General features: G+C 36.3%; 2 protein-coding genes and 1 long non-coding RNA gene across 5 annotated transcripts; 1 reads left to right on the forward strand and 2 right to left on the reverse strand.

Annotated features, from left to right (window-relative positions):
• The first annotated feature begins 6,567 nt into the window (after positions 1-6,567).
• On the forward strand, positions 6,568-8,615 carry LOC125834600 (uncharacterized). Its single transcript, XR_007443367.1, has 2 exons — positions 6,568-6,643; positions 8,127-8,615. It is a non-coding gene; the product is annotated as an uncharacterized LOC125834600 (long non-coding RNA).
• A 10,568-nt stretch (positions 8,616-19,183) lies between these two features.
• Positions 19,184-45,693, reverse strand: LOC125834549 (nuclear pore complex protein NUP214). 3 transcript variants are annotated; one of them, XM_049513677.1, is made up of 19 exons: positions 45,423-45,693; positions 45,130-45,338; positions 44,720-44,888; positions 39,703-39,849; positions 36,895-37,022; positions 35,207-35,319; positions 34,750-34,889; positions 34,472-34,634; positions 34,106-34,349; positions 33,852-33,996; positions 33,442-33,770; positions 32,715-32,867; positions 31,232-31,289; positions 26,418-26,551; positions 26,206-26,330; positions 25,637-25,976; positions 21,870-22,071; positions 19,880-21,733; positions 19,184-19,568 (listed from the first exon to the last, which is right to left on the reverse strand). In XM_049513677.1, exons 1-19 carry the CDS (start codon positions 45,622-45,624, stop codon positions 19,450-19,452), a joined length of 4,974 nt encoding a protein of 1,657 aa, XP_049369634.1. In that variant the 5' UTR covers positions 45,625-45,693; the 3' UTR covers positions 19,184-19,449. The 3 variants fall into 3 exon arrangements, with proteins under 3 accessions (XP_049369634.1, XP_049369632.1, XP_049369631.1); XM_049513675.1 differs by having other exon boundaries at positions 19,880-19,932; positions 19,963-21,733; positions 33,442-33,996; XM_049513674.1 differs by having other exon boundaries at positions 33,442-33,996.
• A 5,144-nt stretch (positions 45,694-50,837) lies between these two features.
• LOC125834583 (BTB/POZ domain-containing protein At4g08455) lies at positions 50,838-54,345 on the reverse strand. The gene is made up of 2 exons (XM_049513723.1): positions 53,879-54,345; positions 50,838-51,456 (listed from the first exon to the last, which is right to left on the reverse strand). Exons 1-2 carry the CDS (start codon positions 54,248-54,250, stop codon positions 50,989-50,991), a joined length of 840 nt encoding a protein of 279 aa, XP_049369680.1. The 5' UTR covers positions 54,251-54,345; the 3' UTR covers positions 50,838-50,988.
• Positions 54,346-72,089: the final 17,744 nt, after the last annotated feature.

Genomic DNA, 72,089 nt, shown 5'->3' on the forward strand with positions numbered 1-72,089 from the left:
TATCTACTTCTTTATCAATAGAGTCACCAGCCATGTAGGGCAAATGTATGGGTGGGAGCTGCCCATATAATGCTTCATATGGAGTGGTCTGGATAGCAAAGTGAAATGTGGTATTGTACCACCATTCTGCCATGGGCAAATAAAGGGACCAATCATTTTGGTTGTCACTACAATAACATCTAAGGTAGGTCTCAAGAGTCCTGTTTAACACTTCAGTCTGACCATCAGTTTGAGGATGGTAAGCAGTTGAAGTGCTCAAGGTGGCTCCATGTGCTGAGAATAGCTCTTGCCAAAACCTACTGATGAATATGGTATCCCTGTCACTCACTATGTTCTCAGGCATGCCATGAAGTTTGAAGACCTGATCCAGGAAGGCTTGTGCAACAGTAGCAGTTGTATAAGGGTGGCTTAAAGCTATGAAATGACTGCTTTTAGTCAGCCTATCAACTACTACCATGATGGTAGTTTTTCCTTTTGACTTTGGAAGGCCCTCAATGAAGTCCATGCTAATGTTGGACCAAGCTGATGTAGGAATAGCTAGTGGCTGCATGAGGCCTGGTGATGCTGCAACATCATACTTGCTCCTTTGGCATATAGAACAACTTCTAACATACTGGTTAATGTCATCTCTCAAATTCTTCCAGTAGAATAGCTGGGATATTCTCCTATATGTGTTTTCCATTCCTGAGTGACCACTATTGGTTCTATTATGCCAAATCTGCATTATGTCTTGCCTGAGTTGCTCATCCTGACCTACCACTATCTTACCATACCTTCTGAGCTGCTGATTGTAATAAGTAAACCCTTTTTGGCCCTCCCCTTGATCTATTATCTTCTGGATGACTTCCTTCAACTTATCATCTCCCCTCCAGCTGGTCTTGATCCTATGGAAAAGGTTAATTTCCACAGGGATAATAGACAGCAAGAATAAATGTGCTGCTGGCACCCTGGAGAGAGAATCAACAGCCTTATTCTCTCTTCCCTTCTTGTATTCAATCTGGAAGTCAAATTAGATTAGTTTGGCTATCCATTTCATCTGTGTACCTGTGTGTAACTTCTGATCCAGTAAAAACTTTAGGGCCTTCTGGTTTGTTCTTACTACAAATTGTCTCCCTAAAAGATATTGGGACCATTTGGTTACTGCCAGGACCAAAGCTAGTAATTCCTTGTCATACACAGACAAACCTTGATGCCTAGGTGCTAGTCCCTTGCTTAGATAAGCTAGAGGATGCCCTTCTTGCATCAAGACTGCTCCAATTCCAGTGTCACAGGCATCCGTCTCCACTACAAACTGTAGTGTGCTGCTAGGCAAGCTGAGTACAGGTGCACTTATCAAAGCTCTCTTGAGTTGGTTGAAAGTCATTGTTGCCTTGTCATTCCAGACAAACCCTTCCTTCTTAAGAAGATCAGTCAGGGGCTTGCTTATCCAACCGTACCTTCTTATAAATCTTTTGTAGTAACCAGCCAACCCCAAGAATCCCCTCAACTCTTTCATAGATTTAGGAGTTGGCCATTCTTGAACAGCAACAATCTTCTTAGGATCAGTGGCCACACCTTCAGCAGAAATGAAGTGTCCTAGGTATTCCACCTTAGAAGATCCAAAAGAACATTTGCTTTTCCTGACTAAGAGCTAGTGTTTGATCAACAAGTCAAAGACAACTCTCAAGTGTTGTAGATGCTCCTCCATGTTCTGACTATAGACAAGGATGTCATCAAAGAAAACTAAGATGAATTTCCTGAGATGGTCCTTGAATACATGGTCCATGAGTCCCTGGAAGCTAGATGGAGAATTTGTGAGACCAAAGGGCATCACTAGGTATTCAAAGTGACCTGAGTGTGTCCTGAAGGCAGTCTTCTGCACATCTGCTTGGGCCATTCTTATCTGGTGATAGCCTGACCTTAAGTCCAACTTAGTATAAACCCTTGAACCCCCCAACTCATCCAACAATTCCTCAATGATAGGAATAGGAAACTTGTCTTTGATGGTGATCTTGTTCAATGCCCTGTAATCCACACACAATCTCCAAGAGCCATCCTTCTTTCCCACTAGCACCACAGGTAAGGCATAAGGGCTACAACTTGGTTGTACTATGCCTTGGTCAAGCATTTCTTGGACTAGTTGTTCAATGATGTCATTTTGCCTTGAGGAATACCTGTAAGGTCTATTGTTCACTGGGTTACTATCCTTTTGCAATGGAATCATGTGATCAAAAGTGGACCTGGAAGGAGGAAGTTGTTTTGGTTCACCAAATAACAGATGGAACTCCTCAGTCAATGTTATAATTCCAGGGTGTATTTCTCTTTTTGTTTCTGTTTCTACTGTTGAGTCTTCTGTGGGCAAGACTCTAATCATGAACAATTGTCCACCATTTTGAGTCATTTTATCCAACCCCTTGGCATTAACCATCCTGGTATTCTCCTTATTTCCCTGCAACTGCACCTTCTGACCTTGGTACATAAATGCCAAGGTGAGTTTTTGGAAGTTCAGTTGGAGGTCTCCCAAGGGTAACAGCCACTACACCCCTAAGATCATATCACAAGATCTCAAAGGAAGCAATAAGAAGTTATCCACAAAGGTGGTCCCTTGCATCATCCAGGGAAGACCCTTGCACATCTCAGTGGTCTGTCTGTTGCCCCCATCTGCAACATTGATGGACTGAGGTCTGACCATTAGCAACTCAAGCTCTAACTGTCTGGCTACTTCTTCATCAATGAAGTTGTGAGTGCTACCGGGATCTATGAGAATATTAAGGGGTCTTTTTTCACTGTACCCCACCACCCTAAGTATGTGGAATCCCGAAATTCCATTCAAGGCATGAATGGAGATCTCACACTTCTCCACACCTTCAACTTCCACTTCAAGTACCTCTTGGACATCTGGTTCAGGCTCCTCTTCTGGTTCTTCTTCATCACATACCTCTAGCAAGTATAGTTGTTTAGCAGCATTACATTTGTGACCAGGGACAAACTTCTCATCACAAAAGAAGCAGAGGCCCTTTTGTCTTTTTTCACTCATCTCAGCTGGAGTGAGTCTCCTGGTGTTGTTTCTATTGAGGCTCACACTGTGATCCCTCTTTGGGGACTGATACTCTTTCCTATTAGTGACTCTCATGTTACTAACCCTAAGGAATGCTCCCTTGTTTTGGCTAGATCCCCCACTGTACATCGAAGATTTAGCCAACCTGAGTTGGGCGTTCACCTGAGCTTCAGTGTTTCTTGCCAGTTGGTATGCCTGGGGTAATGAATAAGGCCTATGGTTCTTTACACTGAACCCTATCTCTGGTTTCAGCCCAGTGATAAAGGCACTGATTGCATATTCTGGAAGTAGAACCAACCTTATCATGATCCTGTCAAATTCTTTTTGATAATCTCTACAAGGCCATTCTGTCTAACCAGCTTTAACTCAGACATGGGGTCTGCATACTCAGCTCCAAACCTATCCATCAATGCATATACATATTCCTTCCAAGAAGGAAGGGGAAGGTGGTTCCTGCTTCTAATGTAAGCCAAATGCCACTCAATGGCAATGTCATCAAAATGAATGGAAGCCACTTTAACCCTTTGACTGTAATTTATCTCATCCAAGGAAAAGAACTGCTCCACCTTGCACAACCAAGCTCTCAAGTTAGTACCATTAAAACGAGGGAACTCCAACTTTGTCATTCTTGTCATAGTTAGACCACCATGGTGATGATTGGTCTGCATAGATGGTCCTGTAGCACCATCTCCTCCTTGTATTCCCATCGATGTTTGGCCAGTTGGAAGGGGATGAGAATTCTGACCCATGTTAGCAGAATTTTGGGGCATGAAGTTTACTCCTAAAGGATATCCTGTTGGGGAGTAAGGAGGCATAGTTGGTCTCCCTGCAGGGGGAGGTACCCATGCCATTGGATTCCCAGAGGGAGTGTAAATCTCCCCACTGCCATCTTGACCCTCAACACTCTTTCCTCTATCAAACCTTCTCACTTCATCCAAAGATTCTTTAAGTTCACCAAAGGCCTTCTCATGTTGGTTTTCCCATTGAGTTTGTCTAACAGTAAGGTTAGCAATCTCTATTGTCATCCTCTCAAACATGGATTTGATGTCATTCATCTCAGAACCCATAACTAGATACCACAGAGCTCAAGAAAGTGCTCTGATACCAAATGATGTAGAATAGAAGAGTTGGGACTTAGCAATGGAACAGTAACTAACAATGAAAAATAAAAAGAAGAAGTTAAGCTGAAACTAGCTAATTACGGCTAGGGTATATTTCATTGGTAATGTTAATAAGAAGAACATTACAATATATAGTACCTTAACCCTAGATGACTCACTATCCTCCTCCTTAAGAGATAAGGAACATACAGTACTATTTCTGCAGAAAAAATAAAAGGACTAGATAGGGACCTTTCTAACAATTATGGGGTCCAAAGTATATATAGCATAACTTAAGGGCAAAAGCAAAAAGAGGACAACAATCTAACCAACATAACGGCTAGGTACCACTAAGCAAGCCTAAGGTACACCTCTCAACAGCCTCCATCTCCTAGCTGGGACTCTCCTCCTCCTCAATCTGCATCACAATTTCCATTGAGGTACTGTAAACTTTTTCCTTTCTAGTTTTAGTGAAAAAGAAACTATATAGGATACTTGCTCGTAATCGATTGTTTGCTGCTTGTGTTCAAATCGTGGGGTAACACCTTCAGTTGGGTGTTATTTTTCGTGCATCTCTTTTGAAGAGATGGTCCTATTGAAATAGTGATGAAATTAGTGTAGTGGATATTGTTATAAGGCCACAGACTCCGAATTGAGTCTGGAGTTGCCGGCCGGTGAAATTGTACCTCGTTTATGTGATGAAGAATCCTTGATGTCGTTGTGTCTCATGTTTGTGATTTAAATGATATTTGTGAGTAGCTTATAACCGTTGTGTGGTATATCCATTCGCTTCATCTTTAACTATACTTGCTACCTCATTTATCCATCTACTACCTAGAAATCTATGCTTGAATCCCTAGACAGGAGCAGGGTCTTGAGGGGAAAGATTGTGGCATTTGAACTTGTATACTATCATTTTAGTTTTCTTATACAGCTTTCCAGAGTGGTTACTTGAATCCTTTTTACCAGCAAATCATGTTCTAGAATGGTAATAAAAATAGATCCCCAAACCTCCGTCAATAATTTTAAGAATACTTGAAAAAAGCACACGCTTTGTAAGTGGAGATAAGACGTTTGATAACAAAAACCATCAGAAACACCTTCAGTTGCTTGCTATTCTAAAGAAGAAGAAGATAAAAATACCGAAAGTTTCCGCTTAACTAATAAGAGCTAGCAGGAAAAGGATAAATACATATAATAGTAAATTTCTGTTACAAACAAAGGGTAAGGTTGAGAATCAATTGAGTTTCATCAATATCCTGGGGAGTCGAGAAAGTACGAGCTTCAGCAGTAGTAGTAAAATATTCATGATTAGGTGGAGGAGGATAGAAACCATTATTAGAGGATGAGGAGGAACAAAATAGTTAAAGTTATTGTTTAGAATGTCCCTGCTTTGAGAATCGATTAGAACTTCAATTGAGGAAGATGATGACCAGACAACAGTTGAGAATCAAATCATATTGGAGAACGTATTGCAATCTTGATATACCAAAAGGGGAAAAACCAAGCAACTTCACTTTTGCCATCTCACAGCTTTCACATTGTTTTTTCTCCTTCGGAATTGCTTGTACTTGGACAAAAGAAACAAGTAAACCTAGCTGCTGAGTAATCTTAAGATCAATCCATGATAAAGTGACATAAGGAATATATAGAACCACATATCTCTAGTTGGTGTGATGTGATTTCTACGCCACTCATAAAATCCATAATAGCAATTAACATCACTTTCTTGGCTAGTGATTTCCTTTCTACTATTTTTAGTTTTCATGTACAAGTTCTGTTAGTTGTAAGCTACTAAAACTTAATTAGCTCACTTGTGGGTGTTGAATTGGTGTGCAGCTGGACGTTCCATTGCCATCAATGCATCCTATTACTCGAATCAACCACCCGTTCCTCTTTACCAGTCACTACTAAATTACATGTTAACCGCTGTTAAGAAGGGTGGATGTTGTGCAGGTTGAGGTAGGATCAAGCACTCACTAAATTTCTCGGAATGCAGCTATGTGGACTGCAGAAAAATTGCAGGACTGTTGAGAATTTTGGTTTCCTGTACAAAAATTGTATAGCACTCTGTGTTCAACGACTGTAAGTTGGTGAAAAGAAGAATTCCAGGAACCAAACTGGGGCGAAATGGGGTAAATTTTGCGTAAGAACCATTTGTATTGTGTTTCTATAACTGTACGTTGGCATTAATGATATATCAGCTGTGAAAATTGTAAGGTTAACTTTATCATCACTATAGAATATGAACTTGACAACTCAAAATTACTAGACTATTGACATGTAATAATTCATGTGATATTTTGTGATGTTTGTTATCTAGTTGATTTATTAAATATTGTAAATATTTCCTATTTTAAGGGTTATATTTCTTGTAATTTATTTCTGTTTGTGTTTTGTTTGATGAATAACCTTTATTTTGTGTGTTGAAGGCTCCTTGATTTTATTCGTTGACAAAATAGAACATGAACGAATATGGACAATTATAAAAGAAAAAATTTATGAGGTCAGTACCATGAAACCAACCATCTGTTTATTTTTCCAGTGAATTGTCTGATATGTTGTAGCATTTCGTACATACTTGTAGTTGCTGACATATTTTTACACTATGAATTCGAAAAGTGGGAGATGTCATTTATTTTGTGCATACTTTATACTCTCCCTGGATTGAATCTTTTGGAAATTGTATCAAGGGTGTTTGTATAGAAAGACTTGCTATATTTCTAGCACCTTTTTTTTTCCAGTTTCTTAGACGTGATGAAAATGGCTCTCTACTCAACTAAAAAGTGAAACATGAATGATGGTAAGAATGCAGTCTTTACTAGAACTCATCTGAAAGCCAGGTTCCACATAAAGTATGTATAAATTCCACATAATCATCTAATTCCTTATTAGCTGCTTAGGGCAAGTAGAAAATATAGATGAGACAAACAATGGCAAAGTTTGTCAAACGCCAAAATGAGGAAACTAAAACATGTGATTGATACAGTAACTCACATATAGAGCACAAAACAGAGCAATGATAATGCTTGCTATATAAATTGCAGTGGCATATATATTCTCTTCCCAGTAACTGGACATTTAGGGTTGCTGACTCTCTTCTTATTGGTCTGGTAAATTAGCTTTCCACCAAGAGTTTTGACAATCTGTGTTGATTGGATTTGGTGGCGTAACTATGCCGCTACTCACATATAGAGCACAAAACAGAGCAATGATAATGCTTACTATATAAATTGCAGTGGCATATATATTCTCTTCCCAGTAACTGGACATTTAGGGTTGCTGACTCTCTTCTTAGTGGTCTGGTAAATTAGCTTTCCACCAAGAGTCTTGACAATCTGTGTTGATTGGCTGTGGTGGCATAACTATGCTGCTTTCGATAGGTATGTCTGTGAACCATCTTCTAGGTTAGGTTTGATTCTTTAATTTCTGGGTGAGATTTTTGGTTGTATTGTACAGATATGCAATATGCTATATGTGCATACTATGAAAAGAAATTTTCAGTGGTAGTGCCAGTAAATTGGGTGCATGTGTATCATTGTGAAGTGTTTATGTTTTTGTTCTCTCTGGTCCATGCGGGAGTTATGGGATGTGCTGGAAATTAAGCAGTAGTTAAGATACTCCTCTTCCAATACTTTGATTCTGCAGAGTCTCTATAGAATATGAGAAAAGAACACATAATATGTTCTACTGTTGGTGCTTCCTTTTCCATACTTAGATTAGGTTCAACTCCATTGACAACAATGGCATACCAAATACCAAGTAGTGAGCAGATACTGAATTCTTATTCTCTATCTCTTCAAAAACACGCCAAGCATAATCACCACTACCTGCTGATGTGGAGGGTCGTAAGCGGTGGGTCAGCTTTAGTCATAGTAGAGAGAGGAAAGAGGACTTAGAGAGAAGTTGCCAATATTGATCTTGTCTTACTTAACTATGTATTATGTCTTAAAGAAATGGGGTTATTGATTATTTAACGTTTATTTCAGGTTGGATTTCAAAGAAGCTTGGACGGATGGCGTCAAACACAACCTACTTCTGAGGATGGTTCCACAACCCAACTAACATCTGATGATACTACTTTAATATGGACAAATGTGGCAGGAGGTGTGAAGAAAGGCAGAGTTTACGGGCTTGGAGCACAGCCTTCCTCATGTCATCTATCACCGTTGTTGTCTGGTGCTTCTACTTCTCAAACTTCAGAAGAAATGGAAGCAATGCGAAGATAGATTTGAATGCTAACAGAACGACTTCAATTATCTGAAGCTAACTATGCTAAAGTGCAGAAGTTCATGGAGAAACATATGGTTGAATCTGATGATGGCGAAGAAGAGACCGACTCTGATGAAGAGTAAATTATGTTCTGGTTGTTTAGAAATTTTTCTATGACATTTAGACTTGTTTTAAACTATTTACTTCCGTTTTGATTAACAACTTAATACTTATTAGACTTGATTTTGATGATGCTTGAACTTTTAGACTACATTGTGAATCTGTGAATCAAGTGGAATTTGAATGTTGAGGAATTTATTTGATGTTTGATTTTATTGTTACGTTGAATTTTTATGGATGGTACTATAATTTAGCAGGTGGTGTACCAAAATAAAAATAAAAAATTCTATATATTAAGAATATAGCTTTCTTATATAATTTTTTTAGAAAATTACAAATGCCGACTACAATAGTCGGAAGATCACCTAAATAGTTATAAATTAATTATTTATACCGACTATAGTAGTCGGAAGAATACTGAAATGATTAATAACTGTCGACTACAATGATCAACATATATATAATTAATTATTTAATTAAATAACTGTTATGACAACCATAGTTGGCGTTATTAAATTAATAAATTATTATTTAATAAGTATTCTGACTACAATAGTCGGTAGTATTTAAATTAATAAAATATTATTTTACTATCGTTCCGAATACCGTAGTCGGCAGTTTAGGTACTTTAATGATCAGGTTTTAATTTATATATAGTGACTACGGTAGTCGGCGAATGCCGACTGCTGTAGTTGGCAAGTATTTTCCGACGCACAGTCTTCCACTACTCAAAAGTAGTCGGAAAGTCATCGGAAAACTCCATTTTCCAATTACATTCCGACCAATTTTGCAGTCGGCAAACAACAGAATTCTAGTAGTGATTATTTTTCAAGAATGTGGTGAAGTATTGGGGGCTGCCGAAGCATATCATCGGTGACCGAGACCCCCGCTTCACTGGGAACTTTTGGAGGGAGCTATTCGAGATACTTGGCACGAAGCTTCACTTCTCCAAGGGTTTCCAACTGCAAACTGAGCGGGTTAACGCCCTATTGGAGTGCTATCTTAGGCACTATGCGAGTGCGCATTAGAAAGACTGGGCCAGACTCCTTGACATGGCGCAATTCTCTTACAATTTCCCTATTTGAGTTGGCAACTGGCCAACAACCTCAAACTCCACATTCTTTACCAGTCGCCTTCCAGGGGAAGAATTTGGGATCCTACCATCTTGCCAAGGGATGGGAGGAGCAACTTGACACTACCAAATCCTACTTGGACAAAGCAGTAAAGAAGATGAAAAAGTTTGCCGACCGCAAGAAGCGTCCCACGGACTACCAAGTTGGGGACATGGTCTTGGTGAAGTTCAACCCAAGACAGTTTAAAGAACTAAAGGGTGTTCATCAGAACTTAGTGCGGAAGTACGAAGGCCCATTCGGGATCATTGCCAAGGTGGGCAAGATCTCTTATAAGGTGGAGTTACCTCCACACTTCAAAATCCATCCATTTTTTCATGTAAGTGTCCTCAAGCCATACCATGAGGACAAGGATGATCCTAGCCGGAACCAATCACGACGAGCACCCATAACAATCACCATCTCGCATGACCGAGAGATTGAGGCTATTATAGACTATCAAGCCAAACAGAAGCGAGGTCAACAAGCCAGCGCCATGTTCCTTATGAAGGGACAGACTCCGGAGGCCACATGGGAGAGATGTGAAGACTTGTGGCAGTTTAAAGACCGAATCCAGGAGTTTTTGCAGCAGTGCACCACGGTCGTCGCATCAACAGGTGGGGGAGACTGTCATGTCCCGCCGCTTTGCCAGTCAAATTTTGCATCTGGATAAGGGCGGAAGAATCTAGAGTTGTGGAGAGGCTTATAGAGAACTCTAGAATCCCTTAGATATTTCAAGAAGGCTTTGGAACATCCTAGAATATGTAGAGAATTCTAGAGAGAGACCAAAGTGTAAATACTTTAAGGACTTGTAAAGTAATTTTAAATTACATTTTAGCCCCTAAATTGTAGTATAAATAGATGGGGCATTCATTTGCAAAGCATCACACAAGTTGTAAGCAAATCTTCCAAGCTAATACAAAGCCTTCTTCCAAACTTCCTAAGTCTTTCTTTACATTTCTTAGTGACCTTAAGTTCAAAGGGTTTACTTGAGCTTACAAGATCTTGAAAGAATAGTGAGTAAGTTATCAAGTGCCGCACAGAGCTTTGGCGAAACTCTAAGTCTGTGACATGATGTTGGCTTTAATATGATTTGCTAAGTTTTGATCACCTGTGAAATGGAGGTAGAATCATATTTTAAAAATCAAATACAGTTGGAGTATAACGGACAAATCTAGGAGTATTCAGTGAATTAATAACACCACTTGCACTAATTAGAGTTCGGGCACGCGCAAGTTCAAGATCATATAGTTGGCATAGAACATAAACGTGTTCCGGTTAAATAAAATAAAAAGGACCATCATGAAGCTAACGTTTGAAGTTAAGAGGAGGATATCTTTGAAAGGGAAATTTAACCTTTCCAAGACATCTCTCAAAGCACTCTTTAACTCTACTATACTCTCCGTTGTAAGCAACACACATTCCAAGGTAATTCCAAGCATTCAGCATATCCGGATCCAAATTGGTCTGGAAGATAATATTGACATTGAGAAAGTAATTACCCAAATCTAAATAGTTTATTCTGATTTTACTTACCGCATTACTAGATGAGGCTCTGCTTCTTTTATGTAAAATGCTGGAATAGCACTATACAACCTCCCCTTAAGATATTCATACATTGAGCACTCAGATTCCGATTTGTTATATTCTGCACAAATTCATATTAGTTAAATCATTAATATGATTTTTTGAGAAATTGAATTGAATTGAATTGAATTGTATACACAAATGAATTGTACCTTTCAGTATTTTCTCAAGTTGAATGATGCCTGCACATATCTCAGTTTTCAGATCACAAATCATATCATCCTTGGTAAAAGATGGATGGTTTTTGTATTTGGTACAGATAGTCTCCACAAATTCAATAGCATTTGCTTTGCTTCGGCTTTCTCAATTTCATTCCAATTAACTTCTACTTTCTCTAGACACTCCTTTCAGATAAACCTCTTCTCCTTTCTCAAATTTCTCCATGACAATTTATTTCTGATCAGTTGAAGTTGCTTCGGCTTTCTCAATTTCATTCCAATTAACTTCTACTTTCTTTACAGACACTCCTTTAGGATAAACTTCTTCTCCTTTCTTAGATTTCTCCAGGACAATTTCGTTCTGATCAGTTGGAGTTGCTTCGGCTTTCTCAATTTCATTCCAATTAACTTCAACTTTCTCTACAAACACTCCTTTTGGATAAACCTCTTCTTATTTCTTAGATTTCTCCATGGCAATTTCTTTTTTCTGATTAGTTGGAGTTGCTTCGGCTTTCTCAATTTCATTCCAATTAACTTCTACTTTCTCTATAGACACTCTTTTAGGATAAACTTCTTCTCCTTTCTCAGATTTTTCAATGACAATTTCTTTCTGATCAGTTGGAGTTGCTTTGGATTTCTTAAGTTCATTCCAATTAACTTCTACTTTCTCTACAAACACTCCTTTCGGATAAACCTCTTCTCCTTTCTCAGATTTCTCCATGGCAATTTCTTTCTGATCAGTTGGAGTTGCTTCCGCTTTCTCAATTTCATTCCAATTAACTTCTACTTTCTCTACAGACAGTCCTTTCGGATAAACCTATTCTCATTTCTCAGATTTCTCCATGACAATTTCTTTCAGATCAGTTGGAGTTGCTTCGGCTTTCTCAATTTCATTCCAATTAACTTCTACTTTCTCTACAGACACTCCTTTAGGACAAACTTCTTCTCCTTTCTCAGATTTCTCCATGACAATTTCTTTCTGATCAGTTGGAGTTGCTTTCGCTTTCTCATTTTCATTCCAATTAACTTCTACTTTCTCTACAGGCACTCCTTTCGGATAAACCTCTTCTCCTTTCTCAGATTTCTCCATGAAAATTTCTTTCTGATCCGTTGGAGTTGATTCGGCTTTCTCAATTTCATTCCAATTAACTTCTACTTTCTTAATAGACACTCCTTTAGGATAAACTTCTTCTCATTTCTCAGATTTCTCCATGACAATTTCTTTCTGATCAGTTGGAGTTCTCAATTTCATTCCAATTAACTTCTAATTTCTCTACAGACACTCTTTTAGGATAAGCTTCTTCTCCTTTCTCATATTTCTCCATGACAATTTCTTTCTGATCAGTTGGAGTTGCTTCCGCTTTCTCAATTTCCTTCCAATTAACTTCTACTTACTCTACAGACAGTCCTTTCGGATAAACCTCTTCTCCTTTCTCAGATTTCTCCATGACAATTTCTTTCAGATCAGTTGGAGTTGCTTCAGCTTTCTCAATTTCATTCCAATTAACTTCTACTTTCTCTACAGACACTCCTCTAGGACAAACTTCTTCTCCTTTCTCAGATTTCTCCATGACAATTTCTTTCTGGTCAGTTGGAGTTGCTTCCGCTTTCTCAATTTCATTCCAATTAACTTCTACTTTCTCTACAGACAATTCTTTAGGATAAACCTCTTCTTCTTTCTCAGATTTCTCCATGACAATTTATTTCTAATCAGTTGGAGTTGCTTCCACTTTCTTAATTTCACTCCATTTAACTTCTACTTTCTCTACAGACACTCCTTTCGGATAAACCTCTTCTCCTTTCTCAGATTTCTCCATGAAAATTTCTTTCTGATCCGTTGGAGTTGATTCGGCTTTCTCAATTTCATTCCAATTAACTTCTACTTTCTCTATAGACACTCCTTTAGGATAAACTTCTTCTCATTTCTCAGATTTCTCCATGACAATTTCTTTCTGATCAGTTGGAGTTCTCAATTTCATTCCAATTAACTTCTAATTTCTTTACAGACACTCCTTTAGGATAAGCTTCTTCTCCTTTCTCATATTTCTCCATGACAATTTCTTTCTGATCAGTTGGAGTTGCTTCCGCTTTCTCCATTTCCTTCCAATTAACTTCTACTTTCTCTACAGACAGTCCTTTCGGATAAACCTCTTCTCCTTTCTCAGATTTCTCCATGACAATTTCTTTCTGATCAGTTGGAGTGCTCAATCTCACTGCAACTTTCAAGTGTGAAGTTAATGGTTTGGATTTTTTGGTGGGAATTTCTGTTTTTAAGTATCAGGTTTTCTTCATCTACTAATTCAACAAATTGCCCTGTCACCCTCTAATAGTTTTTTAAATATCTTTTAACTCCTTAGTGTTTTAAGTTTTAACCTTAGAATCTCATATTTACTAGTATTTGAAGAAATCTCTTTGTCCCACTTTTATTTTATTTACATGAGGTACGATAATTTAGATATTTTTCTATCTTTTACATTTTGTGGGGCATATGGCTTCCACTTCTCTACTCACATGTTGGTTGACATATATATCATCCATACGCTAAAGATGGCTAGGTAAGAAAATCATGTTCTAAGTGAAAATCATATATGCTACCTTAAGTATTTTGTAACTTGTTGATTCTAAAGTTCAATTCATAAGTCTAGATTTTGATGAATAAGTTTGTTACTACTTGGTGAGTGATTACGTAATTATATACCTTTAATCTCTTTAGTGAACTCATTTGGATATTCCTTTGTTATGGATTCATTTATGAGTTCAATCTCTTCTCCTTAGATTGATTATCCATTCTTTCAACTAGATATTTTATGTTTCTCCCTTGTCTAGTTTTTGGTGTTATCCTTTTTAATTTTATTTTGTTTATTTACTTGTCTAGTTTATTTGCTCCTGCATATTTGAGTTTTTCACTTAGAAAGAGCACAATATTTGTTGGTCTTTAGTGAGCTGCCACTCCCAGTACTTATCAAGCAATCTAGCGGTTGTCGGAAAGTAAGAAGGGGAACAATGATGGAGAATATCCGGCAAAAAGGGGGAAATGGAAAATAGCAAAACAAAAAATAAAAAGATAGGAGAAAATGAAAAACGGACTTCGGATAATCGTGTGGTGGGGATGGGAAATGGGATAAGGAGGACGACACAAATGAATCGTACATGTCTCCTTCTATACTATGTGGCCAGTCTTTGTGATTTGAGACAAGTCTGTATATTTTTGGTCCACTTTTGGGACTTGTACTCTTTTTGTAGTAGCTCTATAATTGTGACTTCCAGGTTATGGGTTGAATCTTTTGTCTTATATACTGAGGAGACCACCAATACACAATGCAAGGCATCTTGAACAGTAACAAACGATTCAATGAATGAAAGTGTGGTATCAGATATAGCATACAGAGCAGAAGAATCATAGTCTGAACCGAACCCAAAAGTATGAACAGGGAAAGTTGACATATCCTCTGCCTCTGCCCTTTGTCTATTGCAAGGACGAATTGAACAAGACAACAGATTCATAACTATAGCTAGCCGGTCTGAAGGCCCAAAGTTCTCTATGACAAAGCACAGTGTTTGCTTCAAGAGTGTCAATTTTGTACCATTCATGCTCCCACTATATCACGACCCAAGACTACCCTCTAGTCGTAATATGGTGCTTAGCGCCACAAGTGATCCCAAGCTAACTGATGGACTAGCATGGCACTAAGAAACACAGATGCAGAAGCTAAATCTGAAATAGTTTTATTAAACTCAAAACAACAAGTATCTGAATAAACATAAGTTGGAGCTAATGTGACTGTCTGAGAGCCTCTACTAAGATGAGTTGCTAGGACAAGCCCCTAGCTAACTCTATCTGTCTGAAAACTGAAACATTAACAACTGAATAAAAATTTATAGGTCGTCCTCGAAAGATGAGGACTCACCAATAACACTACCAAGGCCGATCTGAAGTTGTACTAACCGCAGCCTGAGTGTTGAACATCCGAACCTATATTATTGCCAATGACGTCTATAATGCTTGAGCCCCCATCTAAAAATTGGACGTGCTGGGGAGGGGGTTAACAGGACCAAGCACCCGAATTCGACGCACTATAGTAACATCAGTAGCAAATTGGAAAGGGATCTCCTTCCATTTGCATCTACAGATGGGGCAAAAGAGGCTCCCATGCTTAACATTTTCGCCAATGCAGCTGAAGTGAAACGAATGCATGCATTCAGCAGTAAATATGGCCTTACCTTTCTCAGCTTTCATACTCCCAAGGCAAATCACACATGTTTCCTGCAAACAACAATATAATTGAATACAAAAGCAACACACTAATCTTCACTCAAAATTCGTACAATTTACATGGTGACAAGGCACAAATATAAAAGTAAAATAATCTCATTTTTAAAAATAATCGTACAATTTACCTAACATCTATTCTTCTTTATGAAAATGGTGTTTGAACCAGCTTGAGCGTGCATCAACTACTTAACTAGGTATAGATTATTTTCTTCTTTTAGTTAATGATTCTTTTATTTCTGAAAATGTACTAATAAAATTAATTAACCAAAAATGTATAATATTGATTCAAATTATAATTATTTTGAATTAATTAAAATAGTTTAAAAAATAATTATGGTAAAAAAAAAAACTCAAAATAGGGGAGAAAAATATTATATTGTAAATTATGGAGAGATATGAGTCAAATTTAAAGGAAGATTTCTGAAATTATCCTTAAAGTTTTTCTTCTTTAAGTTTTGAAAAGTAGTGCTCTTTTTTATAAAATAAATAAATGAAAATAGTGGTCATTTTCAATACTAATTTTTTTTATTTTTAAAAAGTGTTTTAATTGATTACAAAAATCAACTTAAAATGTTTGTATGGTAAAATCCAACAAAGGTCAACCATTTAAATCTCAGCTTCAAAAGAACGATAACATTGTTGCCTTTAAAATGGGTGTTAAAAGCAAATTAAGGAAGATAGTTTTATATTGTAAAATTGGATTTCTTTAGTTCACTAATCAACGACGAAAAAAATGTAAACAAAAATTCAATATATACCCTCATCGATACATTGAAACTAATAGTAAAACTAATTAAGATCAAACCAGGGAATGAGATGCGACAAGAAGGGACTGATTCAAATTATATTTTTTCATAAATTTATGCAGGACAGATTGTAATTTATATGAGTTTAAATAAATATTTTTCTAAAAATTGTAATTTGTACAGGGAGGATTTACAACAAATCACACTAAATGGGGGTGGGGGCGGGTGGGTGGATTGAAGTCTTTATAATTTTAGATGGATTTACCCTGCAACTATCACGCTCTGCCCCACCTCATTTGTCATCTTAATCAAACTACAAATAAAGGGTACTTAAGTAAGAATAAGAATTAAATTTCACTTAGAAAAAGTACAATTTTTTGTTGGTTTGTTGCCATCTGCCACTCTTAGTGGTGACATAATTTAAATGTTGTCGGAAAGTAAAAAGGGAAACACGGATGGAGAATTTTAGACAAAAAGGGGAGAAAATGAAAAAAATAATAAAACAAAAATAAAAAGAGAGGAGAAATGAAAAAGGGACCTTGGATGATCGTGCGGTGGGGCTGGGTAAACGGGACAAGGAGGACGGCGACGAAGGAATAGCAGGTGATTTGGAATGGTGTGTCTCATTCTGGGAATTGTTATCCTTACGCTTAAGTGAGAGCGCCTTCTTCAGTTTATGCCACAACATCAACATTTTTTTTCGTTTTCTTCGGAGAAAGATGAGAAGCAAAGAGAGAAGAGTGCAAATGAATGAGTTTTTTTTTGTGAAATCGAATATCAATGGATTATGTATATATAGTGAGAAATGGAGTCTGGGTTATAAATACAAATAGGATTGAGTAATTTTAGAGATACCTTAAATTTAATATTAATAGTGCACAGATACGATGTCATTGAGTTCAATAAGTTAAAGAAGAGCTTTCAAAAAAATTAATTATATTTTTCTTTTGTAGAAATTTAAGACTTCATATATGCAAAATCCTTGGTATTCAACTATTAATAAAAACTAGCAAAAAATTATTTTACGATATTTAAACCAAACACCCCCTAAGTTATATGTGTTGGTTGGTAAGTACTTAATTCATTATTTACTTGTTTGAAAAGAAAAAAGATAAATAACTCGCTAAAGTTAAGTTATATTATATTATTGATAGAACGGTAGTTTCATAATTTTTAATTTATGAATTTAAACTATAATTATTTTGCTTACAAGATTTTATATAGATTATTTTACATATTAAATATATATTTTAAACATAATTATAAGATTTGAATCAAAGTTAATGATTTCTATGAAACACTTGATTATAGCGAAATTTTGCTTCTCATCAGTATTGCATTAAACTTTTGACACTACCAATATAGTATAAATAAGTGAGCTTCGATTAGGAAAAATAATTAAGTTATATACACTTTTATCAAAACAAATTATATTCATCATCTAGCTCTTGGGTTTGCAATATTATACCATAGGGAAGAGATTTATTTCAATAAAATATTAAAAGGAGAATCTAGACGATTAATTAATTAATTAATATATATATATATATATATATATATATATATATTCCTCCATATTCCAAATGCTATTTATTTTGCTCATAATTAGACTGAGAGGCCTTCGCAAAAATATGGCGACATATTTAAGCACTTATGCTTTATTTAGAAACGGTAGTTTTTCTACAGATCTTATCTATTATTTCTTTCAGTTAGCTTAGATAATTGAGTTTTATTTTATTATTATTATTCTAATTAAGTTAGCACAATGTAAATTCTTACATTTTGATGAATATATAGTTTCATAATGACTACGATAGATTTTTGATAATACATAATTTTAATTTGGTAGGATTCAATGATGTAAACTTTATTTATGCTTTAACCCTATGAGATTACTACCGAGATATTTTCATTTTTCATCTCTCTTTACTTCAAATTTTGTTTTGCAGATAATTTGCATGTATCATATTGGAATATACATCGATTAGTTCGACTTTATAATTATAGCATTACAAAAGAGTAAATATTTTCATCAGTCAAACACCTTCGCCGGAAAATTAGATCATTGAATATTCTTTATTATGGATTCATTGATGAGTTTAATGTCTTTTCCCTTAGATGATTATCCATTTCTTTCTTCTAGTTTTCTTTACTTATCTAATTTGTTTCTCCCACATAGTTGAGTTTGTATAAATTTGTAGCTAAACATGTTTGTCACCTTCAATTTTTTTGGGAACCCTGTGCTACACAGAAATGAAATAGTTGGTCTAGTTAGTTAGCTTTGTCATATCAACAATTAGTTACAGGTTGTTCAATTAGTTAGAAGTCAATAGCAAATTAGTTTGTTTCTCATTTCTGTCGAATCATGAATTGAATATACTGCAGAGTTACTACTGAGATTCTCTTATTCATCTTATGTCTTTTCTTCCACCTACCTGAAAAACAAAAGCTTCTCCACTGAGCTCATCTCCTGCTCCTAGAAACTCAAATTTTATCTTGAATCTCTGCCTTTTAGATAACAGTTAACACCCTCTTACAAGTCTAAAGAGCCATATTAAGTCTATAGAGCTTTGACACATCAGTCTCATCACAATTTTGCAACAAAACTTGATTGAGAGCTCTACACAACCTAAAATCTACTCATATATTACTTGACATTTATGAAATTTTCTTTTATAATTCTACACTTCGAGCAAACCCCCAAAGAACCAAGGAAAGAACGTTTTATTGAATCTAAGGTACCAACCAAAGGAGGGATAGAGAAGGGATAATGCAGTGGGAAAAGGGGAGTTTCCAGAGTCTCAAACCAGATAGAGAGAAGGATAGACATGAATAAAGCTGTATGATAAGTTCAGTTGCTCCAACTCGCCAAGTGCACAAGTAACATGAAATACACAACAAAGAATGCAAAGAGGAAACACTTTTGAGTCGGTCCCATTACTAGGCTTCATCCACAACTAATAATAACACGGATTAACTAACTTCATTACATAAAAGTGAACTGAACCAGAATACAACAATCTACAAGTAAAACATCTATCACATCATCCATTTACCCCTTTGTTTCTTTCCTAAGAATTTTCTTTTCAAAATTTGTGTGCATGGAACTACTTCCTCATCTGCGTGAAGAGTTGAGAAGGTGGTCTTGCAGTAGCTGAACTCCCACCGAATGCAGGGAAGCCACTACCACCACTTTGTTGGCTGCTAAAAGCTCCAAAACCACCACCTTCAAAATTTAGCAGAACAGAAGAAATCAAGTCAACAAGCGTATCATTACCATGTTAAGTAACCTATATCAAATATTATAGATAATATTTCAAATCATTTGAGTCGCACAGTATCTTGTGTGTGTGAGAACAATACTCCTCAGTCACTTTCCAAAAGAAAAACACCGTCATAACAGTTTCATCATTTTTTCACAAGATTCTTCATAATTAAGAATGGACTCACTTCTCTTTGTTGCTTTAAAACTTCACATTTCACTTAAATGTCAATCAAATAGGACTGATTTGGTCGAAATATAGCAGAGCTACATACCTGAAAAGCCTGAACCACCAGCAGTTGGAGCGGCAAATCCACCACCAGCTGCAGCAGCAACTCCAAATCCACCAGCAGATGTGGCAGCAGCTCCAAATCCACCAGCAGATGTGGCAGCGGCTGCAAATCCACCAGCACCTGTGGCAGCAGCTGCAAATCCACCACTGGGTGCAGCAGAAGCACCAAATCCAACACCACCAGAACTCAGACTGGAAAACCCTCCACCAGTAGAAGAAACTCCAGAAAACCCACCTCCGAAACCACCAGCAGAGCTATTGCTCATAAAACCTCCCCCAAAAGAGCTTGCAGATCCCACACCAGTTCCAGGTATTCCAGCACCAAGCTGCCTTGATTGTCCAAAAGTACCAAGAACCGAACCTAAAGCATGCTGCCCTTGTCCAACCTGAGCCGGCTGGCCAAACCCACTCACTGCTGGAGCCTGACTCGTGGAAGTGAGGCAGAAGCTACCAGGAAAGGCACCAAAATTTGCAGGTGCTGATGGTTGAGGTGGCTGTATTGGTTGAAAACTAAATGACGCTGGTCGAAATAACTCACTGCTTGAAGCTGTACTTGTAAATAAGGAGTTTGCTGGAGATGAAGCTTTATTCGGTGACACAACACCAAATGGATTAGGTTTTGTAGAAACTGGAGTAGCAGCAGATCCAATACCAAACCCAGCCAAGTTACCCAGAGCATTCTCCGTCATCTGATTATTCTCAGGAGCTTCCTCTTCCATCTCATCCTCATGGGTGACAACATCTGAACAACCACTCTTCACTGATGGTGGAATGGCAGAACCAGAAAATGGCTGTCCAGGTATAGAATTCAAACCAACATTTGAGACTTGACTTGATTCCCCACGAGGATGGACCTGACTTGCAGATTTCAAACTGGCTGACTGTTCATTTGTGGAATTTGATTGGACCAAAGGTCCAGCTTGTAAGTTAGACACACTGAAAGATACCACAGGCTGTGAAGCTGGATCTTGTGGTGTATCTATCTTCGTACTTAGATTCGCAAGTGAAGCTGGTCTATCGGAATCTGTATCAGCCTTTTTATCAAGTATGGCAACCAAAGGTCGAGACAGGATTGTTGGGGACTCAGACCTTGTACTATCTGAAGAAGGTGTAATAGGTAAGGAATCCAATTTTTGAGTGCTTGGAAGAGATGAAGACTGCGTCAGAGAAGCTACTGATGATTGAGAGATCTTTTGATTAGAACCTATACTGGCTTTAGAAATGGATTCGAATGATGTCCACGTGGATGATATTGGTGACAACATTGGCTCTTGTGAAGAAGACAAAGATGCTGACGGCATGATTTTTGCATGCGAAGAGGAACTATGTGTTGATTCTTGGGCAGATAATGATATCTCACTACCTTGGCTTTTATTCACAACTTCTGAGTGTATAACCTTCGCAGACAGAGTGAAGGCAGAATTAGCAGCAGCAGCAGTTGGTAAAGAATAGTTAAGACTACTGTTAGATTCAAACTGTGTGCTTCCACTAGTCACCGGTGCATTTTTCCAATCTCTGACAGGTTTGGTGATTCCAGGTTTACCATCAGCATTTGAAGTCTCAATTGTAAACTTGATTGGGGCCAATGTCTGTGCAGGAGGACCTGATGAGTTTGGCTGCTGCATTCTGTTCCCTGATTGCTGAATGGCCCCTGGTCCACCTGTTTGCACAATATCTTTAAGTGGTATTGTGCTTCTGCCTGATCTTGTCGTAGCAAGATTGTGAGTATCTACTAAACCATATTGGCTAGTGACTGCAGTCAACTGTGACTCATGCTGCAGTAAAGATACTGGAGAAATCATTGGTGGCGTTTCAGCTGCATGTCTTGGAAGTACATCTGCCCATTGGAAAAAAGAATTTTTAGTGGACTGTTTTGCTGGTATATCATGAAGACCTACATATATTTTAGCAAAATACATTACATCCATTTACTGAGCACACATTCAGCATATTTATTGGTTTAGGTTGGGAACCTTTGCTTCTAACTTGCTGTGGAGAGGTGGAAGAGGCATTAAAGATATTTGATTGAGCAGTCGCTGATCTCTCGCGCATCCTAGACTGGTGATGTTTCTTATCCAGTGACAAAGATGACTTATTTGAAGTTTCCTTCTGGCGATCTTCTTGAAGAACAATCCTTTTCACAGTTGTTTTGGGAGTTTCGAAGCTTGCCCAATTCTGCCAAAAGGTCAAAAAAGATACTGCAAGTTAAGCTTAAAACAAAATGAATGATAAAACTACCACTTGATTATCTAGACATGAAAATGCTAAATACCAAGTATAGTTCTGATGGTACTAATATAAGGAATGCGACAAGGGAAACTTTAGCACAAGGAATAATGAAGCTCCACGTCTTTGAAAAATAAGACAACAATATTATTTTCCAATTGGAACAACAATTTGAATAGATGCTTAAGTTTGTCCTCTTAATTGCACGTTCCCAACTACATACTCCACACAAATCTGCATAATTTACTCAATGGATTAACAGTCAGCAAAACATAACTATTTTTACTTTCGTGCTTTACTATGTAATCTAGTATTCAGATTTCCCGACTACTTTTGTCTTTCTTTTGCTTTGCAAAATAATTGCAAGTGCATATACCATTGTACTCGCTAATTGCTGAAGATGTCACTGACAGTACCTACTTTAAACCAATTACTCTTAGATTATCATCCCAAGTTTAAGATAATACCCACTTCCAACAACCCAGTGAAGGCCCTGCAATTCCCTACAGGTTATGTGTAGTACTACAAAGCCCAAAATGTTCTGTCTTTCTTTTTGTTCCAAAATATGTACTCCTTAATCCTTATGTCCCAAATTTATGTGACACACTTTCCTTTTTAGTCGGTCCCAAAAGGAATGACATATTTCCTTATTTGACAGATGTTTGATGACACTTATCAACATTTTACCCATGTTGGGTCCCACTTATTGGCAAAAAGTCCACAAAGGTGTACTCTTTTATTAATAATTCATTTATTTGAAGGGTGGTTTTGAAACATATCAAAGTCTTCCATATTTCTTAAATTTTGTGCCCAGTCAAGCCAAATCTGACTTGTGACAAGTCTGCATGTGTCATTAAATAGGCCACAACGACCTTGTTACATGTCAGACACATGTCTTATCCTATGCATCTGACATCCCCCAACTGTTGGGCTAATTCAAAATTCAAAATTCAAAATACAGGTCTAACTAATCATGCAGATAATACCACAAACGGCTGGAAATCAAGGAACTACCCAACTGCCGAGGCATGTGCACGGCACACGCAGGCGGCAACCTTCAAATCTGGCGCCAAATGCACACTCTGGCTCCCAACTTCGCGTCTTGCTCACATGCCTGCCTTGTGCATAGGTTCTCCAGTTGTTATGGGTCAACTTTTCCTCATTTGACTCCACACGGCAGTCATGCACCTCGACTTAGCCCTCTTCTTTTTCCATCAGTTTGGTTCAACACTCAGATTATCTATGGCATATGAAATCACAACATAAGGCACGTACAAGAATCGCTTCCCAACTTTATATTTTAACTTGTGCCAAAAGAAACACACAAAACTCAGCCTTGCAAAGTTCAGCCAACAAAGCCAAATCTGGCCTGTGACATCAAATAGGCCATAACCGCTTGTCACACGCCAGGCACATGTCTTATCCTCTATGCAGTTGGGGGTCCCCCAACTACCAGGCCAATTCATGATACAAGTCTAACTAATCCTGTAGCATAAACGTCTGGAAACTAAAAAACTACCCAACATCCGAACCATGTGCACGGCACACGTAGTTAGCCTTCAAATCTGGTCCCGAATGCCCACTCTAGCGCCTCGCTTCGCACATGCCATGTGTGCAGGTTCTGCACCACACAACTTGTAATTGGTACCCAATCCCCTTAGCCGTCTGCCTTTCCCAGGTCATAGTCCACACAACTTTGTATTACTCCGGCTGAATTTGTCTGTAGGCTAAAGATACACCCCACCTTCCATTTGAGTTTTCTGAAGTCATTTCATGAAGATGCTAGGGATCCAGCAAGGTTGGCATCCAGACGTGCCCCTCCTGTTGTGCAGTAGCAATATGAGGGAGAGATTGAGAAGATCTTGGATCACCGGACTTTGGGTCATAGCAAGAAGAATCGGCGGATAGAACTTCTGGTTCAATGGAAGGGCAAACCAGTGTGTGATGGTCCAGGTCATAGTCCACAAACTTGTCTCAGCCACGACCATAGCCTTGCCTAGAGCAGCCCTTGTCATGCCTTATTCACACCACCGTCAAGGTCTTGTCATGACCTGCCGGCAGTCTTGCCTCAAGTAAACTTGATCTTAACCGAAGTCATTTGATCATGGCAAGTTAATCATGTAAATCCCTAGCCATCAAGCTAAAGTGTCTAACAAACCTCCCCCACTATATGAGCTCGTCGTCGTCGAGGCAGAATCTATGTACGCCTTGACTTCGTCTTCAAACTGCCACAATTATGGTCCTCTCTCCCAAGTAAAATCACACACTGGTTTGCCCACCAGAAATTCTATGCGCTGATTCTTTTTGCTATGACCCAAAGTCTGGTGATCCAAGATCTTCTCAATCTCTTCCTCATAGTGCTTCCGCACAACAGGAAGGGCACGTCTGGATGCCGACCTTGCTGGATCCCCAGCATCTTCATGAAATGACTTCAGAAAACTCACATGGAAGGTGGGGTATATCTTTAGCCTATCCGACAGATTCAACCGGAGTCATAGGTACATGACTTCTTTGTGGCATTGACCCAGGAAAAGTTGACCCTATAACAACTGGAGAACCTGCGCACAATGCAGGCACGCGGGCAAGGCATGAAGCTGGGCGCCAGAGTAGGCATTTTGGTGCCAGATTTGAAGGTCGCCTGCGTGTGCCACGCACATGCGTCGACAGTAGGGAAGTTCCATGATTTCCAGCCGTTTGTGGCATTGTCAGCAAGATAAGTTACACTTGTTTTTGAATTCAAATTGGCCTTGCAGTTCAGGGATGTCAACTGCATAAGATAATGCGTGTCTGAAATGTGACAAGGTGTTGTGGTCTATATAATGGTACCAACACTGAGTAGCACACCGAAGAAATACAAAAGCTCATAATGAAATCAGGGAACTTTCAGTTTACATAGTCATAAACCTTTCCAAGATCTAGCTTGCCAACACTCTTCGTACACTGTGCTTCTTTCTCGAATATACCACTTTGTTTGCCACCCAAGTTGCATCCAAGATCTTCCTACCTTCCACAAAAGCATTTTGTAAAGATGAAACAGACTTTATTCAAGACCTTCTTAAGTCTACTAGAAAGCACCTTAGAAACTAATAGGTCTATAGTCCCCGATGCTCGTAGCTCCCTCCCGTTTAGGGGTAATGCCGATGAATAAAACACTTAAGCTCCTCTCAAACTCCCCTCTTTCCTGGAACTCATTGATAGTCTGAATAATATCACTATTAGCTGTACTCCAACAATTTTGGAAAAAAAAACAACGTAAATCCGTCAGGGCCTAGGACCTTGTCTAATACTACACAACTATACAACACATTGTGTTAAAATTCACTCCCTCATGTGCACAACAAGTGAAGTAATGAAGTTTTAAAGTAGTCAGATCAGCAATAAATAATAGCAACAACTATTCATATTGAAATATGATGTTTTATGCAATAAAGCAGTGTCCCACCTAAAGGTGTTCCAGGTGTCAAGTTGGAAATGGAAATTTTATCAGCATCTCAAGAGAAGGTTGGAATATTACCCGATCAAGTGAGTCACGGCGTCTCCTAGCTGTCTCTGGTTCAGAGCTCTTCACAGGACTTGGCTTCTTTCTCCTGGATCGTTCTTTAACAGCAAGAAAGACTGATAATTCCTTGTTAAAAGGTGTATTTTCAGCCTTTTCCCTAGCTGGAGACTTGTAAGAAGCACCATCATAGGATAAACCAATTGTTTCAAACAATTCCTTCCTCATATTCTGACCTTTTGCAGGAGAATCTATGCTCAAATCAGTCATTAGTTTCGAGAGACTTTCAGAAAGCTGCTCTGCTACTACTAGCTGTGTAGTCATTGTATTACGTAAATTGTGCAAGGACTGAAAATTCCTGAAATGCAAATAGCTCCAACATTCACCCTAACTTTAATCATTAAAGATGAGAAAAACAAGGTTCTGGTACAGAGGGAATGCAGGTTGGAGAAGCAAATTTGTTCTTCTCACGAAAAGAAAGTTAGAAGCAATACATGCAATGATATTGAAGTGTTTGCAAAAAGTAGACAATCATAACTAAGATAGACCTAATTGTGTAGACAAAGAGAACAGGAGAACACCAATACCTGGGTTGTCCAGGCCTGCTCTGGAAACCTCTTTTACTTGTTTGTATCCTGTCAGTGTCACCAAACTTATTCAACTCGAGAGTGTTGAAATGTCTCTCCAATTCAATCAGCTGGCTGGTTAAGCTCTATGAAAAGTAGAAAATCAGAAGTGATGAGGAAAACATTAGGAAGGGAAGGAACAAAAGCATTAACATTGATCATTCTGATGGCACCTTATTAACTTCGTGTACATGTTGCCTTTTTAACTCCAGCTCAGAACATAATTTCTGGCGATTCCAGAGATTCCAATACCGTTCATCAGTAGCTTGCTTAAATATTTCTTCCATGTATACTTTCCTTGCCAAAACTGGAAATAAAAAAATGAAAATAATTATTTTTAAAAAAGAGGATACATAATATATCATAATGATGACATCATTGTCATCAACAATAATAATTACGCCTCAGACCCAAATAAGTTGGGATTGACTATATGAATCTCCACTTTTTGTCATTTCATATCATCATCAGACTAAATAAAATAAAAGTGAAAAATAAGTTATATATATCATTTTGTTACTAATAAGTGGCCGCTGTCCCTCGACATGTCTACTTCTAGCCGAGGGAAATTCAATACTTTCTCCGTCTTACTTTTCTTTTTAGTCTGTTATATATTCAAAAATTACGAAAAAAAGTACTATAAACCATATTTAAGACACATAAAAAATCGGTTGATTCTCGAAATTTTATAATGCCACATAAATTGGGACAGAGAGAATGACATATATTATCTGAAAATTATGTAAAAAATACTATAAATCACAATAATTAACAACTTAAAATATTTAAAACCATACACAATTTGGTTGACTCTCCATATTCCATCTGTGTCACATAAATTGATAAATTGGGACATAAGGAGTAACATATATATGAGCTTGTGCTGGCAACGTAATTATAATAATAATAATATTAATTCTCTAACAAGTCTTAAACCAATCCTCAACTAGTAGCTATCACTTATATGGTTATTAAATTGAACAGGCAATTCACCTAATGTCTTAGATCACAAGCAGTTTTTTTCAAATAAATGCAGTGATTGTGCTATTGTTATAATGGTTTTTAAGCTCCAACAGCCCAAAACCACTTTAGTGATTGAGAACCCAGTGGTCAATGAAGTGGTTGAGAACCCTGAGGCCTCACATTCAAAACTCAGTGGAGACAAAAAACACTAAGTGATTCTTCCCTTCTGTCCTAGCCTTGGTGGACAGAGTTACTTGGTACCCGTGCTGGTGGGAGGTAGCAAGTATCCCGTGGAATTAGTCAAGGTGTGCGAAAGCTGGCATGGACACCACGGTCATCAAAAGAAGTCTAGATTGATCCAACTCATCTTTACCCAATAAACTTTCAATAGGTTGAGTCATAATTGTTTATCAACTCTCCTCATTTTTACTTGCCCGCACAATCCACCTATTTGACACCCCTCTCTAAGGGTATCTCCAACCCATAGCACAAAATTTTACACTAAAATAGTGTCAACTCCAACCCACTACATTAAATTTCACTAAAAAGAATATTCTTTTATATTTTTCTCTCTCTTCAGTATTATATTATTATATTTTATATTTCATTTATATTTTTTTATTTCATAAAACAAATATTTTCTTCTTATTTTCACCCAATATAATTGACATTCTTTTCTAATACAATCATTTAATATAAAACTATTTGATATTACAATTTTTTTAAAATAATATAAATGTTATACATTATACATATTAATGGATAATATGAATAAAAGTGAAATCATTGATGAAATACAATTAAATAAATATTACATAATTATAAAATTTATTTTATTTTCTACATAAATATTCAACATCCAAGATTAGTACGTTGCTCTCATAAATGCTCTATTAATCCACTACGAAGTTCAAAATGAGCATCTTTGCCCTTAGTTTTTGTGTCGAGTTAAAAATTGTTCAAATCGATAATTTTCATCTACTGTCATTTCTACCGTTGGAGTTGGACTTTCCCACGCATCTTGAATTGGTGCATTAAGATCACATTCATCCGCAACTATGATGTTGTGCAGTATAATATACTAAATTTAAGATTTGAAATAAATATTATAAGGATATTACATAAAAAATAATTAAGTATACTAGGGACTTATAATAATAAAATAATGAAAAAGTGATTTGGTGTTGAAGAAGACACTAGTCACACAGTGTTGGGTTGTTCCCCAAACATCAAATTTTACACCAAAATAGGATTTGGTATAAAAAAAGTGTTGGGTTGGAGATGGTCTAAGGTAACTAAACTTGGCGAATGAAGGGTTTTAGGGCATAAAAATAATCTCAGTTTGCACAAAGAATTTGAGTCATTAAAGAAAATCTACGTCTCATTATCATTTCTATTATATTTAGGGGGGATATGAGGTTCTTGGACTCTTGCAGTTTGCTAAACTAATACAACTGGTTGTTTAAGTTAACCAGGACCAAAACTAATACAATTGGGTTCTTGGATAGAACTAATGCTACATTGACAAATAAAAGCACAAAAGTACTATATTAGGTAGAAATTCAAGGCCGAAATACACAAGTACTACGAAATCGACAACTACATCTAAGAACAGTCCATACTCACAGAAGAAACTATGATATCTCAACTGCCTCAACAAACTACTAGCGCCTCCAATTTAATTTTAGAAATTTAATAACGGATAATGTTATATGAATGACTTTCAAGAAAAATACTCTTTAACCTTCACCATATTTGGTTATTTTAAATTGTTGAAATCACCTATCTAAGGTATTTTGCATCAGATGTGGGAAAAGAACCTTGGGTGACTTTCTGAGAGACGCAGAATGGAAGAAAGTTGAAATTTTGGTTTACAGTAATTAGGTTTTAGTTCAAAGACGTGGGTCTATTTAGATTGGATTACTCCAACCCGCAAATTCCGCGCCGGCATAATGTTTTATAAATATTGTTATAACCAGCTACCACCAGCCCCAGCCCTCCCTACCCTGCATTTATATTTCCCCACACCCGCCCTGCATTGCCCTAACTCGCCCCTCTCTGCCCCATTGCCATCCCTAGTAAAGATTTTCAAATTCTCAAACAGTTAGATTTCACAGTTTCTCACCCTGTACATCAAGAATGCACAATTTCTGTAGACTGTAATATTGATGCATTCTCCGTTTTTGCCTGGCTGATTTATGGAGAGTGGCAATACATGACCTCATAGTCTCATACAAGGTATACAAAAAAGACATTGTTCTGCAAACACACCAAACTTTCAGAATTATATCATCTCTGATTTCTGTTTTTTCTAGAAGTTCCCTCTAACTTACCCACAGAAAAGCAGTACCTTTTCTCCGGAGGAAGAAAATAAGGAGCAAAAACTCCACATGAAATTTGATCTTTTAATGTAAACAATAATCTTCAGAATATTACCTTGGCAAATAAGGTTAAAACTGAAAATACGAGGGAGAACTGATAAATAAAAAGAAAGGAAGTATTCTGCATGGTGGAGCATGTGGGTTATTCAAAACCAAACCCTACTTCATTAACATTCCTAACTAGTTTAAATAATGATGCCTTTTTTTTTAAGAAAAATCATGATACGTATAGTGCTTACTTAAGTCTAGAAAAAGCATTTAAAATAGCTGGCAGAGAAATTAAGACACCAAGATCAAAATCTCAACCACATTTAACTCATACAAATACGAGTCTCAATGATGGACTGCAGCATTTTGTGCCCGACTACAGTGGTTAATCGGTCAAGTTTAGCCAAACTGAGATCCTTAACAAAGACACAGCTTTCAAGAAGCCTGCTCTATCGGTTTCTTCCTACATAACCCACCTAGCAAAGACAGGAATAGAACAACAACATACCCAGTGAAATCCCACTAATTCAATGCTTGCAAACAAGCATGACAGAATTTATCTCTACATAATCCGACCAGCGTTGATAAAGCACGGAAGAGAATATACATCTGACTTATAGAGGGAATACCTAAGCAACAAGAAATTAGATCATGGAAAACCCTTCATGGACGCACGGCAAAAATCTCGCATACCATTACAATTATCAAACTTGTGATTTGCAAATTTGATGGCACCAATTGACTTTTTCCTCCACAACTTGAGACAAAATCTGTTTATACTTCAACTGAATTTGGTTCTTCTATCCTAAGTTGTTCGGACTCTTCACTTTTGGTGCTACGCCCGTGCCGACACAACGTGGGTGTGGGCGTGGGTGTGGGATCTGTGTCCAGATTTAGTCAACCGAATTTGGTACTTTGACCAAAATCGACGGAGAAATCTGGCACAGATGCAATGAATTTTGTATTTTAAAATAAACTACGGTGAAATTGAAGAAATTGGGATAGCATGTATATAGAAATTTTTTAGTCAGTACTTTTCCTTTTATCACCTTATGGGATTCTCTTCTATTTTTTCCCCGGAATACCATGTAAGTTTTCCACGTAATGTCTCATAATTTAGTCATATAACTCTATTTTTAGATACTTGAATTATTTTTAGTCAAATCCCTGCACCTGCATACGTACCTAAATCCATATCCCTAAATCTTAAAATTTAGATCATCAATGATCTCACCTCTAGATCTGCATCAGTATTAGACATCCACACCCGAGTCCGATCAATTTAGCTTCTATCCACTCAGTCATAGACATGGCATGAAGCAAGAAGAAAGTCCGCGCAAGACAGCGACTTCCCAACTTTTTTTTTGACAAAGGTAACGTCAGCGACTTCCCAACTTTATGAGGTGTAAATTGAAATGTAAAGATGACAATTCACAACTTTTTAGAAGTGTAACACTTCATTTCCAGATCTTGTAATGATTTAACACACAATAGGAGTAAGAAGAACGTTTTATTAATTTGTCTTGTTAATGCTTCATCAATTCTTTGTCGTGATTCTGATGTCTACATCAAATAAATGATTAACAATAAATAGGAGAACATGGGAATAACAAGTCAGCCTATTTAATTTAGTGGACAGGATCAGGGATATATACCTTGTACCGTCTTATCAAGCAGAAGCTGGACCTCCCCAAGTTGCTTATCCATTACTGCCTGCAATTAGAAGAAGAAAAAATTCTAAAACTCATGCAGCTGTAATTCTGGTAGGAAGCGAAAATACACAGACAATCCATCCATTTATTGCACAGAGGCTTCTGAAACTTTCTCCAATTGACGAAGATTCTGCTCAACTTGGATAATGACTAGCGCTTGCTGATTGACAAAACACTAAACTCAAATAACAAGAGGATGCACTCGAGAACAATTGCCTTCTTTCTTACTAAAAAAAAAAAAAAGGAAGAAGAGTTTGAAAGTAGACAAATCATTCACCACAGGTATCTCAAATTTGGTTTTATGGGCTTCAATTCCTTTCATATACTCCTTTTTCCTGTTTTAGAGACTATTAGGGAGAATATCAAGGGAAAAGAGAGCACCCAAGGAGGAAGTAAAGGAGTAAGAAGAGACAAACTTCTATGGAGAGGGGAGGGAGATGCATAACCACAATATCAAGAGAATTTTCACAACATATTGATTAAAGTAGTAGTCCTCATCCATTTGTGACTTATTCAATTCCTTTGCAACCATACTAAGTTTTCTTCCCAAAACTTGACTTGTTTCCTATTATTTTTTTTTGAGATTGGTAATTGTTACTTGTTTCCTATTTTATAGCTGGAACTAATTTTTTATGACCATAATCTTTTGAAAGAATGTTCAATACGTTTCAATTTGGACATTGGTTATTGGTACAAGTTGTAATTCTGCTCTATATGTAGCAGTTATGTTTTACCAAAAAATGGATGTCCAAAATGAGGACCAATCGATGATTGAATACCATTGAGAGTTGATAAGGCAAACTTATCAGTACAGATTTTGCAACTAGTTAAAAGAGATTTTGAACAGTACATTAGCAGAACCTATAGAAATTCTGTTTTCTGTGAGCAAAACATCTCTGAGGAAATTTCTACAAATTCAGAAAATGCACATATCTAGACAGCCAACGTACAGATCCAGAATTTTGTGTAATTAAGCTTTCGATAGCAATAATAGAGCATGAGCAACAAGCACCTTCAATCTAGCATCAACTTTTACCAACTAGGCAACAACAGAATTTTCATGAAACAAGGTTCTAAGTGTGGATAGAAATTACAAGCAAGCAAGATCATCAACTACTACAAAGCAACAGTAGCAGTGCCTTCTATCTTAAGCCAGAGTTCCAGGTTCAATCCAGTTTAGGACTTTCATGATTATATTTTATTGGATGAAGTACTTAATTTTGAGATGTATGCAACTAATAGCAAGATTAACAAAAAAACTTTATGTTTAAGTGAATAAACCACCCACAAGTTACTCATGAAAAAAATAATAAAGGGGAATTACAGGAAAAAACAGCAAGCCAGGGAGAATAGGAAGGATTGGCATTAAGAAACGTGGCATCATACCAGATATCAGATGAGATAGAGAATAAATATGAAAGCTTACTCTCCATATCCTGCATTTCTCTGAAACACTCTCTATACCTTCCTCCAATGCCAAAACTGAACTGCTGTGAGCACGGATGGAAGCATCTCTAAACCCACCTTCACCTTCTATACCTTCTAGAAGATCATCCAATTTCCTGGCCATCTCTTCAACCTTGAGGGAAAGGAAGAATATGACATGATTAACCATGTTCCAGTACCTCGTTGAAAAGGTTCAGATAAACTACATAAATATAAGCAATTTCAAGTATACTCGTCAGATCAACAACAACACATACCCAATGTATTCAGAAAATGCATCCCACCATGTAAATCCGAGAAGCTACACAGGATAGGGGAAGATAAAAAAACACAATTGGGAAGACGCAAATTAATCATAGGAGGAGAATATGCTAGCATATACGAAGATCCAGGTTCAATTGAGAATATATTAATCGTTTCAATTATGCATAACCAATTAGTAAAACTATATTGGCAGAAATTGAGGAAACTAGCTTACTGCTAAAAGTTGAGAAATTAACAAATCCTATCACACCAAAAGGGCAGACTGAAAAAATGGGTCAGGGAGGAGACTTCCCATAATAGATAAAAGAATGCATTTAAGATTCCAACCAAAAATGATGATAAATGAAAAAGATACTGAAGAAAAAGTGAGCATGTTGATACAGGATACAAGACACACACACAAGCACACTCTACCTTTACATTTCATCCAAGATAAAACTTACATCATGGAATTGCTGTAATGGAGTTCCTTCACTTGTCTCCCTGGTGAAGTGCAGCTTCGAAGGCTCCGACAGAAAACCTTTCTGTGATTGCAACATTGAGCCTGGAAAAGCAGGTGATGATCCAATACTCCCAGCTCCCGCCATGGCTCTTTGCTTGTAAGAACTGATTGATACTGAAGTTCCAGCTTTCTCATTTGCGCTAGAAGAATTTTTATCAGGAGAATCAAAATTTCTTCTTGGAACACCACTGAATGGTGTGGATGCAAGTGTTTCATCACTTTTTGAAGAAATGTGAAGTTTGCTTGACTGTGATGAAGCAGTAGAAAAACCTGTTGACATTATCTTTACAGGTAACTCCATGACACCGCCAGTTCCAGCACTTGGCCCAATTGAACGGATGGAAAAATTACCTAAGGAACTTCCTGAGAAAGAAATTGTACCAGGTTTAACTTCAGCTACTTTTTCAGTTTCTTGTGTCCTAAAATTATTCACACCTCCAGCATCCACAGACAAAAATGTTTTGGATGCAGACTGCTTCAAATTTGCACCTTGGTTCTGCAAAAAGTTAAAGAATGTTCAGACTCTGCCAAGATTAATTATCATAGAAGATATCTTTGCTTCTTGCTGCTTATAGCTTTCCCACTAATGAGAGAGGTTTGCTTACCTGATTTGTGGTTTTAATCGCTTCTTCTGAGCTAAATTTCTCTGCAACGGATGATTGAGCACTTGTGGAAAAAATTTTGTGACCTCTGTCTATTTCATGGGGTTGCAGTCCTGAATCTACGTGGTTGATTTGCTTCCTAGCACTGGAAGATTCAACTAGCAAATCTTGTGATGATGCCACTATATAAGTCTTGTTTTTCTCTTCAAAATCAGTAGATTGAGGTGACACTGAAGCAGCAGTAGCACTACAAAGACATTTATTAAATTCATTCATAGCCTTCAGAAAAGATTATCAATGTCGGGCATAGAAATCAGTTCAAACCATTGAAAAATAACCTCATATAGGTTCAAATAGCTGGGGAATTACCTAGCAAAATGAAAAATGGAAAGCCTTCCATCATTGGTAAGACAAAGGAGAAGGCAACATGGTGAAACTTCTTTTTCTTCTTCACCAAGCAATAGTTTAATTTCCCCATTTTGGGAAACTTTGTCAATGGCAAGTCCCAATATCAAGATATCATCACCAATGTCTGAAACCAAGACAAAATATTGTAGTGTTTTAGGAAAGCTCGTATAAAGAAAGAAGCAAACGGATTTTGACAAGCATAACAAAGCAATGTAAAACTGAAAGAAAGCTTAGATCACCATGAGCCTCAATCTTTGGAGACCAATTATCATTCAAAATTTCAATAATTGCAGCTTCATTCTTTGTATCACCAATTGACCATCCAAACAGCAGTATGTGCTGATCCAAATTCTTCCTATTAGCCACAAATGCCAGCTGACTGTAATTGAATAGCAAAGAAGACTTGATCAAGAATCCCCTTTTGTAGAAGGTGGAAAAGAAAATTGGAAAGTGATATACATTAGTCAGCAATCAACAGAAGACACTGGAAAGTGAAATTCAAGTATAAGATAACATTTACAAAAGATGAGATAACTGAATATAAACACTGTGAATTGAAAAGAAAATTGAAAAGTGATTTACATTACTCAGCGAACAACAAAAACACTGGAAAGTGAAATTTGAAAGGAACACTTTAATAAAATCCAGATGCAGAAAACCTATCAATTATCATAAAGGCAAAGTAACGATACATACTGTTGATCCAAATAGCTCGAGAAGAGATGAGGTCCACTACATGAAGGAACTGCATCGTAACGGAAGTCAAGAAATACATCCCTAAAGGACCTTACAACTGGCTTAGCTGACAGCTGCAAAGGGGAAAAAATAACTTAACTGAAAAAGAAGAAACATAGCAAGTAAGCATGTAATAAATTGCTTACAGTACAAGCATAAGGAATCATTCTAACAATTCAATGAAGACCTAACGGAAACAAATCTCAAGATTAAAATACAATCCCTTCACTCCGACAGAAACTGTTACGAGATCGGGATATGTGATTTTGCCTGAAGGAAACAAATCTTAATCATTAACTCCCTCTGGGGTATTTTCTATCAACTATAGTAGCACTTGAGGGTGGAGATTAAGGGCATCAACACCGCATGGTCTCGACTGTCAAGGTCATCGCCAAGTGTCTGATCTTCGAACCTAAGTTGCTGCAGATGTGTCTGCATGTGAACTCTCTTGCTCTTCTAAACAACTAAGAGCTTTGTGTGTTCTTTTTCTTATGTATCTTCTTTAAGCAGGGGAGCGTCTGGAATCCTGTTTTAGCTTCCTATTTTCTCTTTGTACTTGCTTCATTTGTCAAACCTTTTTGCTTTTAAACACTCAGTATAGATGGGCAATACTACAAACAAAAACTCATGATCACTGATCATAAACTAAAGTTTTAGGTGACATGGTCCGACCTTGTTGTAACCTTTCCGTTTTAACAATGGACATATTTGAACTTGAAATCATGTCAGGAAAAGGCCGCAGCTATGCCAGGATTTTCTAGGACAACTAATGTCTAGTATAGGAAAAGGCTATGTAATGTTTCACCAAAAATAACATATAACCTTGAGATCTTCAGAATTTTTGGAAAGCTCTGTAATGCTCACCATTCTCTCCAAATTGCTCAGATTTATATAGAATGAAAGTGTTGTGAATTGATGGAGGAGCACAAGTACAATGTCAAAAGCAAATTAATCATGGAATTACTACCCTTTTTTTATACTCGTGGTGTCAAGAGCCTGTGTGCACCTCAACTAATTTCACGGGGTACCTGCTACTTCCCACCAAAACAGATACAGGGTAACTATGTCCATCAAGGCTTGGACAGATGAAAGAAATCACCTAGTGATTTTTTGCCTCCGTTAGGATTTAAATGGATGTTTTCTACCCAATTTTATTATATAAAACTCCTCCATCAGCACACAGCTAAAAAATAAATATAATACCAACACCATCAAGGCATTAAAATACTAGAACCCCAAGTGTTGAGCATAAAATGGGACAAGCCCTATTTTAAAAGACATCTTTGCTCCAGTTTCAAAAAAAATAAAAATATCAGTCTCAGTTTCAAAAAAAGGCATTTTTGCTCATCTATCTGAAGCAGCAACAGCAAAGACACTGCACAAAGGCCTTCTTCACTGTATCACCCCAAGTTGACAATATAACAGGCCTAATAGGAAAAAGCTCATCTAGCCAATTACTTTTTTCTTATAGGTACTCATCTAGCCAATTACATAAGAGATATTTTGACAAATCCCTCACCTCAGATTTCTAAAAATGTACCACATGTCAGACGCATACTATAACAAACTCTGCTACTAAAGAACGTACATCAAATTATGAACAATGAAATACAACAGTAGATTCTCTGCAATTCAAATCATCCACTTACATTAGTTATTCTTCCATTCTCACTTGTGATGACTTGCACCGCATAATTTTCCTCCTCTTCATTGTCATCATTAACTTGAAGACATCCAATTATAATACAATCAGGACGAATCCATCTGACAACATCCACTAATTGAAACAACAGTCAGTTAACGTATAATACATCTACAGATAGGTTAATGGATACGAAAATTTAACTAACTGATGCTGAATTGGCATAAATTCATTCACAACAACCAAGAAGCGGAGGCTTTTCAACAATTTTGAAATTTTAGTCAGTTTGAAGTTAGAAAGGCGAGACTCTGAGAGATGCTATACCAAGCATGGGTGCGGCAAAAGCCCTAAGGCGCAAGGCATAAACCCCACAAATATTAACTCTATAAGAAAAATACAAAAATGTGAAAAGACATTACAAATAGTAAAAATTCAAAACACTGCAGACAGTACAGGAAAAATAATATAGATTTATAACAATAGTAGCAATATACTTATGGACAATACAGAAGTAACAAACGGTCATGAAAGATAAGTAAATAAACATCATAACAGCATAAATGGCATAAGATTTTAGAACATCAATAGCACTACCTAGCTTGTGATTTAAAATATTCTACACACCTCCCTTATTTTGACTCTTCAGGGACAAAATATTTAGCCTACTCATTAGCTATTGCAAAAATTTAGTTATTTGACTAATCTTCCCTTCTTTAGTTTTTTAAAGTTTACTCCACATTTAATAATTAAATTCTATGAATGTTTTCTTTTACCCAAAATACCTCTCTTTTTTCAAAAAGCTGTCATTAAAGGATGATCCTAATGATTCCTCTTAGCTATTTTCACTGCAGAAATTACTATTCCTCCACTTCTTTGTAGATGAAAACATAAAGAACTAAAAGATGAGGAATCCAGCAATCTTCATGAAGATATGTTAGCTCAAGAGGGGAGGATTGCCCAAAGACCATATAAGGTGACCGCCCATCCCTTTTTCATTTGATGTAGGACTCTTCAACAGTGAAGTGTTTCACGCATGTAGACACACCTCACAGAAGTTCCAATTCAAAACTACCCCATTTTTGGATTTGTATTGATGGAGGTAGCAATGGACAGAATGGATATTTCTTTCTTTTCAAACAAGTCCAACATTTTAACATATAAATAGACAACTTTAACCAAACACAGGTTAGCTCTCACCTATATCAGAAATTTATATGGCAATAGCAGATCTACAAAGCTAGAAATCTAGAGAAACTAGAACCTCATTACAAAAGCACTATAGGGGTGTCAAAATGAGCCCAAATATAGGTAACCCATCCAACCCACCCAGAATTCTACGGGCTCAAGATAATTTGAATTGGGTTCAATCTCAACCCATTCAAGCCTTAACCCATTTTTAAAGAATCTTTAATTGAGTCCAATTTAATATCCAATTTCAACCCATTATAAGACTCTTTATTTGCATTAATGTAATGTATGTTCTCATATTGAAGGTATGAATTACTATCTATTTTATATCTTCTAGGATTTATCTATCCATTATTTTTGTTATTTTCTTGGGTTGAAATTCAAATTGTGGTTATAAAAGTAAGGATGTTGTTAGATGGTCACACAGTAAGGATGGGATCTTCACAGTTGGCAGGGCATATAAAAAGGAGTGCAACTCGCAAAGTAGCAGATACCAGAGTTCATGGAAAAATATCTGGAGGACTGCAGCACCAACAAAAGTTAAATGTTTTACTTGGCTGGTCATTAGAAAGGCATGCTTGACACATGAAGTCTTGAGGAAGAAAAGAAAGATCATACTTCCATGGTGCTCTTTATGTGGAAAGACAGGGGAAACTACCCGTCACCTATTCTTACATTGTACTTTCGCAGCACAAATACGGTCCATGTTTCTCAACTTTTTAGAAGTGAAATGGACTATGCCCGAACATACAGTTGATTTACTTAGTTGTTGGATCAGGAGAGCAGGTAGCAAGAGACAGAAGACCTGGTGGAATTTGATTCCACATTGCATTTGGTGGACAGTGTGGAAGGAGAGGCATAGTAGGAATTTTGAAGATATATCCAATTCCATTAACAAGGTTAAATGGAATTGCATTGTATCTCTATATTTTTGGTGTAAAGAGATAGGATTAGAGGATTCAGATCAACTTTTTGATCAACTTTTAGAATTCTTAGGATCCTTGTAAGTATTATGCTTTTTGTTCTTTTCTGATTTTTTAAAGGTCCCCAGCATATCCTTAATGCTATAGAATACAATGTTTACCAATTCTCAAAAAAAAAAAAAAAAAAGTTAAATAACAATATGTCAAAATTATTGAGATTAAGCGGGTCAAATTGGGCGGGTCAAATTGGGCGGGTCATAACCCAACCAGATGTTTACCCCATTTGAGCCCAAAGTAAACTTTGGCGGGTCATGACCCAACCCAATTTCTATTTCAACCCATTTTAATATCTCCAATTTCAACCCAATCCGCCCATTTGACACCCCTAAAGCATTATATCTATTTAGCAAAATTAAATAGTTTTCAGATGAACAATTGACCTCGCTCATCTCACAACCTAAACCACTAGAAAGATTTTTTCAGTATTCGCTTATATCTCCCTGCAGATGTTTCTTACCTAATTCTTTTTAAATAGAAGAAGCTAAAAAGCAACATAATAGCAGAAGCTTACTACTGAAATCTATTAAGCAAGAGCATTATACAAGAATTGGATGCATAAGTTAAAACTTGAAAAGATTTCGTTTGTACTTAACTCACTGAAATACCCTGAAATAACATGCCAAAAGCACAAAAATATAATATACCTTTGATAACGTATTTGGCATTAAGATCATCAAGCAGCGACTTAAATGATAGTAATATGCTGAACTTCTCCTCAAACGTTGATGATAGAATGCTAACCAAATTCTTCCTTGTTATGGCAATAAATTCACCATCCGGACTCCACCCAACTATACAACATAATGAAGCTAAATAAGTACAAGCTCAATACACATAAAATTCAATAGATGTAACTTGTAAATCAGATCATGAAGTAGTTGAAAGTTTGAAATTATAGCTTATCAAGCATATTCCCCTGCCTCCTAAAAGCAAAAAAGAAAACACCCATCAGTCACTTCATAATTCTTGCTCTATACTGCCTGATAACTACAGAGAAAGGTGATTGAAGCTACTGCTGCAGAAAAAAAAAACACTCCCTATGTCACAATTTATGCGGCAGTATTTGACTGGGTATGAAGTTAAAGAGCGAAAGAAAGATTTTTGGAACTTGTGTCTAAAAGAAGTCATAGACATTTGTGTGACTATAATCATCTTATTGATGGTAAAATGGGAAATTTAAAGTAAACTATTTCTAAATAAGGAAGTACAACATTTTTTTAGGACAGACTAAAAAATAATATATGCAATATATATTGGGACAGAGGAGTATAAAAAGGGCAAAACGCATAAACGATCGCTTGAAGTTGCTACCACTTTTCATTTAGACACCTCAACTAAGGCATTTACCTATTAGACACTTCAATCTTAGTCAACGTGTGATCCAGCTAATTACATTATTCAACACGGTAAAAAAGAAAAGTTTTAAACTGAATCTCACTGTCACTAATCAATAAAAATTTACGTGTTTTGACTTAATAAAAGAGTCACATTTGCAGGTAAGGGAGTAAAAAGAATCTAATGAAAAAATTAAGATGGCATGATCAAATCATAAGGAGGTGTGTCGAAAAGCAAAAAGGTTAGACCGGAGAGTAAGAAATCAATATAGTCATCTAGCCAACATTGAGAATCTATTGATGACTCTTCCATTTAAAGAAGACCAGAATCGGTGGGGTGTAGATGATGGAACCATTAGGGTGGAGTGAGTGAAGAAGACAGAAGACGAGATGAAAAACACTCTCCATATCCCAATCATTTCAGATGCCTTCTGAAGTGCAGATTCCGTGCTTGACCAGTCCACATTTGTAATCATGACTACTTGCCTTGTAATTTTTGTTTGGTTGCCAGCATACCCTCATTGCTGATGAATACAACTTTACCATTCTCAGAAAAAGAAAAAAAAAACATCTTCCATAGCATATCTTCACTAGATGTAACTTCCATAGCCACTTCATCATCAAACTCTAATTTTGCTTCTTTAAATTTCTGATCCCCATATCTCATTTTCCCTTGCACACTGTTAATTCCATCCATTTAACCAGGTGGAACTTCTTCTTATATTCACTACCCTTCTACAGAAAATTCCTTCTCGTTGCATCCAGCCTCTTGATCACACTAGCAGGAACTAGAAAAATGGACATCATGCAGGAGGGAAGTGCATCCAGTACACTGTTTATAAGAGTCAACCTACCTCCGCTAGACAAATATTGACTCTTCCAATTTGAGCTTCTTTTCACATTTCTCCCCCACTCCATTCAAATCCCTTTTTGATTTGCTTTTGGCACCCAGGGGCATGCCAAGGTAAATGGTTGGAGGTTCACCTACTTTACCACCTAATTTCTCTGCCAGGAACTCCAGTTGAGTTACTTCATTATGGGGTATATAAAACTCTTTCCCAGTTAATGTGGAGTCCGAACACTGCTTCAAAAATGATGAATATCACCCTCAGCATCAGAATTTGTTCCTTCTCTGCTTCACAAAAAACTAAAGCATCAGCAGCATACTGGAGATGTGTTATCTCCTGACTGTCTTCCACACCTGCTTGGAATCCTTTTATCCAACCCCTTAATTTTGTTCTGTTAAGCATGTTGCTCATTCCTTCCATTGCTAAATAAACAGGAAAGGAGATAGGGGATCTCCCTGCCTTAGTCCCCTCTGAGAAGAAAAAAGACCATCTGGAGTCCTGTTGATTAAAACTGAGAACCTTACAGTGCTGATGCAATGTTTGATCCACATCATCCATCTTGTGCCAAACCCCTTCTTTGCAGCATGTGAATGAGAAAGTTCAAGATCAAGTGATCATATGTTTTCTGGATATCCAGTTTGCATAAGATACCTGGCTTTAGGCTTTTGTCTCCTTTCCACACAATCATTGGCAGTTAGGATTGCATCCATAATATCCCTTCCCTTGATAAATGTCATCTGCTGTCCTCTTGTCTGTGAATGACCTTCCGAACCTCTCTGACCATAGTTTAGCAATGATCTTACAGACTCCCCCAATTAGGCTAATGGGTCTAATATTATTTAGCTCCACTGCTCCCAGCTTCTTGGGAATTAAAGCCACAAAGGTTGCATTTATGCCTTTTTTCAAAGAGACCTGTTTCATGAAAATTCTTGATTGCAGCAACCGAATTTCCCCTGATGTTTCTGACTATCATCAAACGATGTTTCTCTGATAAGAATTTTAATTGTAACTAAAACCTAGTGATGTGGTGACATGAAGTGCTAACCGACTGAATCAACTAGAGTTAAAAACAAAAACAAAAACTTAGTTTTAGGCCAGAGGACTCATTCAACCTAATAGACAATTGTGAAGTGTGATCTGATGGAAAGAAGAAGATTTTTGTTAGTAGACCAACGGTTGACAACAACAATATGTTCTTGATATGAAAAATCCTCATTTTAGCACTTCATAAGAATGAGCACGATATGTATTCGTGGAGAAAATGCAATCAACTAAATGAGTACAACACATTACAAAGTTTCAGCATATACGAAGTGTTCATTAGAATTTTTTTATGTTTTTGGACATTTTATTTTTAAGAAGTTACTTTTTTATGTTTTTTGATAGGCAAAGTTCATTAGAATATAATTGGTGTGGCCAGGGGGAGATGTCACTGATTACACCTGAACACAGCCAAGATGCAGGTTGGTCGTACATTGCTAACAAGATATTGGAATTAATAGAGAATGAGTCCAGCAAAGGTTAGGCCCCGCCCTTCAACCAGTGAATAAGAGTTACGAAAAGATAGCAACAGTGGGAAAATGGGCAAAGTTGAAGCAAACATTTTGTTAAGTACAAAGTTTGACAAACATAGATTTATTGGTGGAAAATATTAGCTGAAGGAGAGTAACAATTATTTAAGCAGATGCTATATATCCCTGATTGACAGTGATCCAAAGATGAACTCAACTGGGAAGTTCCAACAAGAACTAAAAGCCCATTTGGACATGATTTCAAATATCAGTGATTTGAAATCATGTTAATTTGAAGTTGAAATTTTATTTGGTCATGCAATTTGGATTTCTTAAGTTGTATTTTTCCCCATAAACATAAAAGACCTACAATTTTGAAGATATTAAGAGTTTTTTGGATGGGATTATAGCTTTTGGCTTATTTTTGACTTAAGTGCTTAAAAGCACTTCTTTATTTTAGCCAAATACTACAGAAGTGCTTAAAAGCACCTAAAATAAGTCAATCCAAACCGTTTCTATAGCTTCCCCAACTCTTATACAATCTTATCAAAGGAGCAGATTATAGTTCATAAATAAGGTATAGGAATATCTTCATGTTCCTTTTATAAATAAATGCTTGCGATTACATGTTATTAAAACTTTAAATACACATAATATTACAAAGATCCACTAGTCAACCATAGTAGTAACTAGCTATTCTTTAATATAATCCTTACACATGGAACGGATAACCTCTTCACATCGAGCATTCTTTTTGCAAAATTTCAAACTATGGTGTCTTTTTACAAAATATAAACTTTACAATCAACTTTTACATTAAAAAAAATTGAAATCTCAACCTAGAATTTAATTCTACTTTTTGGAGACTTCAGGATTTGACACTGAAGTTGAAATATGTGCAGATTTCATTAAAAAAATGCTGATTTCGAGTCAAAATTTGAATCAGGATCCCAAATCCTATGGCCAAAGGCCTGTCCTACTAGGAGACAAATATGAACATGTAATTCCCACTTGAACTTCAATCAAGAGCTAAAGCAAAAAAAAAAAAAAAGATGTCTGAAATGATATTGAAAGTGTCAAGAACTTTTTCTAGATTGGTGGTCACCGTTAATTGCATGTCATTATAAAAAACTCAGACCTCGACATGTTATCGGGTTTTCCTCTCAATTTATGGTTGAATTCATTCAAGACCATACAAGACATTTGTGGAGGCTCCCTAAAACCAAATGAATATATCTGAAATTTATCTCATCACATTTATTTCACAAAGACTTGGTAAGGTAATGAAAGAAAGATGGACAAGTACACTAGGAGAAGCGGAGTACAACGAAAAGTTGTATGTCGAGTTACAAAAAATGAATAGCTCCTGAACTCCTAATGTTTGGCCCTAAGTCCAGAATAATCAAGCTGCAGCAGGGAAAAAATAGAAGAAACATCTGATAAGACACAAAAGCAAAACACCCAACCCATTAATATTTGATCTAGTAAAGAGGGATCAAATCAGTCAAGTTCTTTGACAAACTTAGGGTTCTTGGAGTAATTGAAGTCTATAAATGATATAAATGTTTTCATGGAGTTCATTGGCTCCCCAATCCCTACATAACTAAGGAAAACATATTCTTAAGTGTTTTTGTATGCTCGTATAACTAAGGGGAACACACTCATGTGTGCTTACATATATCAACCCACAATTGGTGTTATTTTGCAAATAAAATAACCATAGGTATAGAGTAGCTTTATGTCTTCATCGAATCAGAACCCCACATGGAATTCTATGGACAGAAAAAGTTCAATCAATTCTATGAAATTTCTGAATTAGAAACCTGCTCAAATAGTATTATCTCAATTTACTAGAGACCTTTACAGTTCCTGCACCTTTTATGGAAAAAGATAAGCAAAAGATACAACAGAACACAGATAGCAAAGCCCTCAATATAATCAAGAGGAATAGGGATAAAGGAAACATACAAGCATCACAATCGTCCATAACTTCTTTAATGGGGCTTTGACCAACCCCGCTATACAACTTTCCATCACTTGTGAGGACAACATAAACCTTTTCTGCCTTTTTAGCCCATTGCATATCCTTGATGATACTTGAATCATTGAGAGAATGAGAAAAGGCTGGTGTTTGGTCCTATTAATTAGCAATACAAACAAGATTGAAGGGCATCAAATTTTCATTACTGCTAAATTGATTAGTTATTTTTATACATCAATGCCTTATTAATAAGTTAAAACAAAAATGCATCCAAATTACTTGCTGTCAAGAACAAGTATTCAAATACACTGACCATATCCCTAGAGACATTTAAAATACATTGTAAAGAAGCAATACGTTCCATGTAAAGTTGTAGTTTGGAAGCAAATTAAAATACCTTGTAAAGAAGGGCGCTAACAGGGTAGAAATGGATTTTATTGCCAACACAAGCGGCAAGCAAGGATTCATCTCCAGACAATGCAAGTATGGAGACTTTTCCGATAGCAACATCTACAACACTCAATTGCTGTATAGAGGAACCAGTACCTTTCTCTTTAATCTCTTCCGCAGATGTCATAACCTCCTTTGTTCTCGCAACACAAAACCCTGTCAAAAAGAAAACTTAAGGTGATTCATCTGAGCTGTGTAGTACACTGTGGAATAGTCAGACCAAGTTATAAAGAAACTGACCATTGGAGTGTGCAACGAAGAGAAGGCGAAAGCGTTCGGAGACGACTAAGGGTTGCAAAGGAGGACATTCATTTTCGATATCAAAGGAAGAATCTTCGCCGGATTTTATAGGGACGGGTGTTCCGATTCTGGAGAAACGATAATTTTTGGAGCCAATTTGGTCTCCTTCAATCTCTTCTTCCAATTGGATTGAAGCAGACATTGAAGATTGATTCTACGGGAGAAACTGGAAATGGAAGACTGCAAATTGAGTTTATAAAGCAAAATGGGCACAGCTTTTTCTCTTCTGTTATGTAGAGGGAGGAAGAACTCGGAAGTGGGAAAAGGTAGGTTTTAAGAGCTCCAAGCTCTTCGAAATTGATATATGGTTCTGGATTTTCAAATTTTGAGTTCGGTAATTGAGTGATTTGATAGTTAAAACTTAAAAGTAGACATTAAATACAATTTTTTTGAATATTGATTTAGTAATTTGATAATTGGTAAATTAAACTTTGATCTAGTATAATATTCGGTAATACCATATTGAAGTTATAGTCTATTGTATTACAAAGTTAATACTATTTCTTCAATTATTTCTATTTTTTATTTAAAGGTGCGCAATATAATAGAAGATCAACAAGTAAGAAACATTCAGAAAAACAAATTGATACGATTAAACATATATATTTTGGTTTATGTTTATTCTTTAACTTTCTCTTTGAACTTGTACTAATAAGTAATGGACATATTGATATGACCTTCATTAAGTAAGTACCATTCGGTATTCGGAAAAATGGTACTAATATCTCATACTAAACTCAAATCCGAATACAGTTATTTTAAAATTTTACTCCCAAATATCATACCAAATATTAAATTATAGAATATCAAATTACTAAAAATTTCGATTCAATTCTATCATTCAATTTTTGATATTTTATGCATAGTCCTTATTGTATTTGTATCGAATTCCTTAAAAATATGGACTCATGAGTGAGAGCAACATAGTTACGAGTAAAGCTGTCAAAAAGGGCCGATCCAAGCCTCGTGGGCCAAGGAATTTGAAGGGCTAGGGCGGGTCGGCCCTTCACTTGGAAGGGCCTGAAAATGTTCAACCCTACCCAACCCTAGGAGGGCCGAGGGCTGGGGCGGGCTAACCCTTATTTTTTTTCATTTTTTTCTTTTCAAACTTATAATTCTATAACATCAAGAAAATGAGAAGATTTTCAAATCAATTATGGCAAACAATGGTGTTGTTTTAATAACACTAGCAAAAAATCTAGTGTAATTAGCACACATACCAGATATGCGAGCGAGATAAGAAATGACAAACAAGATGGGAGGGAGGCAAGGGAGCGATAATTGTCTATGCATCCTAGATACATGCGAATCTACTTGGATAAAGTGTATCTAGAATAATTAACCTAATTTTGAGTCCATATATATATATTCTGAGGTACATGTATTTGGATGTATCAAAATTTGGTAAGATTCATAATATTACAACATAACGTGTATTTAAGTAATTAGATTATATACTAGTGAGATTATTGTAAGTTACCCTTAAATAAAAAGTTTTGGCTCATGGGACGACCCCGGCCCGGCCCCAATCAAGCCTCAAGGGTCAAGGGCTTATATGGGCCGGGCTTATAAGTCCTAGTTTTAAATGGGCTTGAAAATTTTTATCTCAACCTACCCTAATAATGGGTTGGGTTGGGCCGGCCCCATGGGCTAAGCCCGTTTTGACGGCTCTAGTTACGAGCTTACTTGGATGGGCTTACTTAAAGTAGTCAAAACTTAGCAAATACCCCATAAAAGTAAAATAATTATAAACAAATACTCATTTATATTCATACCCCACTAAATAATTACATTATATACCCCCAAATAATTTCACTTAACTGATACCTAATGAGTAATTTCTGAACAAGAAACCTTAATGATACCATAAAAAAAATAAAAAAATAATAAAAAATATATATACTCGTATAATATCATTGACTAATGAGTAATTTCTGAACAAGAAACCTTAATGATACCACAATAATATACATATATTTTTATAGTATCATTAATTAATGAGTAATTTCTAAATAAGAAACCTTAATGACACCACAACAATATACATATACTCTTAGGGGTCGTTGGTACAAAGATGCATTATGCAGGGATTACTAATGCATGGATTAGTAATGCAGAGATTAGTAATGCAGGGTTTAGTAATGCAGGGATTAGTTTTTATCAAGTGTTTGATTCATGTTTCCCATTTAATCTTATGTTTGGTTTAAAATTCTAGAAAAAGTTTCTTTCCTATTATACCTTTGAGTTATTATAAGATTTTATATTTCATTTAATTTGTCAAGTTAAATACTAAAATATATTTAAAAAATTATTATTAAATTTTGAGGTGCGATATACCACCATAGAGATCATTGATAGTACGGTATATTAACCTTAAACTTAATATAGATTTAAGGCTACTTAAATTGTTCAAATACACAAAGCTTATTTTTTTTAAAAATGGTTCAAGTGGTCAATCGACGAACTACATTTTAAAAAAAAATGAAAAACCAGCTCAATACAACAAATCAAACATGGAGAAAAAAATATTAATTTGTGAAATCATCAAATTACATGGAACGAATTTGGAGAATTTAAAAGTATATTTATAAATATTCTCATATAAATAAAAAAGAGCATTAAATTACAAAAAAAAAATTAGACAAAAAGATTTGGGGATAGTTTAGTCATTTAGGGGTCTTATCCAAGGATTGTTAAACCTTGGATTAGTTATCCCTCCCTTTTCTAAGGATAAAAAAAAGTAGGCATAATACATATATTGCACCCTAAACTTGGCTTCAAATTTTAATTTTGACCTCAAACTTTCATAGTGCACAAACAGACACTTTAACTATCCAACTTTTAAATAAATAAACACGTGAATCTTACTTGGCAAAACGCGTGATGTTTTTACCTTTACCCTTGTATATAAATTGAAATTAATTTTTATTTTTTTTAGTTCTAAAATCGACGTGTAAAATATTTAATTAGTTGATAGCCATTGAGTGGCTCACTAATACACGTTGGAGCGTTTGCATTTCACGCTCTTTGGCTGCAAAAATCATGTGTTTATTTATTTAAAAGTTGGATAGTTAAAGTGCATGTTTGTGCACTATGAAAGTTAGAGGTCAAAGTGAAAATTTGAAGCCAAGTTTAGGGTTCAATATATGTATTAAATAAGACCTTGTATGAGGTATAACTAATCCATGGATTAGGTTAAATAAAGTAACCAAACAATGTTTTTATTGGACTAAATTTTAATCCATGGACTATTTTGATCAATACCTCTTACCAAACGGGTCCTAAATAGTATTATTGACTAATGAGTAATTTCTGAACAAAAAACCTTAATGATACCACAACAATATGCATATACTCTTATAGTATCATCATTGGCTAATGAGTAATTTATGAACAAGAAACTTAAATGATACCAATACAGTATATATATATATTGATTTAATATCAGTTAAGCGAAATTATCAGTCCTAATGATACCAATACAGTATATGATACTGATTTAATATCAGTTAAGTGGAAATTATCAGTTTAATGAAGGAGGCATGAGTTGTAATTATTTATGAGAGAATGGTATTTATTGAATTACTTTGGATTTAGTTTGGATATGAATATGCAATTATTTTGGATTTTATGGCTCATTTATGTAGTTTCCCCTATTTTTAAGTTAAAATATTTTTACGGTGCTGGATAAATTTAAAAGGTATATATATATATATATATATAAAATTTTAAGTTAAAATAATTTAAAAAATTAAGTTAAAAATTATAAGTTCAATTTTTTTATTTATAACTTTTATGGGTCATTTGATAGTTGATTAGAACTATGCGGTATTAGTAATGGATAGATTAGTTATGAGTGAATTTATGTATCCCCTATTTAGCTATTATATATGCAGGTATTAGTTTTTGAATAATTAGTTATTTATTTATTAGTTATATATGTATTAATTATTTCAACTTCTATCATAAAATAATATGTAGATTTCTTAATAACTTTTGTACATGTATTAATTATGTATGTTTGTTAAATTATCAATCAATGTCGTATTAATTTTTATACATGAATAACATATTTCCTATCTATCCATCAAATATAGTAATAAGTTATATGAAAATTAATACATAAATATCTTTTTTATTATTTAGCTACCAAATTGCCCCTTAGCTTATATATTAAAAATAGAAAGTAGATAATAACAATTAACTTTTAAATTCTTATATATATTTTTTAATGATAAAGACTCATAAATATCTCTTAAATATGGGAAAAGACTTGTGAATATCCTCTTTCAATCTTTTGATCTAAAAATACACACAATTTTAAAAAAAAATACCCTAAGCTATTGAAACTGACTCAAATTTACTTTTCTTCCATCTTTTTGGTCTAAAAATATCCTCAATCTTGTTTTTTATTCAACAATACCCCTCCTCGCCCACAACCAACCCAAAATAGAATTACATCTCCCTCCGCAGTAAAAATAATCATGACCTAGATAGCAAATCAAAAGCTATGGAACTTGGGTGTGAGTCTTTTGTCGAAATGAAATGGCTTTTCTTTTTATCTTTTTTTATTTAGGGAAAAGAATATTTGTACCCCAAAAAGGGAAATTATTTACAAGCAACTACTCCCTTACTTTTATACCCCAGTTTTTAACTACTAATGTGCGTTTACTGTTTGATATCATCATAGTATATATATACTTACTTTGATGGTATCAAAGAGGAAGAAACAGTGCTTCAATAAAATACTACTTGGTTACTTTTTGATACCATTATAATATTTATATACTCTGATGACAACAAGGAGGAATGCAGTGTTTTAGTGAAAAAACTGTTCAATTACCGTTTGATACTATCAGAGTATGTAGATATCATGAAAGTATATAGATACCACCAGAATATATATATATATATACACATACTCTGATGGGATCAAGGATGGAGAAACAATTAATCAACGAATAGAACAAGGGGACAGTCGGGTAAATAATTTGAGCTATGAATCCATTCAAGATAAAGTTGGGTCCAATTTGGGTAAATATTTCACTTAATGGGTCCAATTTGTGTAGTTTTCCCTTTTATTTATTGTAATGAGGAATCATTACACATAGTGAGCTCGATCGGCATATTTTTGGTTTTACGACCCGTAACTCTTCCTTAGCAAATAATAGAGCGAATATTAGTAGCATAACAAAAGAGCCTTCCTCATCATTAATATCTTTGCTCGCTGCAATTGTGACCTCTCGGGAGAATCATCCGAGGGAGAAATACAATTTCCCAGTTCAGTGAGTGAGCTCAAAATGAAGTTAAATTTAGTCGGTAATCAAACTTAAATGTTGTTGTAGGAGTATCAGCTTCAGAAACTTTGTGATTGTAGCAATGCCGGAACATTTATACCTAATTCTTACTGATCATTCAAATCAAACAATTCCAGTTAACATTCATCATTTGGGGATTTTATATATTTAGACAATCCTTCTACTACTTAAGTCAATATGACCATGGACTATGCTTTAGCAACTGGATCTTTCTGCACAGCAGTGTTAACCTGTTTGGAAAGGTAAGCTTCATAGATTTCTACAACTAGCCTGGGATCCTTGTCCACGAGTTCTTTGTATTCTTCTCGCTTGCTCAGCTTGTCCATGTTTTCCATGATCAATGAAAGCGCTGCATCAAGCAACTTCTTTGCATTGTGCTGGTGAGCAAATCCATAGTTAGGAAGTGAGTTCTCCCAGTTTAACTTGGAAATTAGGAACTTCTCACAATACGTCTTCAGATGATTCACTTGGTATTTTTCTGCCAAAACCAGAAGGTCACAAGCCATAAGCTCATCCAGGCATGCATCAGCGGTGTATAAATAGGTCACAAAGGCACGAAGTGCTTCATAAGACACATCACTGATTTTAATCGTGCCACTGAGGCTTTCTTCCATCTCATTTTCAAGCATAGCTCTGAACACCGGGGAACGACTGGCCTGCATGGGAAATGGGAATATCAAAAGTTTGAAAAAACTAGAAGTGCAAAAACTATTTCAGATAGATTGGTACTAAACCACTTGAGTGAAAAATAATAATTAAAACAGTAAATGGAATCACATATAAATGTGAAAAAAGAGGAGAGTAATTCCTATATTTTTCAAATGCTTAGATCATATCTAAGCAGAAAATATAAAGACATAACAATAATGAAAACAGAAAAAATTAAAGTAACGATAAGGAAAACTAAGATTTCACATGGTGGAGAACACAACAAATTGATCATGAAATACTGATTACAAATGTAAGCTTGGCTATGCTACTGTTCCAGAACTCCATCAATAAGATTGAGTGGAAGATAAAGACTCCAACGCCAGAAGAATACCAACATGATCATGCAAAATGTGAATAAGCTTCTGGCAATTTGCAAAATTGTCCAATGTGGCATATCTTATAGCTACCATGATATAGATTGAACATATTGCACCAAACAGTGTATATTTTGTGTTCATCTATTTATGGAAGTTCAAGGCTTCAAGCAACAAGCAATTTGCTACCCTTCTTTCTTAGGGGTCAGTTTAACATCACATTCTTTGGTATGCTAAAGTGAATCATGCTAGTACACCACAAAAATATTTCTGTATGATTAGAATAGAAAAGATAAACTGGTAAAGATAAATCTGATCTTCAACATTGTTTACAAAAGTACCATGTTGAATAATTACCTAGTGGCCATGTAGTATGCAGTAGCTTATAAGTTACAACATAAAGTAATGTTAATAGAACCAACAGAGTGAACACGCATCCCACTGGCCACAACTGTCAAGGATGAACCTTACCCACTTTGGGAGTAACCTATATTCTATCCATATTTAACCTAATTTTAAGTCTCAATACCACTCACCCAACCCATACAAATATGGGCGGGTTGGTTAAAAATGGTTTTAATTGCCAACACTAGGCAAAAGTAACCAGCATAAGTCGAGATGTCATTTTATGGCACGATTCACATTGTAGATCACCTATTAAATATTTTAGAAAGAACATCTGACGTGGAGTGAGTTTGAAAATTGAAATGCAGTATAGCTGGAGAGTACTGATGCTAAAGGTTCTCTTGAAGTACACCTAAACTTTGAAGTTCAGTAAAGCTAATGTTTGCTTAGCTTTCTCGTACTATGACAGTTAGAGGATAGCACTAGAAAGTAAACATAGTTGAGGAAGTGATACTAATAGTTAAGAAAATACCATGAATATTTTTTATTTTTTTGATGAATATCATGAATAATTTGTTAAATGATTAGGAATAGATTAAAACAGCATCTTTCTATCTAAATCGGAAATTAAAAGGGTTCTTGAACTTGATTGAGCCCAACCATTTTGTTGGATTGTAGCTCTGTCAAATCAGTTGTCTGAATACTATTGTTTGTTTTTATAGTTGTTTTTTATTGCATCAGCGCCTTTACTCACTACGGCCCACGCTTTTCAGTGCGCTTTGGCTTAATCCCTCAGCAGACCTTAAAGTGGCTTTCTATGTTTCTCCCTAAGACAACTCATGGAGAGCATAGAAACTTAGTCCATCAGCTGCAGTTTTTCATATGTTCTGTCCTTTAAGCAGTAAAACTATAAGTCGTAATATGAATTTCTTCACAGAGGCTGAACTTACAACAGCCAATTCACTAGAGATCTTGCAGACTTTGAGCAACTTCAAAACAAAATGCCTAACAGAAGAAAAACTCCAGACAACTTTAGCCTCCCATCCACTAATAATAGCTATAAATAGTGGTAACCAAGCCCACAATTTACATTCTGATACATAGAGCCAAGTTGCACTCCAGGTCTAACTTAAACTACCAGCAGTCCAGCAATGCCATACCCCCAACAACTTGTACAAACTTTTCCCTTATTTTGTTCACAAGGGGCCACAATATGGATAAAGATCGCCTTTGTTAATCCAAAATGAGAGTACTATTATAGAAGTTTTAATAGTTGTAAAATACACTGTATGACTCAGATTGCCTTTGGTTCTTGACATTGATGATTCCATCTAATCATTTCCTAATGAAAGGAACAGTTATACTATAATTTCCTTTCCTGTTGATCTCAACATATCAATCAACAACTCCTTACAATAACAACATGCCCAGTGAGATCCCACAAATGGGGTTCGGGGAGTGTAGAGTGTACCACTACCTCGTGGAGGTAGAGATGCTGTTTCTGAAAGACCTCGGCTCAAATCAACCAACTACTCCTAAATTCAAAAATTAAACAGACTAGGTTTGCACTGTCATTGACCTACCAACCCTAACTTGTTTATCCATCTGGAATTAATATCAATTAACTAAAACTAATTGGGGTTCCTACTTTTACAGTGATGGTGAATCGTATTCATAACAAAATTGTTGAATCAAAGTGGGTACTGACCAGAAGAGCGCGATTTGCAGGAACGGGAACAGGGTGAGGGGTGGATTTGCCAGACTCATCATGGGAAGCGACCAAAACGATGTCGGAGAAGAAGGGCACAGTTCGTTGTTGTTGGTGGAGGTGCTGGGATGGACTCCAGAAACGGAGGAAGTTTACTTTGGCTTTAAGGTCTTCGATCTCACGCTTGAGCTCTTCCTCAGTCTCGCTAGCTTCTTCGTAACACTCCCTGCAAGTGCCGGCGTCACGTGAGCTGTAATCCTCCTTGCATGAAACGCACTTCATTTGAGTTTCCGATGATTCTTCTTCTTCATCGTCTACTCCGAAGTCCACTGACGGTGTCGATGATCGACGCCGGTGATGCCCCCGTCTCATCTTCTTTTTCCTTTTTTTATTTTGTTTTGATCTTTACTCTCTACTCTTTGCTGCTGCTGCTGCTGCACCACTTTTTATAAAGTTAATAAGAATGGGGTTCTATTGAATTTACAAGTTCAACTTGTATACCCAAATTAATATTTAGATTGTTACGTCACATAAAAAAATATTATACGTAGTTAAAGGTCTGTGTGGATCTACTATTGAGCATCTGTTAAATCGACGGTGGTTTAAGTGGGACGAGTTTGATTTGAGATTTACATGATGAAACTAGCCAAGGTCATTGACTTCGGTCAAGATCAAGTTTAATTGAAGATAAACCTTGGCATTGACGTGGCTAAGGCATGACAAGGGCCGAACAAAGCTAAGACAAGACAATACTGTGATCGTGGCATGGTCGTGGCTAAACAAGTTTGAGGGCTAAGTATCGGGTAGGGATAGACGACTCAGAAGACTGAACCAATGACAAGTTGTGCAGGGGAGGACCTGCCCATAGTGCAGACACGTTGACACATGCAAAGTTGGGCGGCCAAAAGTGAGATTTGGCGCCAGATTTGAAGGTTGCTCGCGTGTGGCTCACACATGCGTGGGCAGTTGGGCGGTTAAGCCAATTTCTAGCAGTTTGTGACTTGTTTGCAAGGTAGATAAGTGTAACACCTCACAAAAATTCTATGTTAAGGGTCCAAACCATTCGTCATAAGTATATAAGCTTGAACTGGGTGATGTCTTACTTGTACATCGGGGTGTCAAAAATGAGCCCAACTATAGGTAACCCGCCTGGAATTTTAAGGGTTGGGCTCATGATAATTTGAATTGGGTTCAATTTCAACTTATTCAAGCCTTAATCCATTTTAAGGGAATCCTCAATTGAGCGCAATTTAATCTCCAATTTCAACTTATTTTAATACTCTTTATTTGCATTGATGAAATGTATGTTCCTATATTGAAGGTATGAATTACTATCTATTTATATCTTTTAGGATTTATCTATCCATTTGTAACTTGTTTTCTTAATTTTTCCTGAGTTGAAATTTAAATTATGGTTATAAAACTTAAATAACAATATATTAAAATTATTGAGATTAAGCGGATCAAATTAGACCCAACCCGTGTTTAAGCCCAACCCATTTGAGCCCAAAGTAAATTTGGGTGGGTCAGGACCCTACTCAATTTCTATTTCAACCCATTTTAATATCTCTAATTTCAACCCAACCCGCCCATTTGACACCCCTACTTGTACATATATATTAAGGGTTATTCCTAGGTCTAAGGAGTGTATCGTAAGTGGTTTAGGGTTATAAGGGACCTCTAACACTAAGTCGAGTTCAAAACCTTCCCATCAACTAAGTTTTTCGCATTAGTTCATGCAAGGGTCAACTTCAAACAACCATATCTTTCAGCATATAAAATATTAGGTGTCCCATAACCTATCAAATTAAACTCTAAGGGTCTTCTTTCCAACGCCATCACATTTGCATCAATTGGAGTTTGGAGTACAAAGTTGTGTCCATTTTACTGGACATTGTCTTACCGTGCGCCGGCTATGCACCTGAGGCATTTTTCGCATAATAGCACACTGATGCAGCGACTACTGCCTTCCTACGTGTTGGCCATGTGCCTAACACATTTTATGCACGCTAGCGTGTGTCTAAAATGTTTTAAGAAACCCCCCACCCCAAGACGTAGTTCACTTTTCTAGTTCAAAAATTCCTAAAAAGAGAAATTCTCTAGAAACTAACTTCCTCCAAGGTTCATCTATCATCCAAGGTAATATTTGACCATGAAATTTCATAATCTCTTCATCTTTAACACTAATTAATATCTTTTTACTCATGGAATCCATAAGTTTTCAAGAAAATCCACCTCTAAGGTTCAAAAACAAGTTCTTGGTATCTTTTTCTCCAAAGATTCTCAAGAATTTAGAACGTTTAATGTATGTAAGGCTATCATAGTAAGTGAATGATTTCTTCCTCACATCCTACATCTAAATTTTAGTTAGCAAGGTTCAACTAGGGTTTTAATCCCAAGGTTTACTACATTCAAAAGTTCTACTTATTCTCTTATCATGAATTTTTTATTTTTGTTGTGGGTTTTTCAATATATTGTTTATTGGATTATTTTTAATCGTTGATCATGCTTATTTCATCCCATGAACCCTATTTGATTATGAATTTTATGAAAGCTTTGATATATCAGTTATTATGCATTATCTTCATAAAGAAAAACAAGACTAGTTTAAAGAAAGCATAATTAGTTTTAGAAAGGATTTCAGTGAGTTTTTAAAGTAAGTTCAGTGCATTGATAAAAGAGTATTCAGAATAGTAAGTCAAGCCAAGATATTCAGCTTTTCCCTAATGTGATACCCTTTTCTTAAAATGGAACTATATTAAGTTATTGAGCATTATTGCATGTTTTGATAGTAGTATTGAGCACCGAGTTGGTACGGGTTAGAGAATACAAACCATAACTATGAAACCAACATAGGATAGGATCGTGTCGTTGATTTTGAAAACTTCTCATAAAGCCCCTAGTAAGGGCTTAGATATTGGATCTATTAGTTCAATTCGTCCTTTACCTTGACAAAGTATTGGATGACTCTGGCAACATGGAAAAGATGTTGTATCATTATGAGACTCATAGTGATGGTTGTCGGTTAGAAACTCCCCAAGAAAAGTAAAATATTCTAATTTGGTATTTGATATTATTGCATATGACTAAGTTGTAAAACTTTGTTGATTTCACTACGCTTGCAGGATTTACTTTACAATTATCTATTTTACAATTTTTTTTCTAAGTTACTCTTTCAGTGAAGTATATTCAGCCTAATCAGTGTTATATTTAGCCATTTACATACCGTACATTCCATGTATTGACGCCGTTTGGTGTTGCATCTTTTAATGATGCAGATACATGTGCTCAAGATCGACAACAAGCGCTTCGTTAAGATCTTATCTTCCTTATCTTTTGGTGAGACCTCCTTACTTTTGGAGGTTCCGAGTTATCACCAATTAAGTGTAAATGAGAGTGACATTCCAAAGACGGTTTTTAAACTTGGTATGGTCACTATAAGTTTTTAGTGATGTCATTTGGTTTGACTAATGCCCCGACAACGTTCATGGATTTAATGAATAAGGTCTTCAAGCAATATCTTAACATGTTTGGGATTGTGTTTATTGATGATAATTTGATTTTCTCTTGGAGTGAGGATGAGCATGTTGAGCATTTAAGAATTGTGTTGCAAATTCTCGAGGATTGGGAATTGTATGCTAAGTGTAGCAAATGTGAGTTTTGGTTGAGATTCTTTGCTTTCCTTTGCCATATTATCTCCAGTGAAGGTATTCAAGTGTATCCTAAGAATACCAATATGGTTAAGAATTGGCCTAGACCTTTGTCCGCTTCAGATATACAGAGTTTCTTGGGTTTGACTGGTTACTATAGAAAGTTTGTGGAAGGATTTTCCTACGTTGCTTCACCTTTGATGACATTGACTCAAAAGAAGGTGAAATTTCTATGGTCAGAAGCTTGTGAGAAAAATTTCCAAGAGTTGAAGAATAAACTCACTCCAGCCCCTATTTTGACATTAATAGAAGGATCAGATGGTTTCGTGGTATATTGTGATGCTTCACAGATTGGTCTTGGTTTTGTTTTGATGCAACATGGAAAAATCATCTCTTATGCTTCAAGGTAATTAAAGGTGCATCAAAAGAATTATCCAACTCATGATTTGGAGTTAGCGACGGTAGTGTTTGCTCTAAAGATTTGGAGGAATTACCTATATGGTGTTTATGTGGATGTTTTTGCTGATCACAAGAGCTTGAAGTATGTGTTCACCCAAAATGACTTGAATCTTCGCCAAAGAAGGTAGCTTGAGTTATTGAAAGGTTACGACATGAGTGTCCTTTATTATCTTGGTAAAGAAAACATGGAGGCGGATGCTCTTAGTCAACTATCGATGGGAACTATTGCTCATGTTAAGGATAGTAAGAAGGAGCTAGTTCGTGATGTTCATAGATTGACTCAATTGGGTGATCTCTTGGTTGATTCTAATGAAGGCGGTGTGATTGTTAAAATTGGTTCAGAATCATCTCTCATTTTGGATGTGAAGGCTATGCAAGATCTTGATCCGATTATGGTTGATTTGAAGAAGTCAGTTTCTGAAAAAGCCATTGAGGCTTTCTCCCCATGGGGAGATGGTGTCCTACGATACCAAGTCCGATTATGTATTCCGAATGTTGATGAGATAAGGAAGCTCACAGTTCTCGATATTCTATTCACCCGAGAGCAACCAAGAAGTACTGCGATTTACCGGAGGTCTATTGGTAGAATAAGATAAAGAAAAATATTGCGGAATTTGAGGCTAAATGTCCTAATTGTCAACAAGTGAAAGTTGAGCATTATAAACCGAGTGATTTGACTTAAAATATTAGTATTCCTTCGTGGAAGTGGAAATATTTGAATATGGACTTTATTGCGGGTTTACCTCATACCCATCGGCAATTTGATTCAATTTGGGTCATTCATGACCGAATAATGAAGTTGACTCACTTTCTCCCCATAAAGACTTCATTTTCAGCCGAAGAGTATGCTAAGCTTTATAATCGAATAATGGTAAAGCTGCATGGAGTGCCCTTATCTATTATCTCCAATCGTGGTACTCAATTTACATCTCAGTTTTGGTGGTCTTTCAAAAAGTATCTTGATACTCATGTGAAGCTTAACACGACTTTTGATCTTCAAATCGATGGTCATGCCGAGTGTACTATTTGACTTTAGAAGATATGTAGAGATCTTGTGTGATTGATTTTAAGGGTTATTGGAATGATTATTTTCCTTTGATCAAGTTTTCTTATAATAATAGTTATCACTTCAGTATCGAAATGGCTCCGTTTAAGGCTTTCTATGGTAGGAGCTGTAAGTATCTTATTAGTTGGTTCGAAGTTGGTGAGGTCGCTTTGATAGGGCCCGAGTTAGTGCATGAGTCTATGGAAAAGGTTTGACTCATCGTGAAATGTTGAAAATGGCTCAAAGTCGACAAAAGTCTTATTTCGATGTTAGATAAGAGAGCATGAATTTAACATGGATGATTAGGTTTAGTTTAAAATCTCACCTATGAAAGATGTGATGATATTTAGAAGGAAATAAAAGCCTATGTAACATCCCGTATCCGAACAAACCTAAAATGCAGATTTTGAGAAGTTGTAGGTGCAACCCACGGTTGCCACCCACGAACCGTAGGTCAGACCACGTCCTGTGCTGGTGGTCCGTGATTCACCACTACAACCCCTCCCAAACCCAGCTCAGAAAATCGGCTAAGTCTTGACCCACGGACAGACCCACAGTCCGTAGGCTAGACCACAATCTGTGTCCATGGATCGAGGCCCCCTTTACCCAGCCTCTGACACGAACGACGGCCGACCAACACGAACCGTCGTTCGATCCACGGTCCATAGGTCTGATCATTGGTGAAGGTCAGCAGCCAGTTGGGAGGAAATTGCTGATTTGGTCAACTTCAAATGGTCATCACTCCCAACACAAAAGGAATTATGTGTCCCATGACATATTATATGATAGATAATTGAATCCTCTTTCCAACGCCACCGAGTTTGCTAAAATCCGACCTCCGAGTAAAATGTTATGCTCGTTTTAGTGAAGCCCTATCGGGTAGACTTGACCTACGATCCCAACCTACGGACCGTAGGTTGACCTACGGCCCATAGGTCCCGTCCGTCGGTCACTCCGACAATAGTTAATTCAGGGGTCTTTTGGTCTTTTCCTTTTTCGTTGTATCCTTAAGCTATGATGTTTAGACCCTAAATTATGAGGTTTTAGTCAGTTTAAGCCTAGAAACATAACTAGAACTTACCTAAGTCAAATCATTAATCAAAACTTAGAAAAATTAGAGCATAAGAGGAGAAGAGAGGTCAAGAACCCTAGTTCAAGAACGCAACAAGGTTCCATCAGTTCCAACCCCGAAATCTAAAGATTTCTTCGTGGAATTCGTCACTAGGTATGTGAGATTTCACTAGTGGGTTCCTTTCACCCATTAGGTCCCTAGTTTTCTGGCAATTTCTTGATTCCCTTATTATGACTAGACCTAGGGTTTCTTGAATGTTAGAATGATCCAAATCAGATTAGTACGTTAATATTCAATTTATTGCATGAATTCCAGAACCCTAACTATGTATTTCTTTAGTTCTTGAATTACACATTCTAGGTCAGATATTTCAGTTATTCAGTTATACATGCCTCAATTATTAATGCATCAATATCAATTTAATTGTTGCATACTCAGTTTGCATGTTCAGTATGAGCTATCCAGTAACTAACATAAATTCAGTCATAATGTGTTAATTACTTAATCCATGGGAGTAGCATAATACCGAGTTGGACTAGGGTTCAGCGTACCCAAATAGTCCCAGAACTACTAGCCACGTAGGTTGTAAGTCCCCTCTGTGGGCATCATTTCAGTGATCACACCAGCCTGCCTCTATACCTCTGGCAGGGTATATTGGGTCCTCTCGATGGGTTGTATACATCAGACTCCTCATTTAGCTCGTGTGGTTTTACTATCGGTTATTAGTAGCTCCCACAGTTCAGTCAGATTCTCATGCATTGACCATTTATTAGTATATCCAATATTCAGTTTCAACATGTTATAAATTGGTCACTACATTCAATTTGCTCAGCATTTAGTATCTATATCATGTTCAGATTATGTCATTGCTTATTTGCTTTGTTCAATTATATGTTATTTCAGCTTTATTCTATCCTGAATGCTCAGTACCTTTCAAGTACTGACGCATACTCTACGCTACATCTTCTCGTGATGTAGGTTCAGGTTCTCAGCATCCAGATCACGCTTAGATCACTTCCCGATTGTCAGTTCAGCAGAATCAGTGGTGAGTCCTCATTCTTCGAGGACCAGTGACATGTTTGTCTTTTCAGTACTTTTAGTCCTTTAGTTTCAGTTTTGCTAGACTTAGCTGGGGCATGTCCCAACATTCCTAGTCAGTTAGGGGCTATTTTCAAACATAGTTAGATTCAACTTAGAATTGAGTTTATACCTTCTTTGTATTAAACTCATCAGTTTTCATTTATCTCAGTTATAGTATATGGGTATTCCCCATCTTTTCATTTTATTTATGATTTAGCTTCCGCATCAGTTTATTATCTTTAGTATGCTTGTGATCATGCCAATATGGTTAGCTTAGGATCACTTGTGGTCCTAGGTCCCATGTCCGCGTCTCGGGGGTAGTTCTGGGTGTGACAACCTAGTCTTCGTTGTGTGGCCCTATATCAGATTTTGAGACGTATTGACAAGGTTGCTTATGAGTTACTTACCAACTTAGCATCAATACATTTGTATTCCATGTATCTTTGTTGAAAAAGTTTGTTGGAGATCTGACATCTATAATGACATTGGAAAGTTTGGGAGTTAAGGAAAGTCTTTCGTATGAATAGGTTTCGATTGAAATTTTTGACTGTCAAGTTCAAAAGTTGAGAAATAAAGAAATTGTTTCTGTGAAAGTCATTTAAAGGAATCAATTAGTTGAGGGTGCTACTTGGGAGACCGAAGCTGATATTATGTCCAAGTATCCCCATCTCTTTCTGCTCCTATTATAGTTTGAGGTATAAAGTTCCTCATGGTTCATTCTTTCAGATTCATGCGTTTTAGTCATTCTCATGTTTCCATATGCATGCATGTTCACGAAAACTTGATTTTGATGTTATGATTTAGCTTTGAGTGATTGTTTATGTGTATTTTGGAGTGAATTGCATTCATGTTGGGTTGTTAGTTTCTCTCCATACTCTATTCATGTTAGCTTGAGTCCTATTCAAGGACGTATGTTCCTAATGGAGAGATATTGTAACTCCTCGAAAATTGAAAGTTGTGTTTGGAAAGGAAAAGTTGCAAAATTTCTTCCGAGGTAGGTTCTACGGAAGCCACTTATGGACTATAGGAAGTTCTACAGGCCGTAGAAAGGCAGCCGTAGGATTGGGTTGAGTTTTAGGAAATGTCAAGTCTATGATATTTGATCTCGGAATGAACTAAACAAATCATAGAGTGTTCTACTGTTCGTAGGACTGGTCCATAAAGCTGATTCAGAGAAGTGGGTTGAGACCTCAGGTCGACAAGGGGATTTGACGAATCGTAGTCTTGTCTACGGGTCGTCGAAGGTACCCGAATAGTGATCCAAACTTGATAAAATTTTGGGCATAAGCTTGGGATATATAGATTGTCCCTATAAGTTATAGAAAGGACTAGGACCCATATAAAGATCTCGTTGAAATTACTCAGGATTTTAGGCCCCAATAAGTGACTCTATGATTGACCAAGACGACCCATAGGAATTTTTACGAACACAAGGTCTGAACCTTAAGGATTTTTTGACAGTCTTAATGAAGGGTGTTTTGGTCTTTTTCTATCCAATTAGCCCTAAACTACCTTGTTTTGGCCCTATAACTACCCCCATAACCATTTTTACTCTTATAACTAAGCCTAATACCTCTCATTCACTCAACTTCCCCAAAATCTGTCAAAGTCTTCTTCTCCAAAATTCTCTCAAAGAGATCCAAGGTGAAGAACTAGGGTTTCAAGCTATAAGGTCTTATTCTCCTTGCATTCTTAGGGATTTGATTATCAAGGTATGTGATAAATCACCAATGGATCCCTTGCCTCCATTGGGTCCCAAAATAATCTCAATCTCCAATTCAATTTCACCCAATTCCATTAGGGTTTCATTTAATTCTCCACGAGTTCTATTTATTATGATTCAATTGCTTTTATTCAATCTTATTATGCATGATTTGATTCAATTACATGAATTTTAATTGATTTCATAGGACCCATGCCTATGCCTATTTTATGATCTTTAATTATGAATAATGATTATTAAATTATGAAATATGATCATGAATTTAATCAAGAATTTATGTATGTTTTATGAAAAGAATGATTTATGACTAAATGATACTTTTAAGATAAAGTGTATTTATTTGTGAAAGGTTTTTCTCACAATTGAATGGAATCATGATTTAGATGCTTTGAAAAGTAAGTGTCTACTATGAAAGTTTTATGAAATCATGATTTGAAATGAGCAACTCTAATATGAACTTATAATTAGATCGGTAGTCTCAATCGTTACCTTTTCAAGTATTTTGATATGAATATGATCATATCTTTTCCTTTGGGATTTACTTAACACTGTGAGGAATTTGAAATGGAGGCCCTATTGCTATTAGAGGTTTGGTGTTTAGTAGCAATTCTCTTGTCCTAAACTACGTGCCCCCGTAGGATTGTCTTAAATGACCTATGCTAGTGGATCCACTGTAGCGAAAAATGAATGTGACAGAGTTCTACCGTGGCATGTAGATTCTCCTTTTTTTGTATGAGTGCCACGACAAATTTCATTTATAGCTCACATGGTCTTATTGTCGGTTAACGGTAAATATCCCACAAATGAGTTGTGTTTTCTTCAAAGGCTTTATGAAATTTCTCAAATGGTTCTAAGTATGCATTGACCTCGTATATGATTTATGATATCTTTATAAAGGTTTTAATCACGTTTTACTTGGTCATGCATATGATGTTTAAAGTTTCTCATATGATCACACCTATGTTTTATGCATATCCCCATACTTAGTACATTCATCATACTATTCAGACTTCTACATGATGTATGGGTTACGTCCTACCAACTTATGATGTTAGAAAGACTATGTCAGACACATTTTAGTATTCCACACTTATGTTTAGATTTCTTATATGATATGAGCCTTATATTTTCTATTCTCTTGTTGTATTTCTTTTACATCATTCTTATGTCAAGTGACTTGTTTAGAATCTTTTAGGGTCTTATTCGCAATGTCATGTGTAGGTTGTACTCTGGGTCGTGACATGTACATAGTTACCTTTGTTAGGTAGCTTTTTAACCCCCAATGTGGGACTTTCCTATGTGAATCCAAATGAATTGTTGATCCAAATCTCATGAATCACATTAGCTAAGTTGATGGGCAGTAATTTGTTCAAGAAAGGATTCAAACAAATTGATAAACCACCAATTTTGCATTGAGAACAATGAAGGAGAAAAGCTCATCAACAATGAAGCCTACTTGTTTGAATCCTTTCATTACCATTTCTCTTTCTCTTGCTTTTGATCTCTCCAACTTGTTTGAGAAAGACAAGAGCCATTGGTCGGATGACAAATTCATGATACAAAAGTCTAAGTCCATTATCGTCTCAATGCTAGAGGAGGTTTCTTCGATGGGGAGTTTTAAGTTAAACTATCCAAATTATATGACCATCTCATTTCAAAGCTTAAGCTGTGTCACAACCCAAAAATGGACAGGATCACACTTGTATATTTCCACCAAGAGAGTTAGCCTCAACCCAACAAAAAAAAAGAAAGCAGAAAGAAACAAGAATATGAAAAACGAGAAAAACTAATTCATTCTATAATACCGCCAAAACCTGGTTGTCACATGTACAAGCTACTAATACATAAAGTGCGGAAATGAAAAATAAGTACAAGTCTCAATTTCTTTGTTTCCTAAATAGAATTAAGCACAATTTAAAGGAAAAAAAGGGATCACTGGGATGACAAACAACTACCTCTCAAGTCCTTAACAAGCCTCGGGTGAGGAAGAAGAGAAATCACGTGGTACTAGGCTTGAAGCCTACATAAGTGTAGAAGCAAGGAGTGAGTATCAAACAACACGGTACTCATCAAGCAACCTGATAAACAAAGCAAATTCTTGCTAGAAAATTAATACTCCTTTATCCTAACCAAGCCTCCTCAAACTACAACTTGCATAGAAATCATCCCAACCTAACAGTGCTACTACCATACACAATTCACAAGGCCTAATCACACATTTCAATAGTCACAATTCAACAACCAACACACATCAAGTAGGCCAATCACGAGTAACAAGTAGATCAATCACAAGTTACAAGTAGATCAATCACAAATATCAAATGCATCAAATCACAATAGTCAACTCTTGCTGGAATTATTTCCCTTCGGCACATCTCACTAGTCGAAACCATTCTCATCGACTTTATATCCAATCACTAGCCAAAACCATTTCCCATCGACTTTATATTATATCACTTGCCAGAACCATTTCCCTTCGGCATAATATCACTAGCCGAAACTATTTTCCTTTGACTTTATATCATTTCACTAGCCGGAACCATTATCTTTAAGCTTTATATCATATCATTGCTGGAACTATTTCCCTTCGGCATGATGTCTCTAGACGGAACCATTTTCCTTTGACTTTATTTCATATGTCTCATCAGGTTGTACAACAATCAATGCACAAAAAGCATATTTCACACCATAAGAAAGACACAACAATTCAAGCAATTCAAGTGCACATTCATGCCATCAAACCATTTCATCAATCAATCAAATAGGGGCCACAACAAGGCAATTCACGAAGCATTATGATCCACACTTTGCCTTTTCATTAATTCTTTTTTTATTCATTAAGATTAATTTAGTGGAACAATGGGACCAAAAACACATTCCCATTACTTTCCATCACACAAAATGAAGAGAAATACACGATTTACTAGATTTACATGGTTTAGGAGATCACTTGCCTTAATTCAATCAAATAGTAAATCCAAGACTTGAGTCTTCCCCTTTCGAACAACGTCCAAAGTCACACAATCTAATTCAATCAAGTATTAACAGTAAAATTATGGAAATAACAATACCCATATCTTGCTCTTTGAAAAATGGGTCATTTAACTAAAAAATTAAATTTCGAAAATGAGGTTTCAATCCAAATATCTTTACTTGAAGATGTTACCCAAGGAATTTGGAACTCATTGGTGAAAACCATTTTGAAAAAGGACTTAAATCAGTTCACCAATCAAAAATTTCAAGTTTTGACGTAAAAATCTTTAAACAATCAAATGGAATTAAGGTTTTAGGGTCACAAAAGCTTACCCAAATGATTTAGCATAAGAAGTTTTCTTCACAATTGCCTCCAGGGGTTTTACAAAGCTCAGAATGGGTAAAAATGGCTAAAACCCCAAAAATGACATGCATAGACCCTCTTTGATGTGCTTAAGCTAACACAGATTCTCTTAAGCGAACCCTGCAAAAGCTAAGGGTCTCGTTTTTGCAAATCGAGCTTTGCTTAAGCGATCATTGCTAAAGCGAGCCCTGGTTTGCTTAAGCAAACCTGATCAAATGACCAACCTCGCTTTTGCGAGCCGTCCTTTGCTAAAGTGAAGATCGCAAAAGCGAAGGCCTTCTGCAAATGCGAGGGCTGCAAAACCACAAACATCAACCAACACAAAAATCATTGAACAAACCCTTATGATTTTTTTGGAACCCCGTACACACAAAATTTATATGTAATTTGACTATACTCACTGTTTCGATCTTAATGGACCCGTCGAAATACAAACCTAAGGTCTCCTTGACCCGAAACTCGTGAAAGTCAGAAGAAATTAACATAACGCCTAAAAAGGCTAAAATAAGCTTGTGACCTCCAAAAATACAACCAAGACCTCACTTAGGCCTAAAATCATCTTTCTAATCTATTAGAACTCTTAGAATTCTGATTTGAGCATCTGAACCCTGAATGTTGACCAAAGTCATTCCAAAGGCTAAAATTATACAATTTTCCAACTTAGGACCTCAAATCCTCAAAAAGACTTTGAATCGAAAATCGACAACTCTCAAGGATCAATTTCTACATTCTGAGACTGATGGAATCGACAGAATTCCATTGCGACACTTGAAACTCTAAAAGACACTGAAAACCACTTTTAACAAGTTTGGTTTTTTTAGACTCAAATATTACAGAATTCATAATTTTTTGCTCAAATTTCGAAAAAAACTTTCAAAGTTCAATTAGAAATAACTCGGGGTCAATATCTGTAGGGAAAAAAATTGTAATTTTATGAAAAATTCAAAAAATGACCAGCCGGGTCATTGCAAGCTATTAGGGTGAACATAATTTATTTACTTGATTATTCTTCAACACGTCCCCACATTCATGTATTGGTTGTTCCACTTCTTGGGGGTGAAAAGTGGAAAACCAAGAAACAAAAAAAGTTGTGGGGGTGAAATTTCACTTGAAAAGAAATTTGAGGGGGCTAATTATTAACGTTTTTCTATTTTTAATTGGTTGATTCGGAAAATATGGAAGAATGGAGGATGACTATCTACATCATTAGAATAATAATTGGAAAACATTTAGAATAGATATATTTTCAAGAAAACAAATTAGTAAAATGATAATACAAATTAAGATTTTTCTTTATTTATCGTCAGGTAAGCATTGTAACAATGATAAAGTTGTCTCTATAGACCAATAGGTCACGAATTTGAGCGGTGGAATTAGTCTTTGATATTTGCGCTGAGTAAGTTTCCTCCATTACAACCCTTGGGTATGACCCTTATCCGTATCATGTGCGAATATAAGATACTTTGTGCACCACCCTGATATTATCATATAGGTTTTATGATATATAATATTTTTTGTTATTGCTCTTTTTGTTTGTTGTCTTGAAGTTCTATGTATGTTAACTCGTTGGAAATTCCAGATAGTGTTTCCCCTCATCCCATGTAAAATATTTATATTACTTTGCCTATTTGTATTAATGTTGTTAATTTCTCTAAGGCTTTCAATTATTTTTAAAAACTTTCAACTTTATGATTTTCAAGAGGATCAATTTGGTTATAGTTACTGAATTTATATTTGTAGGAAATTCGGGCCCACCCATTCGAGGTGCTGTAAGGCCCATTCAACCCTAACAATTTCTATTTAAACACACATATGTATTCCCTTCTCAATCAATTAGGGTTTAGCCTGTGTATATGGGTTTCTCCAACATATTTGACAACCATCATCAACTAGTAAAATTCAACTGCGGCTCATCCAACTCTTCCGCTTCCACCACAATAAGAACAAGTAAGTTCTTTGGATTATGTATGTTATCTAATTAGATTTAGATTAATGATGATATGCAATCTTACAATATTCTTACAAGTTTCACCATTTTACTGATTAATATTAAGATGAACTGATAAGATATATTGAAATTGTAGACATTGAGTATAGAGATTTCATTAATTCTCAAACCTCTCTGCACAATCAATTACAGAGGTATTTATGCACAAAACAAGCACTACTAAAAATATGGATTTAACTGTGAGCTTTCTCACTAATCTTTTGCTATTTCACTCTTAGATAACAAAAATCTATTGCTAATTTGACGATAAATAGGATTAGCGACGAATTTTAATTGTTAGCTATAAAATTTATCCATCGCTAAATCCAATTTTTTTGGTAGTGAAATGCCTAACTATGAAATATACAATTGAGGAAATGAAATATAATCTCTCTATGTTGGAAACTAAATCAGATAAGAATCTATCTAATTGGATATATATCACATGGAACAAGCTCAAGGTATCATCTGTCATCTTTTCCTTGATGAAGTGTCGATCAATTTCAATGTGTTTTGTTTGGTCATATTGTACTGGATTATGGGCTATACTGATCTTTTTAAAATTATTTAATTGAGTCTTGTTAACACAGTATAAGGATATTTATCATCTTCGTATAATTCCAGTTCTTCTAGTAGCTTTTGTAGCCATATAAGTTCACAAACACCTTGAGTCATAACTTTATACTCTGCTTCAACACTTGATCTAGCAACTACACACTTCGCTTCTTGCTTCTCCAAGTGACTAAGTTCCCTCCCACAAGTGTGCAATAACTGGTTACAGACCTCTTATCTTATAGATATCCAACCTAGTCAATATTTGTAAAAGCTTTTATATGGAGGTGACCATGTTTGGCAAAATGAGAATCAAGAGGATCATGCATGATTAGACATACCATGATAACTGCATATGCTATGTCAGTTGTAGTCAGTGAAAAATAAAGGAGTCTTCCCACCAATCTCTGATATTTTTGTCTGTCAACCGACTTTCCTATACCCGTTTGTAGCTTGTGGTTGCTCTCAGTTGAGGATCTTGCTGATTTATAACCGAACATACAATTTTCTTCTAGGAAATCTAGAACATATTTCCCCTGAAGATTCCTTTTCCTAATTTAGCCACTTCAACTTTCATAAAATATTGCAGTTTCCCGAGATCTTTGATATTGAACTCTGTATCCAAGAGCATTATTAGTCGAACCATCTCTTTTTTGCCATGACCTGTCATCACTATGTCATCAATATAAACTATAAGAAGAGTGATATTACCCTTCTAATGTCTAATAAAGATAGTATTATCAACATTGCTTTGTTGAACATAACTTTGCTAAATCTATCAAACCATGTTTTAGGAGATTGTTTTAGCCCATATAAGGCTTTATTCAATCTACACACCTTTCCTTGACTTTTTTCCTAATCAAATCTAAGAGGAATCTCTCTATAAACTTCTTCCAAGTCACTGTGTAAGAATGGCTTTTTACATCAAGTTGTTGCAATTCACAATCAAGATTGACTGCATAAGATAACATGCTAAAGATTGTGTCATATTTGCAATAGGAGCAAATGTATCTTGGTAGTCCATTTCGTACGTTGAAGTGAATTCCTTAGCAACAAAGCTGGCCTTGAACCTATCAATCGAACCATTATCTTTATGTTTCATTATGAATACCGACCTGCAGCTGACCAATTTCTTGTCTGGTGGAGGAACGACTGATTCCCAAGTTTTGTTTTTTGCTAAAGCCTTCATTTCTTTAAGCATATCTTTTTTCCACTTAGGATCTTTGAAAGTTTCCCTCCAATCCTGTGGAATAGACACAGAGCAAATGGACACGAACTCTATAGAAGAGGGACAAGGTGTCACATGATACAAAGTTGGAAATAGGATGTTTGGTAAAAGATCTATATCCTTTTCTTTGAGCAATATGTATATCTTAATCAAAATAATAAGTATATCTAAATCACTAATGGAAATTGTGGTCCAAATTGTTGCAAACTCGACATCTTCCTGCATGATGGAAGCATGCAAGAAACTAATGGGAAAATGCAGGATATTTTTTTGGACCATAGATCTTTCTTATTGCATGTAACTATAGAAATTAACAAAGATAAACTGAATATCAAGAAAATTGGAGAATAAAAAATACTTGTATAATTCATTTACAACCATGTTACTCTCCTTAAGCTTTTAAGAGATATTGGTCTTGATGAACTTGTAAAGTCTTCAAAGATAAGGTCAACTGTGCCCTTTTTATATCTAGAAAACATTGTATCATAGAAACACTTAATTAGGATGTTTCATTATTCTGATTGGCGTACCCAATCTTGGCTTCTACAAGTGAGGGTAAAATAATATCAAAAGTGGTTAAAGATCAATCTTTTTGGATTGAGTTTTTGATAGCTGTTTGGAATATGGGTCCGACTGATTTTCTGTCAAAAAATCTTGCTTCTATTCCAAACAATCATCAAAGGCTCAGTCTAAACGGGTTGATCTTTAACCATTTTTTACATTCTTTTACCCTCACTCGTAGAAGCCAATATTGAGGTACGACAATTAGAAGACTGAAATCGCCTACTTAAGTGTTATTTCTATGGGGTTGCCTCGAACTTCTAGAGGTGTTGACAGCATTTGGGTGAACGTTGATCGATTGACCAAGTCAGCACATTTCCTTCCTGTTCAGTCTTCATTTAGCGTCGAGAGGTTGGCTCGTATTTACATTCGGGAGGTGGTTCGACTTTTTGGAGTGCCAGTTTCTATTATATCAGATAGGGGCTCTCAGTTCACGTCCAGCTTTTGGAGGACCTTTCAGGATGAGTTGGGCACTCGAGTTGACCTTAGCACAGCTTTCCACCCGCAGACGGATGGCCAGTCGGAGCGTACTATTCAGGTCCTTGAGGATATGTTGTGGGCCTATGTTATGGATTTTGGAGGTCAGTGGGACCAGTTCTTACCTTTGGCGGAGTTTGCGTACAACAACAACTACCACTCTAGTATTCAGATGGCTCCATTCGAGGCATTATATGGCAGGCGTTGTCGCTCTCTAGTTGGTTGGTTTGAGTCTACAGAGCCTCGGCCGCGTGGTACAGATTTGCTTCAGGAGGCCCTGGATCAGGTGAGGGTGATTCAGGATAGGCTTAGGACGGCTCAGAATAGGCACCAGAGCTATGCGGATCGGAGGCGCCAACCTTTGAGATTCTCTGTTGGTGATCGGGTATTCCTCCGTGTGTCGCCCATGAAGGGCGTGATGAGGTTTGGGAGGCAGGGCAAGCTTAGCCCCAGATACATTGGGCCTTTTGAGATACTCCGGACAGTTGGGGAGGTTGCTTATGAGTTTGCCCTACCTCAAGCAATTTCAGCCATCCACCCGGTTTTCCATGTCTCGATGTTGCGGCGGTATGTTCCTGATGAGTCCTATGTACTCCAGTATGATGCAGTCGAGTTGGATGATCGTTTGACTTCCGTAGAGGAGCCAGTTGCCATTCTAGCTAGGGATGTGAGGAGATTGCGCTCGAGAGCCATTCCTGTTGTTAAGGTCCGTTGGAGGCATCGTCCAGTCGGAGACCGAGGAGGAGATGCGAGAGCAGTTTTCCGGCTTGTTTGGTCCTTTAGGTACTTCTTGACCCCTACTTTCGCAGATGAAAGTCCTTTTTAGTAGTGGATAATGTAATGACCCTCTAGGTCATTTTTGTGTCTTGCCTTCTGTGTGTCGTTTAGAGCGTTTCTGTAGCGACCCCAAGTCATTAATGACCTGCTGGGACTGACAGTTCGGTCACCTGGTCGTTCGTTTGGTCTTGGTGCGAGTTTTTCTATTTTGGAGCTTATGAACCTTGAACGATCATTTTCGATCAAAAGTTGAAGAAGAAGAC

This window comes from Solanum verrucosum, unplaced genomic scaffold, assembly GCF_900185275.1.
Source record: "Solanum verrucosum unplaced genomic scaffold, falcon-dt-bn FXZP01000287.1, whole genome shotgun sequence".
NCBI classification, from domain to species: Eukaryota; Viridiplantae; Streptophyta; class Magnoliopsida; order Solanales; family Solanaceae; genus Solanum; species Solanum verrucosum.

Excerpts from the sequence above, each read along its gene's own strand:
- LOC125834583 (XM_049513723.1), bottom strand. The coding sequence starts at position 54,250 with ATGAGACGGGGGCATCACCGGCGTCGATCATCGACACCGTCAGTGGAC. Across the intron at positions 51,457-53,878 it reads CTGCAAATCGCGCTCTTCTG|GCCAGTCGTTCCCCGGTGTT; the intron begins GTCAGTACCCAC and ends TTTCCCATGCAG.
- LOC125834549 (XM_049513674.1), bottom strand. The coding sequence starts at position 45,624 with ATGTCTGCTTCAATCCAATTGGAAGAAGAGATTGAAGGAGACCAAATT. Across the intron at positions 37,023-39,702 it reads TGCCAAATACGTTATCAAAG|TGGATGTTGTCAGATGGATT; the intron begins GTATATTATATT and ends TGTTTCAATTAG. Across the intron at positions 34,635-34,749 it reads TCCAAAGATTGAGGCTCATG|ACATTGGTGATGATATCTTG; the intron begins GTGATCTAAGCT and ends TCTTGGTTTCAG.